This window comes from Coregonus lavaretus, assembly GCF_964263955.1.
Source record: "Coregonus lavaretus genome assembly, chromosome: 7".
Lineage (NCBI taxonomy): Eukaryota > Metazoa > Chordata > Actinopteri > Salmoniformes > Salmonidae > Coregonus > Coregonus lavaretus.
The window spans coordinates 49,621,392-49,691,155 of record NC_139994.1 but is presented as its reverse complement, the minus strand read 5'-3'; the positions used below and the strand labels follow the sequence as shown (position 1 = coordinate 49,691,155).

General features: G+C 44.7%; 7 protein-coding genes across 8 annotated transcripts in view; 3 read left to right on the top strand and 4 right to left on the bottom strand.

Annotated features, from left to right (window-relative positions):
* The window catches only part of mettl3 (methyltransferase like 3), a gene marked incomplete at its 3' end in the record, with an annotated part of 9,566 nt that extends 9,289 nt beyond the window's left edge, over positions 1-277 (bottom strand). The window contains 1 exon segment of the mRNA XM_084165814.1: positions 138-277. Coding sequence (XP_084021940.1) covers positions 138-237 — 100 coding nt within the window. The 5' untranslated portion in view covers positions 238-277.
* Positions 278-637: 360 nt separating this feature from the next.
* ttc5 (tetratricopeptide repeat domain 5) lies at positions 638-6,907 on the top strand. Of its 2 annotated transcripts, none has more exons than XM_084166032.1 (10): positions 638-894; positions 2,153-2,285; positions 2,735-2,946; positions 3,457-3,607; positions 3,898-3,989; positions 4,139-4,195; positions 4,326-4,472; positions 5,377-5,591; positions 5,857-6,001; positions 6,506-6,907. In XM_084166032.1, exons 1-10 carry the CDS (start codon positions 832-834, stop codon positions 6,623-6,625), a joined length of 1,335 nt encoding a protein of 444 aa, XP_084022158.1. In that variant the 5' UTR covers positions 638-831; the 3' UTR covers positions 6,626-6,907. The 2 variants fall into 2 exon arrangements, with proteins under 2 accessions (XP_084022158.1, XP_084022159.1); XM_084166033.1 differs by lacking the exon at positions 638-894 and adding an exon at positions 1,624-1,770.
* Positions 6,908-7,331: 424 nt separating this feature from the next.
* ccnb1ip1 (cyclin B1 interacting protein 1) lies at positions 7,332-8,907 on the bottom strand (the record flags this gene model as incomplete). The annotated part of the gene is made up of 4 exons (XM_084166037.1): positions 7,332-7,501; positions 7,731-7,899; positions 8,189-8,335; positions 8,611-8,907. The coding sequence occupies 4 exons, from the start codon at positions 8,905-8,907 to the stop codon at positions 7,332-7,334; spliced, it is 783 nt and encodes a 260-aa protein (XP_084022163.1).
* A 2,036-nt stretch (positions 8,908-10,943) lies between these two features.
* Positions 10,944-18,118, top strand: LOC311132724 (uncharacterized protein). The gene is made up of 3 exons (XM_084166018.1): positions 10,944-11,153; positions 13,008-16,345; positions 16,574-18,118. The coding sequence occupies exons 1-3, from the start codon at positions 11,078-11,080 to the stop codon at positions 16,706-16,708; spliced, it is 3,549 nt and encodes a 1,182-aa protein (XP_084022144.1). The 5' UTR covers positions 10,944-11,077; the 3' UTR covers positions 16,709-18,118.
* Positions 18,119-20,473: 2,355 nt separating this feature from the next.
* On the top strand, positions 20,474-33,547 carry LOC311132732 (Y+L amino acid transporter 2-like). Its single transcript, XM_084166029.1, has 11 exons — positions 20,474-20,556; positions 20,901-21,204; positions 23,174-23,833; positions 27,334-27,459; positions 29,312-29,456; positions 30,740-30,863; positions 31,064-31,167; positions 31,335-31,431; positions 31,850-31,999; positions 32,232-32,415; positions 32,731-33,547. Exons 3-11 carry the CDS (start codon positions 23,329-23,331, stop codon positions 32,805-32,807), a joined length of 1,512 nt encoding a protein of 503 aa, XP_084022155.1. The 5' UTR covers positions 20,474-20,556; positions 20,901-21,204; positions 23,174-23,328; the 3' UTR covers positions 32,808-33,547.
* Positions 33,548-33,882: 335 nt separating this feature from the next.
* On the bottom strand, positions 33,883-39,155 carry oxa1l (OXA1L mitochondrial inner membrane protein). Its single transcript, XM_084166031.1, has 10 exons — positions 38,995-39,155; positions 38,165-38,299; positions 37,328-37,604; positions 36,987-37,130; positions 36,756-36,841; positions 36,389-36,553; positions 36,021-36,125; positions 34,756-34,918; positions 34,510-34,590; positions 33,883-34,296 (listed from the first exon to the last, which is right to left on the bottom strand). Exons 1-10 carry the CDS (start codon positions 39,103-39,105, stop codon positions 34,151-34,153), a joined length of 1,413 nt encoding a protein of 470 aa, XP_084022157.1. The 5' UTR covers positions 39,106-39,155; the 3' UTR covers positions 33,883-34,150.
* Positions 39,156-40,507: 1,352 nt separating this feature from the next.
* Positions 40,508-69,094, bottom strand: LOC311132737 (tyrosine-protein kinase SRK2-like). The gene is made up of 6 exons (XM_084166035.1): positions 68,508-69,094; positions 51,695-51,814; positions 45,083-45,227; positions 43,971-44,126; positions 42,726-43,082; positions 40,508-40,932 (listed from the first exon to the last, which is right to left on the bottom strand). The coding sequence occupies exons 2-6, from the start codon at positions 51,767-51,769 to the stop codon at positions 40,766-40,768; spliced, it is 900 nt and encodes a 299-aa protein (XP_084022161.1). The 5' UTR covers positions 51,770-51,814; positions 68,508-69,094; the 3' UTR covers positions 40,508-40,765.
* Positions 69,095-69,764: the final 670 nt, after the last annotated feature.

Sequence of the window (69,764 nt, the reverse complement as noted above, 5' to 3'; positions counted from 1 at the left end):
AACAAAAGTTCTACATTCACCTTCTGTTACCATTTCTGTCAAGCCGTCTACGCAAGGCAAACGCAGCATTCCATTGGAAATGAATGTACTTCTGGTGTACCAAAACGCAATAACACTGTCGGTATGATCGTGGCGACCTGCAGCGTGATGCGTGGGGTCTTTCCGTCGCCTCTGCAGTCTCTCTCGCAGCGAGTCCAGCTGCTTGTGTGCCTGGATGTTGCTCCACGTATTCGACATTTCGAGTCGGCGCTTTCGCGAAAATAAATTGAAAACTGAGCATGCAAGATGAGTTAGTTTAGCGGCATGTGGACCAAATTACTGTACGTGTGGACACGGCTCGCACTGTCGGACTAGCAACAACAATACATGAATGGTTCCCCCTTGTTGGAGGAAAATCTAACAGGTAACCTTTCTTAAAATGATACGATTTCATTGCAAGTCGGATTTGTCACCTCTCAGAACAAGTTGAAATAATATGTTTAGGCATGTTAGGTCGTGACTATTTTAAATACATCGATTTGTTCAAATGAGCACAAGACGGATGTGTTTTGGAAACGGACACATTTCCGGTTAGAAAAGGGTCACTTCCGGTAAAACGCGTGTTTTAATGTCTATGGGTCAACAACTATCCAAACTTAGATAGTTCATTAGTTAGCAATCTGCGGTAAAAAAAAAAAAAAAAAAAAAAAAAAAGTCGCTTTAGTACATTCAGTACATAAGAGTTGTTTAGCAACCAATATGTTAATATTCTCCAGCTACTGCACACCCCTCTAGGCCAGCAGGAGCCGTGTTTTCAATGTAGTATTCTTCTTCCAACAACCACTGGAAAAGATGGCGGAAGTGGAGAAGGATGGTGATTCTGCGGCTGACAAAGATGACTTACAGATCTTAAAGGTATTGTCAAATATAACGCTATAATCCCTGCATGTAATATATAGTCATGAGTTTTCTTAACCTGACTATTTTAATGAACGTCTTATCTAACGTTAGACATAGCCCTTCTTTCCTTTGATGGTACGTTAGCTAGTTAGCTCTCCTCCACTCGTTACTATAACAACTGACACCAACTGTCATATTAATCGACCAAAATCTGTTTGTGGTTGATTTTAGAAATCTTCAACCCGAGTTGGTTGTCTATAAATCTGCCGAGCCATCCGTTTTCTCTATATGTTTATACATCAAGGTCCTCAGTTAGCTATCTAGCTTTGTATGGTGTGCAACGTTCTTACAATCTCTCTCCATCTTGGCTACTAGTAGCCAGCTAACGTTAGCGCCTGAGACGTCTAGATGCAGCCGTCTAAGTTAGTTAGCCAAACTTGCTGTGTCATCATCCTTCATAGCCCAAAATGTATTCTTAAGGAGCCTACCTTTACTCCTTAAGGTCCATGGTCAGGACCTTATATGATACTGTATCTTCAGAGGTAGACTCTCTGGCAGCCAAATACTCCATCTAAACGTGAATCGATTCTAAATTGCGATACATTTCTAGAAAAGCCCTTTACTTTCATATCACATAAAAATAATTTCACAAATGCAAAAGATACACTTACTGTACACCGTTTTAACCGGCTTTATCACAGTTGTAGCCGAAAGTATTTTTGAGTGACTACACATTTCTGGCAGCCTTCTTCCATTACACACAGGTGTTCGGATGCCAGATAGCTAATTAGCACAGGTGGTCCCTCTGTCTTCCGTCTGTCTACTGTAAACACTCGCTGTAACATGGAGATATGGCCGTGTGGGAACACAACTAATCCTAACCTTATAAAGGTGTGTATCAATCTAACCTTTTATTTTTGAAAGTTATATCTCACTGCTATGGAAGATACGGTTCTTATGCTTTCAAAACCCTACCGCGAGCGATGCATGTTAATGTTAAGACTGACAGAAGACGCCTTCTTGAAATGCAATGTAATGGAATTTAGAGTCATGATCAAGGGCTACATCCCTCATTGCCAATGAGCATGCATGCATCCAATCATGCAAGGGTCCTAGCCTCATCAAGTAAATTTGCAGTCCAGTCCTATTCAGCAACACATTGCAAAATTATATTCTTGTATCATGGCTCTGCCTCTCATCATGCATCTAGTTTCGCTCTCTGGTATCAATACCATGGTATCAATACCAGTTTCCCTCTCTCTTTCTGGGTCAGGAACTAGTGGATGAGTTGTATCATTTTCGGGATCATTACTTTGAGACTCATAGTGTGGAGGATGCAGGGAGGAAACAGAGTGATGTGGCACAGGAGATGGAAAAGACTCGAATGAAGCTTGGGGAGAAAGAAGGTGAGATAACAGAACCGAAAAGGAAGGCTTGTTGTGGTTTAGTAACTACACATGTAAAAATAATATACTGACATTTTGCATGCTAGCTTTGTATCCATTTGGCATTTTAATGTTAAGTTACACATATTTTACCGCACTATTCAGTACTCACACTTGCCTGACTAGAGAGGGATCTCTTTATGCATTATTTATTAATCAATGACTTACATAACTAAGATTCTATTTGTGGCCACCCATCTCATCCAGTCTTATAAGCACTATTGACGTCCACCAGCCAGCTCTCTCATGCAGTAGCAATTGAGGCTGGGGAAGAGGTTATATAAGCACAGTGCTGACTGAGTTTAGCTTTGCCTCCATTTGACATCTAATATGTGGGGTTACATCTTTAAACACACAAAATAATTCAATTGACTAGAGAATCATCTCTGTCATCCCTTTGTCTTCTTCAGAGTCGTATAAGCACAGCGCTGAGTTCCTGCTTCTGCGGGGCCGCTGCCTCGGGGTGGCTCCAGAGTTTAGCACCACCGCCGAGGAGTGCCTGTCCCGGGCCGTGAAGCTGGAGCCTGGGCTGGTGGAGGGCTGGAACACCCTGGGGGAGCAGTACTGGAAGAAAAGAGACCTGACCACCGCCAAGACCTGCTTCACTGGAGCCCTGCAGCAGGTTAGCAATACATTTTATTTGCATAGCTGTGCGTTATTTAATTTATAGACAGCAGGAATTACAAAGCTTTTGAGGTTAACTGGAGAGAGAGATGTCAGCTGTTTCTCTCAGCCTTCCAAGCCATAACTCTTGCTCTCCCATTGTTTCCACCTTTCTTTGTCTCTCTCTTTCTTTGTTTCTTTTGTTCACAAAGGTCTCTTTTATCCTCTATTCTTATATCATTTAAATTGACCTACACCCAAACCAATATCCATTGATAATTATTTTTTAAGGAGTGGGGCAGATACTTTTTTTGTTTGTTGCTTTATTGAAAAGCGAGTGCAGTGATGGAAAGATGGGGACTATAAATGAAGGGTGAGTCAAAGGGCAGTGGGCCGGATTCGAACCCATGCCGAATCTGGCATACGTTTGCTGGACCACACAGGCCACAATATCCCATTTTTAAAAAAGTTGACTTTTCATGGTTTTCTGTATTATCCTTATTACATTTATTTTCTCCCTTCCTCCCAGAGTAAGAACAAGGTGTCTCTACGCAGTCTGTCCATGGTGCTGAGGCAGCTACCAGGAGGGGGCGGTGATGAGCAGGGGAAGAGGGTGCTGGAGAGTGTGGACATGGCCAGGCAGGCTGTCCAGCTGGACGTCACTGACGGAACCTCCTGGTGTGAGTATGATGGGTAGTCTCATAACAGATATTCATATTTTACAATGGTGATGGGTTTTGAGAATAGAGTGTGGGGGACATGGGGTTACTGGGGCGGAGTATGGGTACAGTTACATACGATGGAGGTGTGGATGGGTCTAAGCATGGAGGGAAATGATTTTGGCTGTAATTCATGTTCTCGAAAGAGAGGATAAAAGAACAGCGGTTTATGTAAATGTTGGTATGAGAAGAATGTCTTATAGTGCTGAATATGAGTGGAACGTTGATGATTTATTGGTATATTTTGACAGACATCCTGGGAAACGCCTACATCTCCCTGTTCTTCACCTGCGGACAGAATCCACAGATGTCTCAACAGGCTCTGAGTGCCTATGCACAGGCTGTGAGTGTATATATCTACACACACACCAAACTGGGTTGTTTTTACAAAGCCTGACAGGACCGTATGGGCGGGTGAATTTGATTCTCAGGCAATAACCATTGTTCAGCAACCCTATATAATTCCTTCCCTTTCTGTTCTCTCTCTCTCAGGAGAAAGTGGACCGAACAGCAACCTCCAACCCCGATCTACACTTCAACAGAGCCACGGTAACACATTGTTTACATATTCTGTTATGATTGTTACAATAGGCATGTGATAAATGAATTCCATTAGAAAAATGCATGTGAAAGAAAACTGAAACTAATGATTGTTCCATGCCTGTGTCCCCTCCTTCAGTTGTTCCAGTATGAGGAGATGTTTGGGTCTGCGCTGGGGGGGTACAGTCGGGCTGCGGCCCTGGACCCCGCGTGGGAGGAGCCTCCAGAGAGGGAGAGACAGCTGCTGGAATACCTGGAGAAACTCACAGCACTCACAGAGAACAAGGTAGGACAGGAGAACCGGCACACATTCTCATAGATAAACTGGACAGGGCACATCAGTCTCCAACCTATATCTATCAGCAGTTCATGGGATCTGTGTAGGATGTAAATAAAGAAATACGAACGCATTTCTTGGCAACTCTTTATTACCATTCACTAATGCAAAGGAAAGTGTGCACCAGTGACTCGGTTAATAAGGAAGTGGTCAGATGACGCAGATGCTAAGCTAGCACAAACTGGAACATGTTCCGGGATTCATCCGATGGCATTGAGGAGTACACCACATCAGTCACCGGTGCACTTGCACATTTACTCTGTACCGGTACCCCCTGTATATATAGCCTCCCTACTGTTATTTTACATTTTAGTCATTTAGCAGACGCTCTTATCCAGAGCGACTTACAGTTAGTGAATATATATATATATTTTTTTTTATACTGCCCCCCCCCCCTGGGAAACGAACCCACAACCCTGGCGTTGCAAACGCCATGCTCTATCAACTGAGCTACATCCCTGCCGGCCATTCCCTTCCCTACCCTGGACGACGCTGGGCCAATTGTGCGCCGCCCATGAGTCTCCCGGTCGCGGCCGGCTGCGACAGAGCCTGGATTCGAACCAGGATCTCTAGTGGCACAGTTAGCACTGCAATGCAGTGCCTTAGACCACTGCGCCACTCAGTGCTGTTCTTTAATTAATTGTTATTTTTATTCTTTACTTATCTATTATTTTCTCTTAACTGCATTGTTGGTTAAGGGCTTCTAAGTAAGCATTTCACTCTAAGGTCTACCTACACCTGTTGTATTCGCCCATGTGGCAAATAAAATTAGATTAGATGTATTTCACCAGTAGGTGGCGGCAGAGTACTATGCTTTCCCACTGGTTAGTCTGCTACACTTTCACCCATACAGGGGAAGGTGAAGGCCCGGCGCCTGCGAACGATGCTCTCCAACCTCAGCACGTTGGCCCTGGGGCCGTGCTCCTCCCCTCAGTTCCGCTCCCCCGCAGGCCGCATTGGGAGCCTGGAGCCCCGCAACCTGTCTGCCCTGACACACGGCCACAACGCTGGGGTGGCTGCCCTGGGCAAGGTGGTGTTCAGCCTGGCCTCTGAGGGACGCATGGCCTTGTGAGTTTACCTTCTTCTAGTGATAGACTGCTATCTGTAATGTGGGACCTGCTGTGTACTTTGTGTGTCTTTGTTTGTATACATGTTTCTTTATGCATTTAGAGAATGATGGCGTTTTGTGTCCCTTCGCTTTAAAAAAAATATTGTTTTCATACTATACAGTGCATTCCATTGGTTGAACATGGAGTTTTATGATGAGTTGTCCTCTTACTGTACGTTATCTATGGTGGATAGACAGTAATGTGACTGTCTCTCTGCCTCCCAGTACGTTTGGCATGGTGGACAGTGAGGAGACCTGCTGCGTGATCATGGTCTATAACACAGCAGACAGTTGGGGTGTTCTGATTGGAGACTCAGTGGTCATCCCAGAGCCCCAGGTCAAACGCCACAGTGTAACCCACAACAACCAGGTCAGTCCCTCTCTCCAGCTTACATGGACCACTGCACACGACTGGTGATAGGAATATTATAACATGATGTTTGATGAGTGGCGCAGCATCTCAGTGCTAGAGGCGTCACTACAGACCCTGGTTCGATTCCAGGCTGTATCACAATCCGGACGTGATTGGGAGTCCCATAGGGTGGCGCACAATTGGCCCAGCGTCATCCGGGTTTGGCCGGGGTAGGCCGTCATTGTAAATAAGAATTTGTTCTTAACTGACTTGCCTAATTAAATAAAGGTTCATAAAATAAAATAAAAAGTGAAAACAGGTCAGTGTCAACAGCAAAATGCAGTACTTGTGCTATAAACATACACAAAGCATCTGACTAGAATACAAACTGTTTGCACTGTCCAAAGACAGAAATCCTCTCTGCATTTTGTTAATGAAACATCATACCTAACGCAAATCTTGATACTCACGACATTTCTGATTCTCTGATATTTTTTCTCTTCTCCCCTGTGCCTCCTGCAGACGTTTGACTTCCGCAGTATACGAGTGGACTCCCCCCTACTCCTCATCGTCAATGGCAAGAGACAGAACGTCCAGGCTCAGACTGCAGCCTCCGTCAGTTACAAGCCCCAGAGTGAATAAGAGGAGGGGGGGTAGAGGGAGGGGGGCGGAGGGAAGAAGTATGATGAGCATTTGCCAGTTTTGTTTTTTCTGTGTGTTTTGTAAATAGTAGATCCTTGTTATGTTAAAGCCTTTAGGAATACACTGTTTGTACATATTTATAAATATTTTATTTTTTATTTTGTGGGAGGGAGGGAGGCTAGGGGATTTTGTAAATGACTGACTACAATATGATAATAATTGTGATGACAATGATGTCAGACTTATGGGTTCAAGACATTAAAACAAACATCCCCATTCCCCAAATATTGTGTCTTTCTCCAATGTGGACATGATTTCACATGCATGCTTTATCGTTAGCTTTATATAGTTGATCGTCTTTCACTGGAAGGTAGTCAAACCTTTCAGTGAAAAAAAACATTTTAGTAGAATAATCATAACATACAGCATTCTTACAATGGTCATGCTGAATTTTATTGACAAAATAAGTGCAAACATAAAAGTTGTATTGGAGCATTTCATCAAGATACAGTAACTTCAGGTAAGAAAAAGGCAACCACAACTACAATATGAATATCAAACCTGACAGTCTACACTAAGGATGGTTATCTAAGATAAGGCTGTCATTGATCAAGGAGCCAGGTACCTAACCAGCGTTACCTCAGTCATAGAAATATAATTATTCTATTCATTCTAATCCGGGAGTTCTAGAATTGTAATTCTAGTCTCAGTATTTCTTGAGTAAGGCCCGGCCCCTGTCTCTGGCAGGTGAGCTGAACTGGAAGAAGGTCTTGGCTCCAGCATCGGGCTCCAGGGAGGAGAAAAGGCGGCTGTCACCCTCAGGCCCCATGCACAGGAAGTGAGGACTCCCCCGGGGAGAGGGCTGCCTGACCACCCCTGGGAAACAGGTAGGAGGTTGAATCTCCAGAACTGGTATTCTCTATGCCTCTTTTATACCTTTTGTTTAAGAGGCAAGTCCTGAGTTAAGACAAGCAGGCTGAACTCAAACTTTCAGGCAAATTCCCTAATGACATACACAGACAGAACTCCAAGATGTGTCTCTAATCAGGATTCAGACCCATCTCCCCATGTTTCTCACTCTTTCTTCCTACTCCCACTCTCTAACCTGTGTTGAACTCGGGGGGTCCTGGCTGGCGTGGTGCCTCTCTGTCCCCCACCACCATGTTGCGTAGCCTCAGCGAGTCATAGAGCCCCTGTAGCTTCTGGTACTGCCTGTTCCTCTCCATCAGACGCTCTGACACTTCACTGTACTTCCTCTTGTACTCCTCCATCACCTGAAAGAGACATGAGAGGGATACCAAGGAGATGGAGAGTGATAACGAGGTAGAGTGTATATAAGAAGGCTAAATAAAAGTGATTTGGGTTATGGTTAGAGCTGAGCATTCATTTCGGGTGGTGAAGGGCCACAGTGGGTGGCTGGGTGCAAGGCATTTGTTCCTAGTCGAGCAGCACTAATTGTGATGAGTTGAATCAGGTGTTAGTGTACAAATGGAGCAAAAGCCTGCACCCAAAGGGAGACTAAGCTTGCCCACTCCAGGGTCTGATGTGACGTAAAGGTGGTACCTTCTTCAGTGAGGAGACCTCCCCTCTCATGGCGTTGAGCTCCAGCTCTCTGCTCTGGTTCTGCTGGGTTAGCACCTTCTCCATCTGTTTCACCTGACCCTCGGCCCGGGACAGACTGTACTCCTGGAACATATGCTCCTGGTGCACCTGCAACACACACACACATGCATGTCGGACACACGCACTGTGAGAAGGGGATGGTATAACATAGATTTGACACTCACATTTCTTGAATTGTGTCCTTCATCCCTTGTCCTGGGGACCCACATGGTGTGCAGGCTTGGTTTGAGCAGTAGAATCAGGTGTGTTAGTACCAGGCTGGAACAAAAGCCCGCACACCCGGAGGGTCTCCTGGACCAGGCCTGATATAAACAATGGTGTAATTCAATACTGTGAATGTCATAGGCAACACACTGACAGACCTGGTAGGTCCAGAAGGCCAGGGCACGGGCGCTTATGTCCAGCACCGTCTCTGGCCTCAGTCCCGCCAGCACCATGGCCTTGTACTCCTCAGAAGGCGACAGCTCAGTGCGCACGATGTCCAGCTTCCCCGAGAGTGCAGAGGAGCAGGCCGGGCATATTGCCGGGGAGCGGCTGAACTCTCCGGATCCATGTTGGTCACAGAAGGCGTGTGAGCAGGCTGTGACCCAGGCGAACCCACACAGCTTCACCCGACACTTCGAGTAGTTGCAGAGCAGAGTGTCGTCGCACATAGACATGGCTGTCTGGGACAACAACAACTTGGTGAAACTTCAGATACACTCACTTCACACACAGAGGTTGATGATGTAACGTTTCATCATGCAAGGTATGCAACAACCAACCTCCGCCATCCTTAGCATAGCATGCTAGCTAACTGTCTCGCCACACAGACTGCTACTACAAATAACTGTAACGTTAGTTCTAACATTTCTTTATGAAATTAGTAGCTAGCTACAACTCTATAAAACGTTAGCTGTGTACGACACTCAATGGGTTTAGCAAACGTACCTGTTTAATTGGGCAAAACTCGGACCTTTGAGGAATGTTTTGATGCTAAAGGTTTCCTAGCTAGCTACACGTCTTTGAAGCGGGCTGGAATGAAAATTCTGATTGGCTTGCTAGTAAATTCAAGGGACCAATCAAATAGGCCCTTTATTATAGACGTAATAAAATAGGTATTACCCATTAAGACTTATGTAGTAAAAACTTTATAAAAGTTATATTTTTCTTAATAATAATAAGGAAGGATAATTACAAGTTTGATGGAGTTCTGCATTGTTGTTAAAATTATGCATTGTTTGTTAAGGGCTTGTAAGTAAGCATTTTGTGGTAAGGTTTACACCTGTTGTATTCGGCGCATGTGACATATACAATTTGATTTGAAAGTGCATCCATTTTTACTAGTGGATTTTTTAAGTAACTTTTTGCCTATTCATGTTTGGAATACTTGATTCATTTTCTATACAGGTGATGATACCCTTTTTGTTTACTTGGCATTAGTTTAATCCTCACACATCTTTGTACAATCATTGTATTTACCATGCAATACATTATTTTTTTCTCCATTTAACCTACCTTTTGCTTTTCTTTCCTGTCCACCATGCATTGAGTGGGACATGTATGTGAGATACCTACTTAAAAATTGTCCCTTTTCTCTCTCTCTCTTTCTCCCTCTTTGTATCCCTCCTCCACGTGGTACAGGAGTAAAGGCGGGGGGTGAAAGAGGGCATTGTGCTGGAGCAGCACTGGATCCGGGGGTTGATAGTGAGAGAGAAGAGATGCTCACTCAACTGTGTCCAGTGCGCCATTGTCGCAGATTCCCATCTATTCTCTGCCTTTTAAATAAAGCTCTGCCTGCGCACCAGGACACTGGTAGAAGGGGGGTCAGTGCGTAGAATGACACGGAATGGAACACATGCATGTTCTGATGCGGAATGGATGGAACCGCCTCAACAGTCTCACACCATCTCTTTGTTGATAATTAGCCATATGTAAATCTGTGTGCAAATGTGCCCATTCATTCTGCAACGGTTGGCCTATATGATCCCCCTTGCCCTCTCCGTGAATAATTAGCACATAATGATCACATATATTGCAATGATGAGGCTGTTATTATTTCCAGTCTCTTGACCACTTGTAGAGTAAGCTAGGATAATTTAGCTAACACAAATCGAAACAGGATTTCGTGTATTCGTTAAGGATTCTGATTTTGTTATTTATTAACTTATCTACAAAGCCTAGTACAAATATTTGCTATCACTTAATTCCCACAAATGTGCCAAAAATAATGGTCCATGAACTAGGCAAAATCTCAAAGTTCGTCAACAAATTCTAGTTGAATGGGTTCAAACAGCATGCAACAAGTAAAGTCATATACTTGATTTATTCATGTGGATTTTAACACCCTTAGGATGATATTTGATTGAGAGTTTAGTGATGGCGTGAAGGAAATACCGAGAGAAAGGGGAGAACCAGGGAGTCGGTGTTCCGCGCCATTGAAATGCAAATATCAGTGAGGAACACGAAGAGATTGTATGTGTGTGTGTGTGCATGTTATTATGTGTGCCTGCGTAGGCTATGTGTATGCAGGGGAGCGGGGGTGGGGGCGCCACAAATTGGGCAAGTTTGGAGAGCGAGAGAGACGATTTTAGAAAAACAGCCACACGCACTAACCGCAGCCTCATATGACACGGTGCGTTTATACGGATTTCTATTTCTACACCTCTTTGTTTTCCTACGGGCAAGGGATAAACGTTCGATAACGTTATCTAGATGCAGATTGGACATTCACATTTACCTGAAATTTGAGTTTTAACGGATTCTGGAACCCGAAGCCTACAAGTGCTTAAAGTGGCCAGAGCTATTTAATCGGCTGATGCCCTCTTTCTTTCCTTCTCCTTGTGAATCATGTCACGCCGGAAGCAGAAACGACCCCAACAGCTCGTTAACTCGGACCCGGGGGGCACGCGGTTACTATCGCACGGTGAGAAAAGTTTATTATGGGTATTCTAAGGCATGCGTATGTTTTTATTCCTAGGATATCCCTATAGTTCTATGAATGAATGAAGCAACAAGTTACAGGTCGGAATTTACAACTATAATGGTAATCAATAGTGTTAAATAAGGTAACGTTAGATAAGCTGCAGAAACTGGAGTTAAAATCCCGCTAGAGAGTAGGCCTAAAGTTACAAGTTGTCTATTTTATTATAGATGCAGTTTATATATGTACATTCCTCCTCATATATTGATTTTTACATCTAAAAAGTAATTTTGTGATCAATCATCAGCATAACTTGATCTGTGTATGTCTGTGTTTTATGTTTGCATATTTTATCTTTGCTAAAAGTAATTGGCTCTTGCAATAAGTTAGAGTTTAGTGGATTGCTCAGTCTGCTGTAGCTCTGCAATGGGCCCCAGTAGGGGAGAGCTCCAGGTATTTGAGGGCTGGCCCTGTAAACTTGCCCCTGTGATCTGGATGGTAACATCCATCTGTGGCCATTTTCCTGTGATGCTGAGTCCTCTAGGAAACTAGCGGTCTGCTCAGAATGACTACTGGAGGTCTTTCATTACTTAGAGGAAAGTATCTCTATTCACCAACAATAAGGCTGGATCGGTGGGTGGAAGGAGAGGTGGAGGAGGGGGTGTTTTTGGTCCAGATTAATCTCTCTCCTCTCCTCTCTCTTCTTCTCCCTCATGTTTAATTTCCTCCTTGTTCTCTTCTTCTCTCCATGTTTTTCTCCCTCATGTTTCATTTCCTCCTTGTTCTCCCCCACACCCTCTGAATGCTTTCCTCTCTAACCCCCACTCTATTGACTGTATACACCTACCCAGTTGGGGGGCTCAGTGTGTAAAATGCAGAGGGGGGAGAATGCAGAATGCATGCACCTTCAGTTGTATTGCATTTGCTGCACAAACACACCTTAAAAAATATGAATTACTTAGAAGTTCTGCAGGTACATTTCCATAGAGAGGAACTTGTTTCAAAGGAACTAGTTTTGAACACCTTGAAATCTGCGAAAGGAACCAAGACTGACAATTTGGCAGCAGTAAATAGTACAGTCATTCATTCCATCACTATATCACTCTAGGAGGGAATAGTTAGTTTGCCTTTCCATTGTCCATACTCCCCCTCCCCCTTCTTTTGTTTCTCTCTCTTTCTCACTCTGTGCTCAAGATTCTGAAAGAATTTGACCCCAGAGCTCTAAAGATCTGAGGAGCAGACCAATCACAAGCCTCTGGACAGTGCCCAGAACCCTTAGCGTGTCCCACCCTCTGACCCCTTATGTGACGTCAGGGGGAAGGGTGAATAGGGAGATGAAAGACGTGAATTGCTGGAGTGAGGAGTGGGTTAAAAGGGGTTATGGGTTTTCTTGGCTATTGCCATTGTCCTTTTAAAAATGTTGCCATAGCAACAAGGTGGTTTGTGTTGTAAGAAGATGTTTGGAGAGTTTTGCTCAGGAAAGAAGTAGAGTGGACAGAAGACAAGATAATTTGAGGGGAAAGACTTTGACTCTGTATGTTTGCAGACTTAATCAATATTTGCTCATGCATTGCTTTACATTAGAAGACTGAAGCTTTAAGCTTGGAATTGAATATGAAAACATTAGCAATTGTTGGAATCAATTATTACAGTTAAAGGTTTGGACTTATAGACTTACTTTGAGCTCCCACTTCAATTCTATAAAGAATGAGGCTTGCACCCTGTCTTTCATGGTTCTTATGGAGACTTAACATCAATGAATTTGATCATGAAACTGAACTTTTCATTTGGTTGAATAATGTGATGAAAAGGCACTAGTCTTAATCCTTACTTTTTTCTCTCTCTCTCTGTCCATAGACGACCAGCTGTCAGCAAAGTCACCGTCCATGTCTCTGGGCTCAGAACTGACCTCCTCTGGGTCCTCCTCTGGGTCCTCCCCCACCTCGCTCGAAGGCCGACAGCCCCCCCTGGCCCCTCGGCCATCTCCTGGGGGTCTCCACGCGCCCTCCCTTCCCAGTGAAAGCTCTCCGCCCCCCCTCTGGCCCTGCCACATCGCCCCCTACACCACCTCTCTTCCCAACACCCACTCATCCCTCTCTCCAGACTTCCCTCACCCCTCTTTATCCTCCCAGTCCCTGCCACTCAACCTCAATCAGACATCGGGCCACACCCTCTCCCATCAGGCCCACTCCCATGCCACTATGACCTCACCACAGATGGGCAGCTCTGCCACCATCACTACCTCCTCCTTGTCCTCCTCCTCGTCTTCCCTCCCTCTCCGCCGGAAGAGCACCAGTCCTGGGCATCAGAACGGCTCCAGCCCCCTGGTGCCGGGGCTAGGCCAGATCCAGGTGCCCCCGACCCTGGCTGTGCTCCTGGAGGAGCTCAGGGTGCTGCAGCAGAGGCAGATCCACCAGATGCAGATGACGGAGGAGATCTGTAGGCATGTTCTCCGGCTAGGAGGGGCCATCTATACCCAAGACACCTCCCAGGCTGGTAGTGGAGAGAATAACCAAATACCTACAGCAGGATCCCCCTCCCCACCACACCATCCCTGCTCTGCCCCTGTCCCATCCTCGGCCTCCCCTCTCCTGGCCTGCCTCCCATCCCTCCTCCCCCAGCTCACTGTGTCCAAGCCCAGCCTCTCCTCTCACACTAATGGAAGCAGAGCACCACACTCCTCTACCTCGCCCTCATCCTCTTCCTCCACCACTTGGAGCTCCTCGATAGCCTCCTCCATGCATCCTCTGTCCCTGGGTCTTCCCCCGCGCTATCTCCATGAGAAATCCTCCAACACCTCCCCCTTCGGCCACAGCAACGGGGTCAGCTTCCCAACCCCGCCCCTCCCCACCTCCAGCCACTCCCAGGACCACCTGCTTCAGTCCAGCTCTTCCCTGGGGTCCTTGTCCTCAGCAGGACGTCCTCAGCATGCCTGTAAGTTTTGTGGGAAGGTCTTGAGCAGTGATTCCTCGCTGCAAATCCACCTGCGTTCCCACACAGGTGAGAGGCCCTACCATTGTCCCGTCTGCCTCAGTCGCTTCACCACCCGCGGGAACCTCAAGGCCCACTTCCTGCGTCACCGCGAGCAGAACCCCGAGCTGTCGCTCTCGCTCCTCCCCCCAGCTCTGGAGCAGCCCAGCCCCACCCACGTCGCTGCCACCACCGGCCAGAGACGTAGGAAGCGCCGGGCAGAAGACGAGGAGCCGCCATTCGGAGGCGTGAAAGGAATGACGGAGGGAATGGCACTCGGTTTCCTTTCTGGGGCGTCTCCTCGCCCCTCCTCTTCCTCTATACCTATGCCGCCCAGTATGGACATGGCACTGTTGTCCACGGCTCACTCCCTTTTACAGCTGAACAGGGCCTCCGCTGCAGCAGGCAGCGCCTCAGGTAGTGTGTTACCGTCATCATCCTCATCCTCCATGGGTGGCCAGTTCAAAGGGGTGAAGCAGCAGAGGTTTGATGAGAACACCCCTCCACACTCTGTCCTCCACCCAGGCTCTCCCTACTCCCAGCTGGCCCACTTCCCCAAAATCCTCTTCCCCGGAGGACCCTCGCCCCACCACCTCGCCCTCCTCCGTCCCCCGGGGACCCACCCCTCTACCTCCCATCTCACCTCCCCCCACACCCAGCTCCCATTCCCTCCCTACCCTAAACTCCCCACGTCCTCCCCCTCCTCCTCCTCCACGTCCTTCACCCAAACCTCTGACACCTCCAAGTTGCAGCGACTGGTCCAGAAGCTGGAGAAGCAGCCCCAGAGCGGGGGCCAGTCGTCCTCCCGCGGCCCAGTAGACGGCTCCTCAAACGGGGACACCCACGGCCATGACCTGACCACAAGCTCCAACGCCTACCGCAGGGAGATGATGGCAGCCCTGGGCCTCGGCCCCAACCCCAACATTGAGGCCATGGTGAGCAGCCGGGGACAGGGTCTCCCTGTATCCACCAATCCCGCCCTGGCCCCTAACCAGTGTGGGGTGTGCCTGCGGGTGCTCTCCTGCCCCAGGGCCCTGAGTCTCCATCAGGCCACCCACCTGGGCGAACGCCCCTTCCCCTGTAAGCTGTGTGGACGCTCCTTCTCCACTAAGGGAAGCCTGAGGGCCCACCTCGCCACCCACCGTGCCCGCCCGCCCAACGCCCGCACCCAGAACTCCTGCCCACTGTGCCCGCGCAAGTTCACCAATGCCCTGGTGCTGCAGCACCACATCCGCATGCACCTGGGGGGCCAGATACCCCCAGGGGGTGAGGGAGAGGAAGGCACAGATATGTCCCAAGAAGATCTGGGCCAAATGACCACAGCCTCTCCATCCAAACCCTCTAGCCTCCAAGGCCTCCACCCCCTGGCCTTAACAATGACCAGCTCCATCTCTAACCCTAACCCGCTGGTCAGTAGCTTAGACTTCGGAGGTCCGGCGACCAAGCAATCCCAGGCAGCTGACCCAAGCCCCCCTGTAGAGGGGGAGTGTGAACCCTCACCCTCCACGGCCAGCATTAGCCCACCTCTGACCCATAATCCCTCCCCAGAAGACCCCATGCTCCTGGGGGAAAGATCTGAGTCAGACTCCGGCCCATCTGCAGCCTCTGTGGAAGACTTGCAAGACTCCCCAGCTGACCTTTCTAACGCCAGCCTAATTAAGCTACCCAAGACATCCTCGACCAGCTCCTTGCCTGCCTCAGTGGGGAATGGTGAGGCAGAGGAGGAGGAAAACATCCCTCTTGCCCTTTGTGTCTCCAGACCAGCTTTGGATACTGATGGTAGTAGGTCAGGGGGGCTCACCAATGGCTCTGGCTCAATCACAGAGAACCACACCAACTCTCCAGATGGACTCATCCCCAGTCCTGAATCTGATTCCACCCCGAAATCCCCCGCCACCCTCAACCCCTCACCCACGCTCACCCCTCCTGCCAGCCCTAAAGCAGCTTCAGAGCCAGCCCAGTCCCCCAGTATCACCCCACCGGAGCCCAGTCCTGAAGGGGAGACAGTCCAACTTGAAGGGGAGAGTGAGAGCACAGCACCCAGAGACACCTCATCGGTCATGGGGCCTGAGAGAGAGAAGCAGACCCCTAGCTCCACGGAGGAGAGTGATAGGGCTCCAGAGGAACCAGAGACCTCCCAGCTAGCCACCCCAGCCTCAACGCCCTCCAAACCCTACTCCTGCACCCTGTGTGGGAAGGCATACGCCAGCCGCAGTGGATTAAAGGTATAAAAAGCATAAGATAAGGATATAATGTATTAGTACCATATGTTCCTATGGATATACAGAACACTTGACAGAAGCTAACTTTTGATTCTTGAGATTGGAAAATGAAAAACGTGTGGTGCAATTGCTCTATTTCTCATGTTTTACTGTTGTTTTATGTTAGCAAATATATTCTAATTAAAGTTATTGATCACTTAACTAATAAAAAAATTATGTTTCCATCAACAGGGACACATGAAGACACACCCTGTGTTGACCAACGTTCCCACCGAGACTCCTCCTCCCGCCACCCTGACCAATGACAATGAAACTACAGAGGATCCGAGTTCGGTCTCAGCCAATGGAAAGGAGGATGAAAAGTAACGATTGGCCAAATCTCCTGAGAAACGTGTTACCTTAGAGAATCAGCCAATCACTGCTGCATCTGGGAAGGAAGCAGAGAAACCTGTGGACACTACTGAGTAAAAAGGCATATGATTGGCAGCTTAACGGCGTCAGTCAGTCAGTCAGTCAAAAAAAAAAAAAGGCCCTGACAAGGGAATGTATTTTCGTCATATAATTAGAATTGATTCTAGAATGATTGATTTTAATTCAATGTAGTTTTGGTACTAGTCATTTGGGTCTATTTTGTCTATATTAGAATGTTAGATTGTTGTGATGTTTTAATTCAGTCGGCATGGTTACGATATCACTATCTCAAAGAACACAATGAGGCCTTATTGACAACATGATGTCACAGAATTGTCTTGTAGTGTAACGGCAACCAGTGCCGTATATGTGTTGGATCGCAATTGAATAGATGAGCAGGGATGTATGTTTTAGAGCAGCTAGTTCTAGTCAAACATATGAATGAAATTCACTTTTTAATTCTAAAATAGGGATGAAGTGAAGAAGAGAAATGTGTTTTCTACTGAATTATCACTGTAGGATCTATGGTATGAACTCCATACCAAAACAGGCCAGCGTAGTAGTGGCCATTTCCTTGTATATATGAACCATGTTACTATTTGTAGGTTTTTTACTGACTTTGTACTTTTTAAACTGTCTTGCTGCTGTACTGATGTTTCAATGGAGTTGCACTGACTGTGTACACTGCTGTCTATACATCCATTGAAACAGAGATGATGATGATGAATGTGTTACATTGACCAGTCCGTATATACAATGTATTTTGGCAATCCTGGTTCCTGCCGTTGTGAGTGACCATACAGCAGGAACCTGAAAAATGAACAATGATGACTAATATCAGTGATTGTAATTGGTTTATCCATAATTTATTGGATATATCTGCACAGGGACATACAGAAGTAGCCTGACAGCCAAATAGATTGTGTTATGTTTCACTGTTGTGAAGTTTTGGTACCAGGCTAGTGTTGAAGTATAGCAGAAACTGGTGTATGAACCAACTGAACCCGCCGAGGACCAGGATGAACTATATCGGATGGATAACCTCATCCCTCCTTGTCTGTTGTCTGTCTTTCCTCTTCTCTTTCTCTCCTCCTCTTCCCTCTCACCCGCCCTCCTGTTCCCTCTTACCTCCTATTCCTTCTCTCCCTCTGTCTCTCAAAGCACTTGAGAGTTCAAGTTTTCTGCCCTGCAGAAATTGTCTGCACTGTATCCTACGTTAGATCAGTTTAGTTGTAGTACTTTATTTTGCCTTCGTGTGGTTTTTCCCAACCATTGTTTTTGTAGTTATGATGATAACATGTGCTTCCCATTTTTTTTTTTTATGTCAAAAAGAGAAAATAAAATACTTCTGATTGTGGAAACATAGCTTTTTGGTTGTCTGGCTGTCTGTGTACATTGTTTATCACTCTGTCTGTCTCAGTACAGCTGGTCGCAGTCTATTCATCTATCTGTTTAAGTATTCTGTTTGCATGTCAACATGTTCTGTATGTCGGAGTGTGCTCTGTCTCGCTATTTGTCTCAGCGCTCTGTATGTCTGGCTGTCTGTCTCACAGTTCCTTTGTCTGGGCGCTATAGCCGTCTACTTATTCTGCCTTTTTTGGCCTCACTTTGTATGTTTCAGTTCCTCCGTTCTGTGGTGTGTGTGTGTGTGTGCGTGTGTGTGAAAGGGATAATCAGTGCTTGTGTGATTGAAAGTGCAGCTGTAGAGGCCCCCCTCACCCCCCTTCTTTCTCTCTGTCATACTCTCTTTCATACTCACTCTCTTTCATTTTCTCTTTCATTTTCCCTCTCTCTCTGTCCTCCCCCTCCCAGTGTAATAGTCCGACACATAGGAAGCTTTAATCCTTACACAATGATAGCCCTCATCCCCCACCCCTATGCGACAGTGAGCGGGACATGGGGCAGCACACACAGAGACCTGGGCCAGCTGTCCCCAAAATGGCCGCCTTAATCCTCCAACCACCCTTACCACTAGCTGAGGCTCCCAAAACCATGACAACCGGTAACCAAGGAGAGGAATTTGGGAGCAGAAAGGGGAAAGAGACAAAGGGCTGAAAAGAAGCCATGTGTGAGAAGTTTGTCCACATGCGTTGGGAATGAGACAGAGACATGTCTCAATCAAAAAAGTGGAGTTTGAAAGTGATGCAGGGATGGTGGTTGGGTTTGAGAGGAAACGGGTGGAGTTGTCACACAAGTGTGGAGGGGGTACTTGATCAGCAAACTTTTGATGACATAGGCTACCTATAGATATTGATCAGGTGAGAAGGCTTTATTAATGTTAATGGACAGCTAATATCTGTCTTTAATCAATGTATCATCAATGATCAGTGATGGGAAAAGTATCCAATTGTCATACTTGAGTAAAAGTATAGATACCTTAATATAAATTTATTCAAGTAAAAGTGAAAGTCACCCAGTAAAATACTACTTGAGTAAAAGTCTAAAAGTATTTGGTTCTAAATATACTTAACTATCAAAAGTAAATGTAATTGCTAAAATATACTTAAGTATCAAAAGTAAAAGTATAAATCATTTCAAATTCCTTATATTAAGCAAAGCAGACGGCACCGTTTTCTTGTTTAGAAAATGTACAGATAGTCAGGGGCACACTCAGACATCAATCACAAATTATGCATTTGTGTTTAGTGAGTCTGCCAGATCAGAGGCAGTAAGGATGACCACGTGTTCTCTTGGTAAGTGCGAATTTGACAATTTTCCTGTCCTGCTAAGCATTCAAAATGTAACATGTACTTTTGGGTGTCATGGAAAATGTACGTAGTAAAAAGTACATTATTTTCTTTAGGAATGTAGTGAAGTAAAAGTAGTCATAAATATAAATAGTAAAGTACAGATACCCTCCAAAAAACACTTAAGTAGTACTTTAAAGTAGTTTTACTTAAGTACTTTACACCACTGTCAATGATCATGAATCAATTCAGATGAAGTGTCAAAATCATGTTCCAAAACTAATGTTCATTGTTTAAATATCTAACTACATTCAGAACAAAGTTGAAAGTTCTGCCAATCATGAACACTGACTCATCACAAAAGCAGAGATACCACAATAAGCATAATTATGTTTTAGAGAGGGGAGCTAGCAACTGGAGGATTGCCTGTTTGAATCCCGGGTCTGACGGGAAAAATCTGTCAGGAAGTGAGCTGGCAACCGGAGGGTTGCTGGTATCAAATCCTAGATACCATTACCTGCAGTTGTGCCCTTGAGCAAGGCACTTAACCCCCTACAACAACAGCTCCCCGGGCACCCTCTCCAAAACCTATATGTGTATGTATGTGTGTCTTTCGGAGGGGTTGGGTTAAAAGCAGAAGTCAAATTTCAGTTGGAACATCAAAGTGATCTTAATATTAAATGCTAAAACCGTTAATTTGTCAATTTTGAGGAATTGGAGGTGTGTAGCAAATTATGACCACAAGACGGGGCTGTGTAACCTATTTTGGGGTTTCCGCATCAATTCCAATGATTCAATGCAGATAGCTCCTCATGTCTTCATCATAAATCAAGATTGTTAACTATATGATTCAATAATAATATAGTGGTTTCAAATATGATCACATGGCACATACAATAAGTTAGGATAGTGATGAAAAATTCTAAGTGACTTCGAGTCCTCAACATCCTTTGAATCATACTTGAATCATTTCTTAGAGTGATTCATCATTCATTTGATTCCCATGCTGCTTCCTACTGTGCCAGATTATTGACGATGACGAGCAAAGAAACATCATCAACAACATCAATGCCTAACATAATAGCCCAAAACTAAAGCAAGCATCACCATCAACAGGTAGGCTAAAACAAGAACTAAAGGGTCATGTTGACTTTAATTGCTACAGCAGAAAGTATGCGTTAACTTGTGTTACAGTATTGCTTCCGTTCCTTTCCTCGCCCTAACCTGGGCTTGAACCAAGGTCCCTCTAAAATGCTACTAGCGCGCACGCTAAACCATCCATTTCACACCGGTTACACTTGTTAATAGCCCCGTAAACGTGATCAGGCCTGTTAATGCATTATTAATCAATTTGATGGGAAACAATTAATTTGACAGCGAAACCCATTATCAGAACACAGTGGCATTATAAACTCAGTCCCTCCATCTCCCTCCTCTTCTTCCCCCTGTCTCCTTGGTAGCTGCTGGGACAGAAAACAGAAATTGGTCAGCTGATCAGCTGTGTACCTTCAGACTCCGGTAGGAGAGCGAACAGGGTGGCTGAAGCCAAGTCAGAGCAGAGGACGCGGCGTGACGGACAGAAAGGGAAGGGCATCAGTTGAGAGCGCACAGAGATATTTCGATCACTTTGTTACAATAGTGAGTACAACAATGAGGGATGACATGAACGTGCTATAAAAAGCTGCCACATAGGCTTTCGAGAAGAAGAGCTGGAGGACACCCAAGGGAAGGAAGCCAAGTTCAACTATAGCGCATCTGGAGAAGGTAAGACCCCTGAATTAATTGGCATGTAACCTAACTAACCTACAGTAGCAATGCAGGGTTTTACATTTCTATTATATCTTTCAAATACATAGACTGTAGTTTGGCTGTAATTGTACATTTTACTATCTGTTTAAAATGTGTTTTTCTTTCAGGAGCTATCATTACATTACAGATGGACTTCCAATGGCATTCCTATGTAGCTAATGGTCATCAATAAAACGTGCTGTGTCAACTCTGCAGCTTTAACAGCTCTGCAATGAATAAGCTCTGAGTTGGCCAAATGATTGCTGCCAACTTGTCATACTGAATAGTTTATTTCTAGTTTTGAGAGCGAGAGAGAAGAATAGAGAGAGAGAGAGAGAGAGAGAGAGAGAGAGAGAGAGAGAGAGAGAGAGAGAGAGCATGTGGTATAGATACATTTCAGGAAGGATACAGCAACCTTGAGTGGTATATGATAGTCGCTTTGAGTAGCCTACTTATCAGTGCCTGCTTGGACCTTGTACCTCACTTCCAGGACCTCTCTACTTTTGAACGTCTCCTGCCCTTTGTAATCACATGCAGGGACTAGGCTATCTACTGTCCTCCGTCGTAATCACTCTTTCTTTTGAACTGAACTCACATGCCAGGGGTATCTATCTGCACTACTTCTCCATCTCTCCCCTTCTCCCCCACCCCGTCTCATCCCTACCACGGACTGTGTAGCCTACGTCTACTGTATCCATTTGAGCTCTCTGTTCCTGGTGTTTATGATGTAAGATTGATTAATGTGATCAGACCTGTTTTTACTTGCTGTGTCAGGAGGACGATGCTCTGTCCCTGTGATATGATATGACCGCCTATAATTGACCTGTTGTTTTGTATTGTGATTGATTTTCTCCAGAGCCACACAGATCTATAGATTATATGACTCTGATTCGCTCTCTGTCTCACACTCATTCACTCCCACCTGTTTTATCTCATTGTTTTGCTCTTCTGATAGTATCAGTGTTCTTTTTCTACCTATTGGTCAATTTGTCTGTCTACTTCATTGCTCTCTCTATCTCTACCAGTCTACTGTTAAGGTTTGCCTCTGTTCTAATTTTTGGTTTTATTCAGTGTTCCGGGTTGTTCTATCATCCCCTGTCTTGCTCTACTGGCCAAGCACTGTTCGTCCAATCAGCATTATTGTTCATTACAACACAGTTTCATTGTCTATTTATATGTTTTTCAATCAACTCCCTCCCCTAACCTACAGGGATCCCCAAAACAACTTATCTTGTACCAGGAATAGCCATTAAGTAGCTGGGGCCCCTGCCCTGTCCCCTCTCTCACACAGAGAAGTGTGTGTGTGTGTATGTGACAAACTGTAGCTAGCCCAGGACCCCTGCCCGGCCCTGTCCCCTCACTCAGAGAGAGCAGGGTTGTTTTGTTCATGTGCTGTATGTCCTGACTGAGCATGTGTGAAATACTGCAGCTGGATGTGCACTAAGCTGCATTAACACAGCATGTGTCTAGTCATTCAAACTCCATACATGCTGCTGAAGGTAATGAACTTTGAAAAACATGTGAGGCTTCGGTTCAGCATGCGGTTGACTCCTAGCAACGCTTGGTGTGTGTATGTGACTGTAGAATAGTTACAGTAAAAATACTAAAAAGATCACATTGGCACTCAGTGACAGCCGGTAACGAACGTTACAGTGTTATCAGGCCTGTGTGCCTCTCTCTCTCACTCTGTCAATACACTTAAGCTTAAAAGTCAATTTACCGAAACCCCTAATGGCTCTCAAATTGCCATCTGTGAAACCCAGTTCAATAACCAACAGCGTGTGTGTGTGTGTCTGTTAACATTTGTGAATTGTTAAGTATCATACAAACAAACATTTATGTACAAAAATAAAAATAACTGACAGTGCCATTTGATGACAGCTTGGTTTCCATGGCAACACCAACACACTCTCTTATAAGACTTGTATGTCTCTTTCCTCCACAGATGTCAGAGGGACCCTCATAGCTGGGAAACCACTTTACCTCAGCTCTTATAACCAATCCTCTCCACCAACTGACTGATTGACAGCCACCTGGTCCAATCACTGCTGCTCACTTCCCCACATCCCCTCTCCAATCACCAACCTCCACTCCACCACAATGGCGTCCTACAGCCCCGCCCCCACACAAGCACACGCCACCAACGGCGGGTCACCCTCGCTCAAGTCGGGCAGCTCGGGGGGCGACAACGATTCCATGAAGCTGAAGAAGGAGATCTCTCTCCTGAACGGCGTGTGTCTCATCGTGGGCAACATGATCGGCTCGGGCATCTTCGTCTCGCCTAAAGGCGTCTTAATCTATAGCGCCTCCTACGGGCTGTCACTGGTAGTGTGGACCATCGGCGGTATCTTCTCTGTGTTCGGGGCCTTATGTTATGCTGAGCTGGGGACCACCATCACCAAGTCAGGGGCCAGTTATGCTTACATCCTGGAGGCCTTCGGAGGGTTCCTGGCCTTCATCAGGCTCTGGACGTCCCTGTTGATCATAGAGCCCACCAGCCAGGCAGTCATAGCCATCACCTTCTCCAACTACATGGTGCAGCCCGTCTTCCCTACCTGCATAGCACCCTATCTGGCTAACCGCATGTTGGCAGCGGCCTGTATATGTGAGTATTTTATAGTCATTGTGTATGGGGGGTTGTTGTTTGTGTGTTGGTGCAATACTGTTCCACTGTCTCTACTATGGCTAGGGCCCTGAGTTTTTCCTAACCACTGGAACTGATCAGGAAAAACTTGGGGCCCCAACCATAGTATGGGCAAGGACTTTGCATACAGACAGTGTGTGTGTGCGTGTGCGTGTGTGTGTTCACAGTCCCATTTGTGCTAAATGGGGATGTATGGGTTTATGTGCCTCTCTTTGTGGAAAAAGGGGGGAACAGAAACTACATGACGGCATACCCACGTCAGCACCTCAGCAACAGAAGGGAACACTAGAAAGGTTGAAAGAGGAACAGCGAGGGGAGGACAGAGACAACAGACTACAACACGTGCTTCCTGTCTAAAAGACAGAAGATAGGGGAAAGGAGAATCTACTCAACTTTTGAAAACGTCTGTGTGTCTCATCTTATCACATGACCTGACCAGATAAAACTGCAAGCATAGCCCATGACTCATGACAATAGTGTACTGTAAATTGATAATTTATAAACCAAGGGAGGCAAGGATGAAAAGAGATGAGTAAGGTAATATGTAGAGAGAGGAGGGGAGGGAGTGTTGAGACATGGATATAGTTCTTACAGATTAGTAGAAAACTGGACCTCAGCACAACCACTAATAGTTATATTATTCTTGTGGTCATTAGTAGGTAAAGTATAAGACAGACTACTGGAACAGATCGATAGAACACATAGAACATAAACAACAGGATGGAACCCTGGGTCAAGTAGACAGAAGTTTGGGACAGATACAGAATACCACTACTACAGCAACCAGATAGAACACTGTTACAATACTTACTAAAACGGATAGGCCTGAGATAAGCCTTCTCCTTCAAGTTCCAAAAAATTACTCAAGTAATAAATATCACTCAATCATCTAATTACAATCCCTACACACCAACATCCACACACACACACATAGATAAACAATGCTTTGAGGACTGTGAATGTGCTGATAGCTGCTAGTTAGAAAGGTAAAAGTCATTTCTACTTCAAGACTCTGACCCCAGGCTAATGGCTGGGGTCAGTCTTGAAGCATGGCAGCTCAGCATGACAAAGAAGTGAACCATAACCACAGATCTAGGATCTGATTTCTCTGCACCCCATCCTTACCTTAACCTTCAAGTGGATGGAAAAATACCTGATCCTGTATCAGTGGTTACAGGCGTTAGGCGACTTCAACAGCCAATGAGAAGACCAGAAACACCCCCAGGTAGAAATGAACTATTACCACAGATCTAGGATCAGATTACCCTACTGTCAACCCCAACCTTAACCATCAGGCAGATGGAAAAATACCTGTATCAGTGGTTAGGAGTTCTCCGTACACTATAGGACTGCGCCCATACATGGCAGACGTCAATCTTCCCCTTATTTTGACAAAGTCTATGGTCTCCCCTCACATCTGGTCCAGATCTAGACGATCCAACTGGACCAACCTGATCTACACCCTCCCACCCTTCTAGCCTTTCACTGTCAATACAACCACGCCTTGGACATCTGTGTGGCCAGCTACACTCTGTCAGTCATCTGTTAGTCCAGATCACTCACTGTCTCGGGTCTGGGCGGTGTGATATGATATGTTTAACCTTTTACTGTAGTGGGCTAAATCAGGGTCACACACAGTGTTTCTTAGTAGTCTTAAACACATCTACTTTGAAACAAAAGTCTACACCTCACATACAGTACATGGTTATGGGCTTAACAGAAAGAAGACACCTGTACCATGTCAGATATAGAGTTGAAATGTATTACATTTTGTGTTTGCATCCCAATATTACACTTTGTATACATCACAGAAGACTGAAATACACTACATGACCAAAATGTGGACACCTGCTTGTCAAACATCTCATTCCAAAATCATGGGCATTAATATGGAGTTGGTCCCCCCCCCTTGGGAGATGGTGTTATGGTTCTCCAGATGTGTTTATAGCTGTATATGTGTGTCAGCTGAAGTTTATTTTTTACCATGAACATGCACTTGAGTTAATCATTTAAGCAAACACTGTATGGTAGATGACATTATGGCTGCTTTTCATTAATGCATGAAAATATTGCTGAGGAGCATTTTGAGTATATCAGAGGCTCACTAAACATGATGTAAGATATATAGTGTGCGTCTAAAATGGCACCCTATTCCCTATGTAGTACAATAATTTTAATCAGACCCGGGCTCTGGTCAAAAGTAGTGTACTACATAGGGAATAGGGTGCCATTTGGGATGCAGCCATATTGAAAGGAGGGATACATTGAATACATATTCAATCTCAGTGAATGGGAGGACAGTAATGATTCAGACTGGACCATCCTATGACTATATCTCCATGTAGGTTTATGAACTTGAAGGAACAAACACTGATAAGGAGAGAGAGAGAGAGAGAGAGATAAGGTGAACTGGAAAACATGTTTTCTTAAAACTGGGGGAGCAGTGTACTACAAGGACAAAGTTAGGAACTCAGTCTGTATCTGTCAGTTGGTCGATTGGTCAGTCAGTGTGTCAGTCAGTCAGTGTGTCAGTCAGTCAGCCAGTCTGTATTTGTCAGTAAGCTAGTCAGTCAGCCAGTCTGTATTTGTCAGTAAGCTAGTCAGTCTGTATTTGTCAGTAAGCTAGTCAGTCAGCCAGTCTGTATTTGTCAGTAAGCTAGTCAGTCAGTCAGCCAGTCTGTATTTGTCAGTAAGCTAGTCAGTCAGCCAGTCTGTATTTGTCAGTAAGCTAGTCAGTCAGGCAGTCTGTATTTGTCAGTAAGCTAGTCAGTCAGCCAGTCTGTATTTGTCAGTAAGCTTGTCAGTCAGTCAGCCAGTCTGTATTTGTCAGTAAGCTAGTCAGTCAGCCAGTCTGTATTTGTCAGTAAGCTAGTCAGTCAGGCAGTCTGTATTTGTCAGTAAGCTAGTCAGTCAGACAGTCAGTGTGTATTTGTCGGTCAGTCAGCCAGGAAGCTAGACAGTCAGTCAGTATGTTAGTATTTTGACTAATGTTTTGTAGAGGTCTTTAAATAACCTCAAGGAGTGCACTTTATCTGTCTGCTCTCCCCCCCCCCCCCCCCCTTTCTTTTTTCTTTGTTCTTTTTTTCTTCCTCCTCTCTACATGTCTCTCTCTATGTGCTGCACTCTGCTCTTTCTCTCAGAGGAAAACAACTGTTTGGACTGCTGCAGTCAGCAGCCTCATTTCCTCAAGCTACGCATACTCTAAAACTAGAACACACGCACACACGTCAGCGTAGTGGCCAATCAGAGTCCAGACTTGCTCATCCACAGGGCATTCTGACTCTCAGGGAACCCCTTATGTAGATAGATAAGCCTATACTGAGGTAAAATGATGTTGCTATAGTAGACAGCCACACAATGCACTGTGTGTGTGTGTGTGTGTGTGTCTGAGTGTGTGTGTGTCTCTCTTTCTCTCACTCTGCAGTAACATGTAGATCTAAAGGTCTGTGTTTCCCCCACAGGTTTGCTGACCTTTGTGAACTGTGCCTATGTGAAGTGGGGGACGCGTGTTCAGGACTTCTTCACCTATGCTAAGGTCATCGCTCTCATCGCTGTCATCATCACCGGCCTGGTCAAGATAGGCCAAGGTACCGATGCCAGGATGTTTCACACGCAATACAAATAATAAATCGTACAAATATTCACCCATCCATCCACTATACGGAACATTCACAGACACATATATGCACACTGAACACTCTGACATGTTCCTTCGCATACATTTATTTGACATACCTTACATACAGTGGGGGAAAAAAGTATTTAGTCAGCCACCAATTGTGCAAGTTCTCCCACTTAAAAAGATGAGAGAGGCCTGTAATTTTCATCATAGGTACACGTCAACTATGATAGACAAATTGAGAAAAAAAAATCCAGAAAATCACATTGTAGGATTTTTTATGAATTTATTTGCAAATTATGGTGGAAAATAAGTATTTGGTCACCTAGAAACAAGCAAAATTTCTGGCTCTCACAGACCTGTAACTTCTTCTTTAAGAGGCTCCTCTGTCCTCCACTCGTTACCTGTATTAATGGCACCTCTTTGAACTTGTTATCAGTATAAAAGACACCTGTCCACAACCTCAAACAGTCACACTCCAAACTCCACTATGGCCAAGACCAAAGAGCTGTCAAAGGACACCAGAAACAAAATTGTAGACCTGCACCAGGCTGGGAAGACTGAATCTGCAATAGGTAAGCAGCTTGGTTTGAAGAAATCAACTGTGGGAGCAATTATTAGGAAATGGAAGACATACAAGACCACTGATAATCTCCCTCGATCTGGGGCTCCACGCAAGATCTCACCCCGTGGGGTCAAAATGATCACAAGAACGGTGAGCAAAAATCCCAGAACCACACGGGGGGACCTAGTGAATGACCTGCAGAGAGCTGGGACCAAAGTAACAAAGCCTACCATCAGTAACACACTACGCCGCCAGGGACTCAAATCCTGCAGTGCCAGACGTGTCCCCCTGCTTAAGCCAGTACATGTCCAGGCCCGTCTGAAGTTTGCTAGAGTGCATTTGGATGATCCAGAAGAGGACTGGGAGAATGTCATATGGTCAGATGAAACCAAAATATAACTTTTTGGTAAAAACTAAACTCGTCGTGTTTGGAGGACAAAGAATGCTGAGTTGCATCCAAAGAACACCATACCTACTGTGAAGCATGGGGGTGGAAACATCATGCTTTGGTGCTGTTTTTCTGCAAAGGGACCAGGACGACTGATCCGTGTAAAGGAAAGAATGAATGGGGCCATGTATCGTGAGATTCTGAGTGAAAACCTCCTTACATCAGCAAGGGCATTGAAGATGAAACGTGGCTGGGTCTTTCAGCATGACAATGATCCCAAACACACCGCCCGGGCAACGAAGGAGTGGCTTCGTAAGAAGCATTTCAAGGTCCTGGAGTGGCCTAGCCAGTCTCCAGATCTCAACCCCATAGAAAATCTTTGGAGGGAGTTGAAAGTCCGTGTTGCCCAGCGACAGCTCCAAAACATCACTGCTCTAGAGGAGATCTGCATGGAGGAATGGGCCAAAATACCAGCAACAGTGTGTGAAAACTTTGTGAAGACTTACAGAAAATGTTTGACCTGTGTCATTGCCAACAAAGGGTATATAACAAAGTATTGAGAAACGTTTGTTATTGACCAAATACTTACTTTCCACCATCATTTGCAAATAAATTCATTAAAAATCCTACAATGTGATTATCTGGATTATTTTTTCTCATTTTGTCTGTCATAGTTGACGTGTACCTATGACGAAAATTACAGGCCTCTCTCATCTTTTTAAGTGGGAGAACTTGCACAATTGGTGGCTGACTAAATACTTTTTTCCCCCACTGTATTTATGTTATATTGACATACATTAATTTGCAGCAGTTAGTGTATGCATTTATGTACATGTTATAATACAGGATCATGTGTGTGTTCCTCAGGTCAGACACAGAACTTTGAGGGCATGTTTGAGGGCTCGACGACGGATCCAGGAGACATAGCTCTGGCCCTTTACTCTGCTCTGTTCTCTTACTCTGGATGGGACACACTCAACTTCGTCACTGAGGAGATCAAAAACCCAGAGAGGTTAGGGGGAAAAAGAGGGAGGGCATGATAAAGGTACCAGTGGGCAAAGGGTTAACTCTCTGTAAGGAATAAGGAGTAGTGACGGAGTAGAGGACAGGTAGCAATGAGAGTATAGTGAATGGATGCTTAGAGATATGGAAGGAGTAAAGGCAGTGTTGGAAAAAGTACCCAACTGTCATACTTGAGTAAAAGTAAAGATACCTTAATAGAAAATGACTCAAGTGAAAGTCACCCAGTAAAATACTACTTGAGTAAAAGTCTAAAAGTATTTGGTTTTAAATATACTTAAGTATCAAAAGTAAATGTTATTGCAAAAATATACTTAAGTATCAAAAGGAAAAGTATAAATCATTTCTAAATGCTTATATTAAGCAAACCAGAAGGCACAATTTTCTTGTTCTTTTTATTTACGGATAGCCAGGGGAACACTACAACACGCAGACATAATTTACAAATGAAACATGTGTTTAGTGATTCCGCCAGATCAGAGGCAGTAGGGATGACCAGGGATGTTCTCTTGATAAGTGTGTGAATTGGACCATTTTCCTGACCTGCTAAGCATTGAAAATGTAACTAATACTTTTGGGGGTCAGGGAAAATGTATGGAGTAAAAAGTACATACTTTTTTAGTGAAGTAAAAGTTGTCAAAAATATGTATAGTAAAGAAAAGTACAGATACCCAAAAAAACGACTTAAGTAGTACTTGAACGTGTTTTACTTAAGTATTTTACACCACTGAGTAAAGGGATGAGAGGGCATAGGTGTAGAATGAAGGGAAGACTTGAGAGAGGATGCGAGTGTAATAAGGAGAGGGGTAGAAGTATGTAGGAATATATGGAGTGGTTGTGATTAGTAGAGAAGGTAAAGTAATAGTGATTGATGAGGCAAGGATGGGGGGTATGGAGAGGGATAACATACTGACTGAATGGGTAGTCAGATGTTTTAGGCGGGGGAAGGCGAGTGGCTCCTCTCCTCCCGAGGGAAGGATTTTTCTGAGCCCTTGGCTCTGATTCACACACCTAAACGCTGATGAAATAGAGCAAGACAGACGTGATTGGTTCACAAGCTACTTCCAGGAGTTCTCAGGCAGATTATGTGACAAGCACACCCCACCTCCTCCCTCTGCTCCTCCCCCTGCTCCTCCACCTCAACTCTTGACCCGTTCACTCATGGAGAATCCCGGATGTATCCGAGACACTGAACTGTTTTCATACTTGCCTTGTTGTTTTCTAAATCTAAGTGTCTCTCTGTCTCTCCCTGGTGTTTGTTTGTGTGAACTACAGGAACCTGCCCCTGGCCATCGCCATCTCCATGCCCATCGTCACGGTGATCTATATCCTGACCAATGTTGCCTACTACACTGTGCTGCCCATTCCTGCCATCCTGGACAGTGACGCTGTGGCTGTGGTAAGTTCACTTCTGATAGAAATATGATTCCCTATCCTGATCTACATGACAGCATAAAGTCTATTCTATACAGTATGTCAGATGTATACAATTCTATCTGCAGCATCATCCCATTGAATAAGCCCTAAATTACTTTGTCATAGGATGTACTGTAAGTGTTTTGAATTGGTCTAATATAAGATCTGTTTTTATTCCCCCAGACGTTTGCAGACCAGGTGTTTGGAGTGATGAACTGGACCATCCCTCTGGCGGTGGCTCTCTCCTGCTTCGGAGGACTCAACGCTTCTATCCTGGCTGCCTCCAGGTGAATTAGAATGACATTACTGATACTACTCTTAACTGTCATTATCCCCTCCATCATCCTTACTGTTATCACTGATCCTCTCCTCCTTATTGACCAACACACGATAACCCTGCGTGTGTAGCTGGTGCAGTGAGGTGGGTGTGACAAGTGTGTGGGTGTTCCTGCAGGCTGTTCTTCGTGGGCTCCAGGGAGGGCCATCTCCCAGACTACCTCTGCATGATCCACGTCACCCGCTACACCCCCATCCCCGCACTGCTCTTCAACGTCAGTCATCCCGCAAAACCACTGTCTCTCTCTGTGTGGGTGGGGGTGTGGGTGTCTGTCTGTGTTGAACAATGTACATTTCCATTGTCTTATGAGTCGTTTTCATTGTTCAGTTTTGTATTTGTCCGAGTTCTGTGTCAACGTTCTGTTTCTGCGTCTACCAAACATTCGGACCCATTGTTATGTCTGCCTCAGGGTTCCGTCTGTCCCAGAAATGTGTCTGCCTGTCTCAGCATTCCTTTATTTTAACCCAGTGTTCTGTCTGCCTTAAAGTTCCGTCTGTCTGCCTTCTCAGCATACTTTTTGTCTGTTTATCCCTGTAGTGTTTTCTCTCCCTCTTTCTACAGTTTCTATGAAATATAGAGTTTCTATCAGCATGTACAGTATATTGACATAGTGCTGTTGCTCCATATTAAAGGGTGCCATGGCTCTAGTCTACCTGTGTGTGGAGGACATCTTTAAACTGATCAACTACTACAGCTTCAGCTACTGGTTCTTTGTGGGCCTGTCTATCCTGGGACAGCTGTACCTGCGCTGGAAACAGCCAGACAGAGTCAGACCCCTCAAGGTAACACAATCGTCCACATCTTTAACACCAATAGACTCAACACAAAACACTGTAGCCTATAGACACATTCAAAATGCAAACTTCCCATTGGTGTTGTAATGTCTGAAACGTTCATACTGAAACTCACAATACAGTTTTGAATGTAGGATTTCTTTCACTGTTTGACGTCAATACCGTTTGATAGTTGTGACATAACTCTTCTTCTCTCTCTCTCCCTCTTTCCCTCTCTCAGCTCAGTCTGTTCTTCCCGATCATCTTCTGTTTCTGCACTGTGTTCCTAGTGGTGGTTCCCATCTACAGTGACACTATCAACTCTCTGATTGGCATCGGTATCGCCCTATCAGGGGTCCCCGTCTACTTCCTGTGTATCTACACTCCCGCTACCAAAAGGCCCATGTGGCTCCGCAGGTTCTTTGGTAAGAATCAGATTGTTTGAGTTTAGGATAGGGTTGCAAAAATCTGGTGACTTTCCCCAAATTCCCAGGGTTTCTGGAAAATCCTGGGGAATCTACCAAACCAGGATTTCTGGGAACTTTGGGGAAATTACTGGAATTTTACGACCCTAGTTTGGCATGACATGAGTTGCGAGTAGGTAGGTATATTATTTTGTACGCCTAGAAAAAATAATCTACATTCTTCAACCAAACTGCACTTCTCATGCTATTGCTAGTGTCAGTACATGAATGATGTATTTAATGGGTAGATCTCTCATCCTCTCTCTTTCCCTCTAGCCAACTTTGGTCTGTTGATTCAGAAGGTGTGCTATTCTGTTGTGACTGAGTTGGATGTCATAGAAAAGTTGGAGTGAAGGACGCACAAAACACCTCCTGGCCATTATCTCCCTCAGCCACAGGCTGCAAATCAGATGGCTGATTCAAACGGCAGCCATTCATTGGATCATATCTCTGGCCAACCAATCATCACCATGATGTGTTAATGTTCATTGGACGATGGGGTCGTTCTACGGCCAGGGTGACACTCCAGTTGCCTCTGACATCACAGAGGACGTTCCACATACACACACTCCAGAAGAATCAATACTAAACCATTCCTGTGCCTTAATGTTTTACTCAAATACTGATATTTATGATCTTTCAATGTAGGCTGCGTTTGCACAGGCAGCCCAATTCTGATCTTTTTCCACTAATTGGTCTTTTGACCAATCAGATCAGCTCTTTTGCCGTTAATTGGGCAAAATATCAGAATGGGGCTGCCTCTGTAAACACAGCCAGATAGAGGCATAAGTCTACTGATACCTGTGAAGTGGCATAAATAAAATGTCATTATTGAATAACAAAAAAATAGATACTGAAGACACGTAGGAAAGAAATAGAATTACTGAGGGTTAATTTGTTGTATGTGGGTAGGTAGGAGATAATCATTGAAACAGAGCACTGCTGACAATAAAGGTTGTCTTCACCTGTAGTGAAGACTATTAGGACAGTAGAATGTAGAATACAGGTAGCACTAGCCACTATTTTTTTGTATCCTATGTAAATGTCTGTCCCACCTGAAGCTTTTAAGATCTTTGTGAAGCAAAGGAGGAGGGGGTTGGTTGAGTCGATGAATAGTAGTTGACTGTATTTATAATAAATTACTTATAGAAATTTTAAATGACTGACATTTTTTCATCTAAATTCCCACCATGGATGAGTAGAACACAGACGGTAGTTGTAACCAGAGCCATATATAGAAATCGGCCAGGTTTTAGAATGGCTGCCTTTATTTTGTAAATGTTTTTTATGTAACAATATGAGACCGCCGACGACAATTCCCTATCCAAGTCTGTGTACTGTGTTGTGGTGTCAACAAATTCCATATCTGCTTTAACGTCTTAGGTTTTGAAAACTATCAGAAATAAACCGCACAACGGGGAAGGGTCAATTTATATATATATATATAACTCTGGTTGTAACAATTCCATTGCAGTCATTCCAATGGATATAATCAACAATACGATTTCATGTTTTCAAATCAGAATTCAGGTTGTCATAATGTACACAGACGTTATAAGGCAACAGAAGTTTGCTCTTTATTTAGAATACATTTATAACGACATACCCTCTGCGCCCATGTCCTGTCTACCAATCCCTCTCTCAATAAATATGCACACATAATTCATTGGCCCTTCAAACTGTCCATCACGCTTCTTCAACCAATAGTCTCCTCCCATGGCCTCTTCTTACCATCGGTTGCTGGGGATGCTTGTTTTGCTTTGGCTGACTTGGTTGCTGTTGCTGTAATGGATGGTGTCGACTGCTGTAAAGGGTTGTGAGTGAAGGTCTGCCTCAATGGACCTAGTTGAAGAGGAAAGATATTAGGCAAAAGGAAAAGAAATCCACTAAAGTATTCACAGACAAACAAAAGCATATTTCTAGATTTATCAAAGAGGATGTTAAAACATTCCATTTAGGAATAAAGTCAAATTCCAAATACAGTAAATGTAAAAAATTATATAGATTCTAAGAGAGGGGTTGTGGTGGGGTAAAAAAGGCACCAGTGTCTCTTACCTTTTGATGCAATATCCAGGTGGTTCTTGATCCTCCTTTCTCTCTCCTCCAACTGCTGGGCAAGCTGAGCGTTCTTCCAGCCTATAGGAGGGACAGATAACCATGTTTTAAAAGGGGGAAAGAGGAGAATGTGTGTCAGAGTGAGAGTGAAAATAAATGAAAGAGAGGAAAATAAAGAGAGTGAGGCAGAGAAAGATTTTCACAGGTGACTCCATGACACATCCCCACCAGTCCTACCACACCCACCCTTCTTGATGGTCTTGATAAAGCCGTCGTTCTGGGGCAGGGCGGAGGCCGGGTGTTCGATCCTCTCTGGGATCCTCAGCTTCTGTCTGACCAGGGGGTGTTTGAGCAGGGCCACCTGGGCCAGGGAGAAGCAGTTGGACGTCATCCAGTACGTAAACACTGCCTGGGGGCGGGGGGGACAGAGAGAAGAGGAACATATATTTCAATCAATCAAATCAATGACATTTCTACATATGCATTTGTCACAAAGTGCTTTTATAGTAATCCCCCGGCCTAGACCGGGGAAGAGCGAGAGGAGAGAGAAAGAGTACAAGCCTTCACAGGTCCAAAATGACCCGTTCTGAAATAGACCTGGGGCTTTTCCACCCAGACCCGGTATGCATAAATTATTCAGAACGGACCAAAGGACAACTACACCCGTTCTGTATAGACCTGGTTGGATCCAGACCCGGTAGCAGCAGAAAAGGCTATATCTAAGCTACTTTATTAACTGGAGCTGATAAAGTGTAAGGGAGAGGAGGTAGAGAGAGGTGCCGCTCTGGCAGGGGCCGTGCTTCGTGTGTTTGTAGGCTACTGTGAGTGAGCGAGTAACATGGGGAACAGGGAGGGAGAGACAGCAACCAAACCGACTCGCGCTATAGTAGACTAATAGCTACCATAGGTAGGTTATTTATCATCAAATATAATTACGTAGTACCTGTCTTGACTGCATCAAACCGGGAAAAGCTAGCTAGGCTAATTGAGGCTGCATGCACATTCTCATCCTACAGTTACAAACAACAACTCTTCCATTCAGAATATTAAAGTAGCAGCCTACCTGTTGTCTCTTGGTCGTTGTAGCCTATCCTTCTCCTTTAACTTTTAATTCCATCTTCCATTGATTAGATATCTCCTAACCTTTGCCCCACATGGAGGCTCTATGACTGTAGCCTATTACCACTTTGATGACTTCTGATTGGGCAACAACAAGCTACACACGCCACTCTCCTGAAAAGCAAGAGCAGCAGCATAAATCTCTCTCTCTCTTTCTCTCACTCACTCTGACTCTCTCGGATCTGTACGGGTCCTTCCGGACACGTCAGTTAAAATTACCCGAGACCTATGACAATCATATCGGATCCGACATTATTTACAATATTGGATACGGACCCTCTCGGGTATTTGGGTACAGGTGGATCCGTGAACACCACTAAGAGAGAGTAGTAAGACAGAGTGAGAGATCGAGAGAAAGAAAGGGAGATGGGGAGAGAAATTGAGAGACTGACCGTGGGGAAGTTAATGGTGAGAGGCAGGATGACGAAGGGCATGATTCTGAACACTGTCTTCATGGCTTTCAGGTTAGGGTTGTCCACACCTGACTCTGCCCCCAACTGAGGAGAAGACAGGCAAACAGACAACATGTAGGTGTTATTTAGGCTCAATACTGTTATTCCAATGTAAATACAATGTAATCAGTGACAACATTATTCAAATTCTCGCATGATTCAATAAAACATTATTTTAAAAAATGGTCATCATTGTCCATTTGACAGCTGATTTTTCAGGGTCAATACAGCTGGCCTCTAAAATCATCAACTGACTACTAGCAAAGACTTCAGCTTTCCTAGTAGACGAAGCAACACCATTATCCTACCTCCAGTATAGCAAACATAGTCCCGGTCACAGCAATGGGGAGGATGTAGAAAGGGTCTGCTGCTGTGAGGTCTAAGAACCACAAGCAACCTCCTGTCTGCATACTGGGGACAGGGAGGTAGGACATCTTTCTGAGAGCGATGAAGAAGGAGATGAAGACTGGAGTCTGGAACGGAGGAGAGGGAGATAGAGAGGGGGTAGAGACAGAGAGAGGTGTGATTCATATCACGCCATGAAGACGGAGATACTACAGATGGATTTTTTAAAAACATCAATGTATTGATTGTTTCAGTAGAACATACTAGTGTTATGGATTTAAACTGACTAAACCAGAGAGAGCGAGAGAGAGAGAGAGAGCTGTAACTTACCTGCACCAGAGGGACCAGGAAGCCACGGAGGGGGTTGACGTCATGTTTCTTCTGGAACATGGTCAGGTCAGAGTACGCCTTAGCAACTAGGAGACACACAGACATATTACCTTGAAACTGAGGGAGACGTCACACACTAAACCTGATATTGAGTTGCAATATGACATGAAAGGAGGAGTTACATAGTGGATAAATACAATGAGTTGAGGAAAAGAAAGAGAGAAGACTAACAGTCAAACTTGTTTCCGCTCTGTTTGGCCTCGTTCATCTTGTTGGTGAGTTTAGTCATCTCTGGCATAACGTTGTTCAGCTTAGCTGCCTCCCTCTGACCCTTCACAATGACCGGGAACACCATGATGCGAGCCAGCACTGTGCCTGGGGTGTGTGGGTGTGTTTTAGTGTGTTTGTAGGAGAGAAAGAAAAATGGACATAAGAAAACTCTGAATATATACCAAAAGCCTCTTACAACCAAATATATCTCTGTGAATAGCGGACTGAAGTCTAGTGACTTTAATAAGCTAGACAGGTTGAGGCAAACCACAGTGAGAGTTATGATGATGAGGGTGCCTCACCTACAACAATGGCTCCCCACCACGGCATCCCAATGTCCACATGCATGAACTCCAGTAGGTTCTGGACCAGGCCAACAGGAGTGGCGCTCCCAAGGCCCAGCTCTGATAGGCTCAGCTCTGCTACCGCCCCCTGCAGAACATCCACTGCGGTTGGTGCAGCCTCTAACACCTGGTCGGCGATTGGCTGCGTGATTATAGGCGCGGGGTCAACGACGACAGGGCTGCCAATGGATGCTTCCAGCACTGGAGTTCCCGTAGGAATACTTTCACTTGTGATCTGAAAATATAACATAGCTTTTATTTTATATGGTGGTAATCATCTCTTTCACACACCAGGTAGAAGGATTTCCAAAAGGACAGAACAAACTATTATCCCAGAGGAAGTGTCTTGGATTTTGACCAAATGCATAAACTCTCCAGGCAATTTATCAAGGTGTAACAACCAGAGCATCCTCTGGTGTAATGTTCTAAAATACTTCACTGGTGTTGTTCCTGCCTGACTACATTGCAGACGCCTGCCAGATCTCACAACGCTTGAATAGGTGTTTAAACTATCAGCTTTCCACATCATATGATATAGCAACGTGATGCCCGACTGCAGTCAATGACGTTGCACACAACCATTTGTTGATGTAAAGCAACGTCTGTAATGTAGTCAGGCAGGAACGCCACCACTGTATGTGCACGGCGCTTGTAACGCCAAGGTAGTGGGTTCGATCCCCGGGACCACCCATACACAAAAATGTATGCACGCATGACTGTAAGTCGCTTTGGATAAAAGCGTCTGCTAAATGGCATATTATTTTATTATATTATTGTAGATTGACACTGACTCACCTGTGAGCTGTTGTGCCTGACGGACACCGCACTGACCAATAATAACCTTCCATTGTGACGTCGACCGAGAACAGCTCTAGTTGTAGGACTCCTGCATTCTACTACTGTGTGAAGATGGGATCTCTGTAGAAACCTCTGTTTAGAAGGGGGGCACAATAACATGAATGGCCTACAATGAACTACAGTACATTAACAACAACTGCATGTTACAATCCTCAGATGAAGATACACTACTACTTTCTGGTACACTTTACTGTGTGGCTTATTGCAGGAAAGGTTGTCTTTGACAATGCAGCAGCAATTGCACCAGAGTCAATAGACTTACATATTTCTAGCCAAGAAAGCTATATTGTGGTTTGTAACACAAATCTCAAGAAATATGTTGACTTGGTGGCTGATGAAGGCTCATAAACAACGTTATTGCTTGCTTGTCATTAACATGTTTACATATCATTGGTAGGTGTTATCAAGGCTGTATCGTTCATAGACAGCTAGCTAGTTACTGGCTGAAATGGGAATGCTAACGTTGCTACCAGATAACTAGCTAGCATGTCATAATTGACTGTCTGGACATGTCAAATTGTGTATGTTAGACAGGTGACCCGAACAGCTATCAATAATTTTGTATGCATACATGCGAACAACCTTTTATCCTGATTCTTGTGTGAAGCATGTAGCTAGATGTTGATACAAATGCTAATTCATTTGCTAACTAGCTAACGTTAGCTGGACATTGTCAAAGTCACAGGCATGCGCTTGGCGTGCTGTTTAGAATCACTGTTACTGCTTGCTGCCAGACAAACACACGAATTCAAGAGCACAAGTCAAACCTGGTTCCATCTCTCTGTAAATGAAGGGTTGCCTGCACTTGGTATTCCACTTGGTCTTAAAAAACATCTCGTTAGACAACCCGGAGTCACCCCACTCCTGATCGCAGCCATGTTGGAATTGGTAGTGGGGAATTTTTTTTTGGTACTTCTTCTTCTTCTTCTTCTTCTTCTTCTTCTTCAATGAGATTTAACGGCGGTTGGCATCCACTTTGTTGCATTACCGCCACCTACTAGACTGGAGTACAACTCCCTCATATTTTGCTTGAAAAATAAAATAAAATAAAATAAAGAAATACCCTACCATCTAACACTACACTCACAAATTCAAAAATATTATTAATAATTAACACCACCCTTCTCCACTATTTAAATATATTCATTCCTACCTCATGCCCTCAACCTGAAATGATGGGACATCACCACTTAACACTCCCTGTAACTCTTCTGATGTCAAGTCTCGCACACCCAAATACCTCTCTGCAGCTGCCACCACAACCTTCACTTTCTTCGACTTACGTTCCATCCCTGCAGTACAATTAATAACCATTGCTATAAACGCTAAAAATCCAATCTTACTGAAACATATATCACTTGTTGGCCTATCCCTCTGTACTGGTACATATCTACTACTCTCACCACTCCCCCCCTCTTCCTCTACTTTCTTCACTGCCTCAGCATATGACAACTTCTTCACTGCTCTTACCCTGGAAACCTCAACCTGCTTCTCTCCCACGGGACATTTCTGATCTCCAGCCCCATGGCCACCCCTACAATTAGCACATACCACTACTTTCCCCAATGCTACACATTCCTTTGTCTCATGCCCTTCTGCACACAAATGTTGGTACGGAAAGCGTAAATGGTCTTACCAAGTTCGTATTATCCGAAAACGCATTTTAATATAAATTGAAACTAGCTAGTAGGCCTATATTTTATTGACACAAAACCCATGTAGGCCGATATGGATTGTACTGTTAAAGGGGCAATCCGCAGTTGCTACATCTATTTTTCGATTTATACATGAATGATATGTAGCCATTGATTCTTGAGAATATAACTTATAAATGCCTCATGAGTTTATTTCAACTGTTGTAGCCCATCAGAAACCAAGAGGCTACATTACTTTGTTTTCTCTCTTCATCTGTCAAAAAAAACTATTGTCAAGACTGTTTTTAATCTGTAACTTTCCTTTGTTGTATAAGGTTATGATGGACGTCATTTCATTGTTATAAACTATCTATGACCCCTACTTATTAACCCTTATAAAGGGTAGTGTTACCAATAAAGGACCAGGGAAGATAACCAGATGACATTATTTACTACCTTGACGTTTTGTTCCAAGCATAACCTGGAATCCACACTGAGGTGAAGTAATGGTGAAATTGAAAGATATTCAGTGTGGCCAGATTCCAGGCTACAGAGATAGACTAGTTAGTATACTGTACTACTAGTGTTGGGAATTTTCTTATTCAGGTGTGAAGTGTAGAATCAGAGATGAAATCAGACAATGATGTATAGACAGAAGGAAAGGTTTAATGTGGAAGCATACACCATGTTTGAAGACAGCAGAGGTGACATCAACTGTTATTCCTTCACAGTGCAGTCAGTAAAATCAGCAATGTGGTCATGGTAGCAATTTAAGATAGTGATGTGTGTTATTCAAGGCTAAGGAACATTCCAGACTCTCAAAAATAGATGACAGAGCTCAGAAACAAGACTAATGTAATTACTGTTACTTAATCGATACTCAAGGTTACAGAATCACCCATTGTCAAATGTTCCTCAGCTGTGTTTGCAGTGCCTTGAAAGTGGGCCTGCTGTCTTTATTATACTCCCAGCAGTCCAACATGATCATGTGCATGCTCCTGGGACAGCCTCTGGGGCAAGGCATCTTGTACCCATTGGGAACCTTCTGTTCCACCTCGGAGTTGTTCATGTCTGAAACAATAATATAACCTGGTTAAAGTGTAATGCTACTGATCTCACACAGTAAAACAATCAAACCAGGGACATGTGGTGTGACATAAAAAGAATAGATAAACAGTAGATAGAAACGTGTCTTTTTAACTGAGGGCATGTTAAACACAAAATCATAATCCTAACTCGCTTCCGCAGATACACTGAGTATACAAAACAGTAAGAACACCTGAGCAGGTGAATCCAGGTGAAAGCTATGATCCCTTATTGATGTCATTTGTTAGATTTAATTTTTTTAAATTTTAGTCATTTAGCAGACACTCTTATCCAGAGCGACTTACAGTTAGTGAGTGCATACATTTTTCATACTTCTATCAGCATAGATGTAAATAAGGCCGTCCTGCTCCTCTCCTCTCTACCTAACTTCCCCTCACAGTCCCTTCAGTTTCCCTTAAGTCCCGTTAGTTTGGCTGCTCAGCCTACCTAAGTTATCCCTCACCCATCATAGCCCTGCCATTCCCAACTAATCAGAGTGCTTGGAAATGCGCATCTGGACACTACACCCGCCCACTCAGATCAGAGTTTTATCGTCGTCCGAAGGGAGAAGGACTTTTTATTGTCGACAGTAACACAAATGTCTGAATGTTGTGCGTGCATTGAAATATAAGTTGCAGGGGGGTTTATTTCGCTCTGGATAAGAGCGTCTGCTAAATGACGTAAATGTAAATGTTATTGAGGTTTTTACATTCTGTGTAATAATAGGTAATTACCACTAATGACTTCCTGTTACTTAGATAGCTTTCAGACATATGTCCTACTGTATGGCTGTTACTATTCTTTAATGTTAGAGTTGCCAATACTGCTTTGTCTATTGTTTATCGTATGTAGTATTATTCTGTACTGCCAGAAGTGTTATTGCATTGGTTGCACAAGTACTTTCGCAGAAGTAGTTTAATTGTTGTATTGGTAAACATAGTATTTTGCATGCACACGCTACCACAGCGTTTTTCCATAGTGGCCTTTATTAAGCTGTTTTATTGCGCTGCCATGGGCGAGCTTCTAGAATCATCCCAGACAGTTCTTGGAGCATGCTCATGCGCAGAGTAATTTATGACCCTGTGGCGCCAGCGCAGGTCTCAGCCTGGCAGATTCTCACACAAGGATGGAGAGAGAGGGTGCCTTAAATCTTGACCCTTTGTCAATCCAAGTAATTAGTTTCTCTCTCTCTCCAAGAGGTGAATGTTTAAGTTTATGTTTACATTGAGGCTGTGTTTATAGCCCTTTATAGACATGTTGTAAGTGTAATGCCATTTGCCATTTATTCATGTACATATATGTATATTGCTTAGTTCTAACCCTTAACTAATACTGTTTACATGTGTTCATATCTTTGTCTTATAGAACCAAAACAACAAGATTTCAAGTCATTCGGATTACAACGATCATATAAACATCTTCAAATGGAAAAAGCTATGTCTGCGTGTGTGTGAGTGTGGTGGTGACCAAGTGTTCAGTATGGGCCTCAACATCATGTTCTGACTGGACAGCACTATAGTGGGCAGAACCAAACCAATCAGTTATAAGTACATAGCGGGTGAGGGCATTCACAGCCGACCACTCAGATGGGTGAGGGCATACCAGCCAACCATTTTTACGTGGTCCTTTTAGACGGATTTAGTGACCAACAGTTTTTTTTACATGGTCCGTAATTTCTCCGGATTTAACAACCAATAGGTGTTCCTTATGTGTTGTATACTCAGTGTATACTCTTAACTAGAGATGTGGAGTTAAAATAGTAAATATGAAAGTCTTACTTGGATAGGGAATCCCCCCAAAGGTCATGATCTCATACAGCAAGATTCCGAAGGACCACACGTCACCCTTGATGGTAAACCTTTCGTTGGCAATGGCCTCAGGAGCCGTCCATCTCAAAGGGAATAGTGCATTCCCTACAGGTATATAATACACGCCGGTCTGCATTGGTGTGGCTTTTAAGACCCTGGCAAGGCCAAAGTCAGCCACCTTGTAGACGTTGTTCTCGCCGACCAGCACATTCCTGGCTGCCAAGTCCCTGTGGAGGTAGTTCTTCATCTCCAGATAAGCCATTCCGGAAGCCACTTGAGCTGCCATCTCAATCTGGTCATTTAAGCGTAGCCTTCCAACCCGGTTCTCTGTGGAACAGGGAAGGAAAGTACAATGATGAGAAAAAGACAGATAATTGAATGACATGATGGGTATCATTTTCACACTCTAATTTTGAAAAGAACTAGTGGAATTATGAAAGATCATATTTTAACTGTTGGTACACAACATTTTTTGAAAAGTTATACACTTGTTGAAAATGTCCTATAGTTTGTGTACCATAATTGAGAGTTTTTAAGTAACACCAGGAGTTTTACTGGCCATGTGACCTGATAACTATAACATAGCATCCAGGACCTATATACTAGGAGGTGTCAGAGGAAGGCCAAAAATTGTCAAAGACTCCAGTCACCCAAGTCATAGACTGTTCTCTCTGCTACCGCAAGGCAAGCGGTACTGGAGTTCCAAGTCTAGGTCCAAAAGGCTCCTTAACAGCTTCTACCCCCAAGTCATAAGACTGCTGAACAATTAATCAAATGGCCACCTGGACTATTTACATTGACCCCCCCCCCCCCCTCTGTTTTTACACTGCTGCTACTCGCTGTTTATTATCTATGCATAGTCACTTTACCCCTACCTACATGTACAAATTACTGTGACTAACCTGTACCCCCGCACATTGACTCTTGTACTGGTACCCCCTGTATATAGCCTCGTTACTGTTATTTTATGGTGTTACTTTTTAATTTATTTTTTACTTTAGTTTATTTAGTCAATCTTTTCTTAACTCTATTTCTTGAACTGCATTGTTGGTTAAGGGCTTGTAAGTAAGCATTTCACGGTAAATAACATTTGATAGAAAGTTAAAGACCACAGCCCTTACATTTTTCTAATGGGATAATATGTCATATAATTAGGAAAAACTCCTGGGCGTGTACCGCAGGGCTTGGCTGCTTCATACGGCAGTGTACTCTTACTCAGGTAATCCAGCAGATTTCCGTTCTTCATTAGCTCAGTGATGATGTAGATGGGTTCCTTCTTAGTGCAGACAGCCAAGAGCTGGACAAGGTTGGGATGCTGCATGGTCTTCATGATCTGGGCCTCTTTTAGGAAGTCCCGAGGGTCCATGGTGCCTAGGAGAGGAAATTAGGAAAAGAAGATTGTTTATTTTTCATCCAACACTGGCTGGATTTTTTTTTAAGGAACTCAGTCGGGCTTTCAACTTACTCTTGAAAGTTGTAAAAGTAGAATACACAAGGTGCAATTTCGAAATTGGGTAGTGTATCAGCAGTTTTCCTCGTCAGTCATTGCAGACCTTCGAGAGCCATTTACTGTATAACTTGTCAGAAATGTCCAGATCAACTAGCCCATGTCAGCTAACCTTTTTTCGCCCATTTTGTTGTCATGTTTGAGTCACTCAGATATCACATGAACATACATAAGACATGGCAAAATGTGTAGAATTGCAGGAAATTTGCTTTAAACCTGCACATTTCTTTTTTATCTCTGCCAACAAGAGGGGAGTGAACAGTTTTTTGTCATCATGGACATAGAAATAGATGTTCCCCAGTGATGAAAGGGGGGCCTGAGTGAAAATGTTTGGGAACCACCGCTGTAGGTATTACATTAGACTAACCAGCCATCTCAAAATTGCGGTAATCATGGCCGGATTACGCATGGGCCCCCCATTGACTAATGTTCGCGTCATTCAGATAGAAAATTGACGTTGCCTAAGTGATGGCAAAATCTGTGTACAGCTGCATGTCTTCAAAAATAAAAAATGCAATACAGCCTTGCCAGCTTAATGTACAGTAGAATTAGAGAGTATTACTGATCAATATTTGTGTCCTCTGTCCTTTGTTGCTCCTCTTTATTATTCCAGGGAGGGAGGCCGACGACACAACAGTGGACCCATTAGACCAACTCCTTGAATTTGTCAGTTATGTCTAAAAAAACACTTTTTCGCTCAAAACATGTTTTTTTTTTACCCTTAAGTGTGTGTACACTACTGTATGTATACTTGGGATATTGCTTTTCAACAGGAAAAGTTCAAAAATAGTTTTTTGAATAACTTGGCCCAGGTGTTTACCACGTATAAGGGTCTTCACTGCAACCAGAGTGTTGTTATAAAGGCCTTGATAGACCTCTCCAAAGGAACCTTTGCCCAGACTCTTTCCCAGTTTTACAGAGCTGTGGTTCGCCTCCCAGGGGTCCGCAGAGCCAGTAGACCTAAACTGTGAAGGGAGACAAGAGAGACATGCAAGATCCGACAGAATCTCAGCAGATCAGATCCCATTTTGAGTCACCTAACATACCTTACAACTGTAACCTGTCCTCTGTAGGTTCCTTCGGTAAACCAACCTCATTATTAAAGGCCCATGTAGTGAAATATCAACTTCTGAAGCTTCTCAAATCATAGTTTCAGTGGAAATATGTTTCATTTGGGTTTAAGTTCAACATCAAGGCTGCTTCCCAAAAAAAGAAAAGAAAACATGCCAAGACATGGCATGTTCTTGAACAGATTTTGTACAGAATAAGGAAATTAAACTAGCTGGCGAGCGCCCTTACGGGTCCAAGCACTGTAGGTGTGTTTGAAACACCATTGTTTTTGGTATAGTAATTTTTCCCTGTCTGTTGACCACAATAACTTTTCTGAGGAATCATCTACAGTAAGAAAGTAATTATTCCCTCCATATGAACATTGCACAGATACATGTCATAGGATCAAGGCTAGAAGGGATACAGCTTTTGTCAAATTAATGTCAAAAGTTGATTTTCTTGTGTGCATTTTAGCTAACCCTAACCGTAACCTAATTCTCCTAACCTGCTACGTTAATTCTTACCTGCTGCGTAAATTCTCCTAAAAGTCAAATCTGATGTTAATTTGACAAAAGCTGGATCCCTTTTAGCCATGATCATTTCATAGATTGACAGGAGACACGGGGAAGTGTAGCTAATGAAGGGGGCAGAGTGGCCCACATTCTGCGAGTATGGAGGCCAGAGATAGCCAGACTAATAAATCGGGCTAAGGAACAGAAGTTGGGTATTGGAGAAAGACCATCAGTAGGCGTTCTGTAAGCAATATACAGTGGATGAAGGCGCGGCATGAGTGTTGTGAACGGATAGATGTGGTAATGGACAGCGAGGAAGAAGGAAGAACAGCCGAGTGCAGAGGGAAGATGTGTGCTGAGGAATAATGGCGGCAAGTACAAACCGTACTCTGCTGTCTCTGATGGCTTAGAAATTGAACCTGACGAGAGTGACGATGAATTACCTGCGGTGGCAGGTGTGATGAAGAACTCTGAGTCCGAGCCTCGCCCCGATGGTCATGCAAAGGATGATTCTGTTCCAGTGGGAGTGACATTTTTGGAGAAAGTGGATCCCTGCCTCTGTGGAGATGGGAGAACCTTTCAGAAGGATAACCATCTCTGCAGCACTCCACCAATCAGGCCTTTCTGGTAGAGTGGCCAGATGGAAGCCAATCCTCAGTAAAAGGCACGACAGCCCGCTTGGAGTTTGCTAAAAGGCACCTAAAGGACTCTCAGACCATGAGAAACAAGATTCTCTGGTTCTGATGAAACCAATATCTAACTCTTTGGCCTGAATGCCAAGCATCACATCTGGAGGAAACCTGGAACCATCCCTACGGTGAAGCATGGTGGTAGCATCATCATGCTGTGGGGATGTTTTTCAGCGGCAGGGACTGGGAGACTAGTCAGGATTGAGGGAAAGATGAACGGAACAAAGTACAGAGAAATCCTTGATGAAAACCTGCTCCAGAGCGCTCAGGATCTCCGACTGGGGCGAAGGTTCACCTTCCAACAGGACAACGACCCTAAGCACACAGCCAAGACAACGCAGCAGTGGCTTCGGGACAAGTCTCTGAATGTCATTGAGTGGCCCAGTCAGAGCCCAGACTTGAACCCCATCGAACATGTCTGGAGACCTGCAAATAGCTGTGCAGCGACGCTCCCCATCCAACCTGACAAGAGCTTGAGAAGATCTGCCGAGAAGAATGGGAGAAACTCCCCAAACACAGGTGTGCCAAGCTTGTAGCGTCATACCCAAGAAGACTCGAGGCTGTAATCGCTGCCAAAGGTGCTCCAACAAAGTACTGAGTAAAGGGTCTGAATACTTGTGATATTTCCATTTTTCATTTTGAATACATTAGCAACATTTTCTCAAAACCTGTTTTTGCTTTGTCATTATGGGTTATTGTGTGTAGATTGATGAGGAAAAAACGTAACAAAATGTAGAAAACATCAAGGGGTTTGAATACTTTCTGAATGCACTAATCTAGTGCATCGGTCCTACTAAGCTGCACTACATGGTCAAAAGTATATGGACACCCTTTCAAATTAGTGGATTCGTGGATTTGGCTACTTCAGCCACACCCATTGCTGACAGGTGTATAGAATCGACATTGGCAGTAGAATGGCCTTACTGAAGAGCTCAGTGACTTTCAACGTGGCACTGTCATAGGATGCCACCTTTCCAACAAGTTAGTTCGTGAAATTTCTGCCCCACTAGAGCTGCCCCGGTCAACTGCTGTTATTGTGAAGTGGAAACGTCTAGGAGCAACAACGGCTCAGCCGTGAAATGGTAGGCCACACAAGCTCACAGAATGGGACCGCCGAGTGCTGAAGCACGTAGCACGTAAACATCGTCTGTCCTCGGTTGCAACACTCACTACTGAGTTCCAAACTGCCTCTGGAAGCAACGTCAGCACAAGAACTGTTAGTCAGGAGCTTCATTAAATGGGTTTCCATGGCCGAGCAGCCGCACACAAGCCTAAGATCATCATGCGCAATGCCAAGCGTCACCTGGAGTGGTGTAAAGCTCACCGCCATTGGACTCTGGAGCAGTGGAAACGCGTTCTCTGGAGTGATTAATCATGCGTCACCATCTGGTAGTCTGATGGACGAATCTGGGTTAGGGATGCCATGAGAATGCTACCTGCCCCAATGCATAGTGCCAACTGTAAAGTTTGGTGGAGTAGGGATAATGGTCTGGGACTGTTTTTCATGGTTCATGAATTGGAACGCAGACTGCGAGCCAGGCCTAATTGCCCAACATCAGTGCCCAACCTCACTAATGCTCTTGTGGCTGAATGGAAGCAAGTCCCCTCAAAGGGGGGACCAACTCCATATTAATGACCATGACTTTGGAATGAGATGTTTGGCCATGTAGTGTATATGGAATTGTTTTAAGAAGGACATACCAAGGATCATTTAGCTATTGATTTTGAATTTTAAGACCACTTGAAGTATAAAAAAATATATATAAAAGATTTGATGACGTTTTTTATTTCCTTAGCCTTACTGCTATTAGCCTATTCAAACACATTGAATAACAGATTCACTACATGGAACAACAGATAGTCCCCCCCCCCCCCAAAAAAAAAAAAAAAGTTTGTTCTGAAGTGTCTGTCCAATATCTGAGAGATATAAGAAAGATCAGGAAACTTTGTTATATATTTTTACATATAGGCTATTTAACCCCTTATTTTTGGCACTAAACAGTCTCCATGTATACATCCATTCATTTTTTCAACTGGTACTGGGGACCTTCAGAGGAGTCTTGTGAGGCCTGTGGGTATCCTAGAGCAAAACAAGACTCACCTTTCCACAGAGGGGTCATATTAGTGTATAGCCCAAACCATTGGACGTTACAGACGATTTTGTGAGAAGAGCGGCATGTCTCATGGTCTGACAAACACCGCTCTAGCTCTGTCACCTTTCACCGCAGATGTGGAAGTGCGACATAGGCAGATGAGGTCGATTGAGACGCATCCAATGCAACCCCACCCCCCCAATTATATTTCAGTGGGTTGCGGACATCGAATCTAGGAGTTTTAATGTAAACATAGCTTGTGTTGACAGTCAGTAGCTATGTTTCCATTAACTTGTCCAGTATTTATTTTTGTCGACATTTAGAAACTTTAGAAAATAGATGCGACAATTGCCTGATAGGGTGCGTTTCCACTTAACTATCTTGTGTCGATAAAAACAGCTGGGAAGTAAGGTGTCACACCCAAAAATCTAAACTTTTTTGCAAAAACGTAGTGGCAAATAAAAATGTAGTGATTGACGTGTTGCCATTAGCCTACCCATTTAGGCTAATTGCGCATTAATAAATTGGCAACAGTCTGTTTGCACTCAAACCTATCAGTTTTATGTCTCAGGTAGCCCAGCAAAAGCCAGCATGGATAGAATGCAATAATTTACTATTATTTGACATAATAATTATCATGTGCCAATGTATCGCCACGGTTCATGCCATGGTGAAACTTGCACTCCTTGGATGGTGAAACTTGCCAGCCAACCAGAAAAGCAAGGCAAAGCAATTCAGGCATTCTTGAAAGTCACGGCAATCTCCTTGTCCTGCAAAAAAAAACTATATAGTTTAAAAAATTGATTTTGCAAGCAGTATGCATTTAAAATTAAATGTGGGGGGAGCTTTATCGTTACAAACCGAGGACACTACATGCCCCCACTGCCCCGAAAAACAAAATTACTCGAAAAACACTTTCCATCATTTTATCGCAATAAAGTTCAACAAAACAGAAAACAATAGGCTACCTTAAAAAAATTGATAAATGTATAATTATTGTGCAATTTACGTATATATATATATATATATATATATAACACGGTGTCAAGGCATATGAACTAACAGGTTATAGAGCAAATAACACAATTATCACAACACATAGGTTGTAATATGGATTTTTTTTTTTTGCAATCAGATGAATGGCAATTAATTGCAAAGTCCCTCTTTGCCACGAAAATGAACTTAATCCCAAAAAAACATTTCCACTGCATTTCAGCCCTGCCACAAAAGGACCAGCTGACATCATGTCAGTGATTCTCTCATTAACACAGGTGAGAGTGTTGACGAGGACAAGGCTGGAGATCACTCTGTCATGCTGATTGAGTTAGAATAACAGACTGGAAGCTTTAAAAGGAGGGTGGTGCTTGAAATCATTGTTCTTCCTCTGTTAACATTTTACATTTTAGTCATTTAGCAGACGCTCTTGTCCAGAGCAACTTACAGTTAGTGAATGCATACGTATTTTATTTTTTATTTCTTTCATACTGGCCCCCCGTGGGAAACGAACCCACATCCCTGCCGGCCAAACCCTCCCCTACCTTGGACGACGCTGGACCAATTGTGCGCCGCCCATGGGTCTCCCGGCTGCGACAGAGCCTGGACTCGAACCAGGATCTCTAATGGCACAGCTAGCACTACGATGCAGTGCCTTAGACCACTGCGCCATTCGGGAGTCTGCAAGGAAACACGTGCTATCATCATTGCTTTGCACAAAAAGGGCTTCACAGGCAAGGATATTGCTGCTAGTAAGATTGCACCTAAATCAACCATTTATCGGATCATCAAGAACTTCAAGGAGAGAGGTTCAATTGTTGAGAGGAAGGCTTCAGGGCGCCCAAGAAAATCCAGCAAGCGCCAGGACCGTCTCCTAAAGTTGATTCAGCTGCGGGATCGGGGCACCACCAGTGCAGAGCTTGCTCAGGAATGGCAGCAGGCAGGTGTGAGTGCATCTGCACACACAGTGAGGTGAAGACTTTTGGAGGATGGCCTGGTGTCAAGAAGGGCAGCGAGGAAGCCACTTACTCTCCAGGAAAAACATCAGGGACAGACTGATATTCTGCAAAAGGTACAGGGATTGGACTGCTGAGGACTGGGGTAAAGTCATTTTCTCTGATGAATCCCCTTTCCGATTGTTTGGGGCACCGGAAAAAAGCTTGTCCGGAGAAGACAAGGTGAGCGCTACCATCAGTCCTGTGTCATGCCAACAGTAAAGCATCCTGAGACCATTCATGTGTGGGGTTGCTTCTCAGCCAAGGGAGTGGGCTCACTCACAATTTTGCCTAAGAACACAGCCATGAATAAAGAATGGTACCAACACATCCTCCGAGAGCAACTTCTCCCAACCATCCAAGAACAGTTTGGTGACGAACAATGCATTTCCAGCATGATCGAGCACAAGGCAAAAGTGATAACTAAGTGGCTCGGGGAACAAAACATCGACATTTTGGGTCCATGGCCAGGAAACTCACCAGACCATAATCCCATTGAGAACTTGTGGTCAATCCTCAAGAGGTGGGTGGACAAACAAAAACCCACATATTCTGACAAACTCCAAGCATTGATTATGCAAGAATGGGCTGCCATCAGTCAGGATGTGGCCCAGAAGTTAATTGACAGCATGCCAGGGCGGATTGCAGAGGTCTTGAAAAAGAAGGGTCAACACTGTAAATATTGACTCTTGCATAAACTTAATGTAATCGTCAATACAAGCCTTTGACACATATGGAATGCTTGTAATTATACTTCAGTATACCATAGTAACATATGACAAAAATATCTAAAAACACTGAAGCAGCAAACTTTGTGAAGACCAATACTTGTGTCATTCTCAAAACTTTTGACCACTACTGTACTATCTAATCAAGACATATTAGTGTTTTATTTTTGGTTAATCTTTTTTTTAATGTTAGAATTTTTCTTCCACTTTGTCAGAGTATTTTGTTAAATCAATTATAATCCCACTTTGTAACATTAAAAAGTGAAGAAATCCAAAGGGGGTGTAGACTTTCTATAGCCACTGTAACTTTGTTCATCCTGTTCTCCTTTGTCTACCTTTCTCTCATGTTTGCTCTCTGACTTTTCTTCTTACCAGAAACAGCAGCAGGACCACCACCAACACCACAATGAACATGACCAGGGGAAATTCTCCGGACATTGGCATCATTCACTCTTCTCCTCTCTGCCTGGAATTACTGAAGAGATTCCAAACCTGAAGGTTGACAACAGAGCAAAAGCAAAATTATGTATCCGGGCAGCTGATGTAGATCAGTAGCTTAGCTAGAAATCCGTTTGGTGGGCCTGCAGAAATGTGGGTGGGCCCCCCTAAAAAATAATAATGTTTTGCTGTTTTAAAGCTATTTTCCTGCAATTCTACACATTTTAAAGCTAGGTGTGTTGACTGTGATAAAGGCACTGGATTATAAAATGTCTTGTTTGCTAAATGAACAAATGAATAGGCAGTGGCATGGTGCATATAGCTATAGAAGCACCGTGACATATGCCTCAATGCAGTCATACACTGCTCAAAAAAATAAAGGGAACACTAAAATAACACATCATAGATCTGAATGAATGAAATAATCTTATTAAATCCTATTTTCTTTACATAGTTGAATGTGCTGACCACAAAATCACACAAAAATGATCAATGGAAATCAAATGTATCAACCCATGGAGGTCTGGATTTGGAGTCACCCTCAAAATTAAAGTGGAAAACCACAGTACAGGCTGATCCAACTTTGATGTAATGTCCTTAAAACAAGTCAAAATGAGGTTCAGTAGTGTGTGTGGCCTCCACGTGCCTGTATGACCTCCCTACAACACCTGGGCATGCTCCTGATGAGGTGGCGGATGGTCTCCTGAGGGATCTCCTCCCAGACCTGGACTAAAGCATCCGCCAACTCCTGGACAGTCTGTGGTGCAACGTGGCGTTGGTGGATGGAGCGAGACATGATGTCCCAGATGTGCTCAATTGGATTCAGGTCTGGGGAACGGGTGGGCCAGTCCATAGCATCAATGCCTTCCTCTTGCAGGAACTGCTGACACACTCCAGCCACATGAGGTCTAGCATTGTCTTGCATTAGGAGGAACCCAGGGCCAACCGCACCAGCATATGGTCTCACAAGGGGTCTGAGGATCTCATCTCGGTACCTAATGGCAGTCAGGCTACCTCTGGCGAGCACATGGAGGGCTGTGCGGCCCCCCAAAGAAATGCCACCCCACACCATGACTGACCCACCGCCAAACCGGTCATGCTGGAGGATGTTGCAGGCAGCAGAACGTTCTCCACGGCGTCTCCAGACTCAGTCACGTCTGTCACATGTGCTCTGTGTGAACCTGCTTTCATCTGTGAAGAGCACAGGGCGCCAGTGGCGAATTTGCCAATCTTGGTGTTCTCTGGCAAATGCCAAACGTCCTGCACGGTGTTGGGCTGTAAGCACAACCCCCACCTGTGGACGTCGGGCCCTCATACCACCCTCATGGAGTCTGTTTCTGACCGTTTGAGCAGACACATGCACATTTGTGGCCTGCTGGAGGTCATTTTGCAGGGCTCTGGCAGTGCTCATCCTGCTCCTCCTTTCACAAAGGCGGAGGTAGCAGTCCTGCTGCTGGGTTTTTGCCCTCCTACGGTCTCCTCCACGTCTCCTGATGTACTGGCCTGTCTCCTGGTAGCGCCTCCATGCTCTGGACACTACGCTGACAGACACAGCAAATCTTCTTGCCACAGCTCGCATTGATGTGCCATCCTGGATGAGCTGCACTACCTGAGCCACTTGTGTGGGTTGTAGACTCCGTCTCATGCTACCACTAGAGTGAAAGCACCGCCAGCATTCAAAAGTGCCCAAAACATCAGCCAGGAAGCATAGGAACTGAGAAGTGGTCTGTGGTCACCACCTGCAAAACCAGTCCTTTATTTGGGTTGTCTATTCCATTTGCACAACAGCATGTGACATGTATTGTCAATCAGTGTTGCTTCCTAAGTAGACAGTTTGATTTCACAGAAGTGTGATTGACTTGGAGTTACATTGTGTTGTTTAAGTGTTCCCTTTATTTTTTTGAGCAGTGTATTTGTGGTTTATTGGAGGTCTTTCAGTTAATTATTTTTGGCCACCCATCCCATGAGAGTGAATGTCATTCCAGTTAATCTGAATGTCATTCCAGTGCACTGCTTGCTATGAATTCTATCTGATGGTGTTTGCATGTTGCCCTAAGAGTATTTTCAAGTATTATTGTGGCAGCATCATGTTATTGGGATACTTATCACTGGCAGGGACTGGGGAGTTTGTCAGGGTCAAAATAAATCTGAAAGGAGCAAAGCCCAGATAAAAGAGGAAACCCTGCCTCAGTCTTCTATACTGAACAAAAATATAAAATGCTTACATGCAACAATTTAAACGATTTTACTGAGTTACAGTTGGGAGCCAGGATCACCCATTGGGGAGCCAGGCTCAGCGGTAAGGGTTGGTGTGAGGTGTGACCTAGGTGCTGTGCAGGATAGACATTAGGCAGAGATGGTGAAACAAGGATCTTTACTTGTGGTCCCGAAGCCAGGATACAAAACAACGGACTTAACACGATAAAAGAAAGGTGGAGCAAATAAGTCTCCAAAAACAGGCTGACAGCCAAAATACGAAATAGTAACTACGACTGAAATAATAAAAGAAACAGGGAGAACACTTCTCGTGTACCTGTACATACTTCTCCAATCAGAGCATAGAGACTAGCAGAGAAAACTGAGCAAGGGAACACAGGGAAGTGAGGGCTTAAATACACAGGTGAACAGGTAGACACAGTTGACACCAATAGGATAATGATTAGTCCAGACTGTGAGAAAGGAGGTGCCTAAGGTTGTCGGAGGATGACACCTAGTGGGTCGCTCCGGAACTGCGACCCCCTCCTGTAACAGTGCCCCCCGCCGACAAATGGCTCCAGCCGTTCACCTCGGCGCCTCCGGGTGGAGGCGACGGAATGTTGTTATCAGCCATGGATCCAGACTGTCCCTCCTGGGCACCCTGGACCGCTCCTCTGGCCCATAACCCTCCCAATCCACCAGAAATTGGAGACCCCTCCCCACCCACCGGCAGTCCAGATCCGGTCCACAGTACAAGCCTGCTGCCCTCTGACGAGGCGCAGTGGGGGAACAGGACGAGAAGGGGGAGACAGGTGGAGACGGGCTTGAGGAGGGACACTTGGAACGTGGGATGCACCCGCATGGTGAGGGGAAGTTGCAGGCGGTAAGACACTGGGTTGACTCGCTGGACCACTCTGAATGGCCCGACGAACTGGGGGGACAGCTTCCTGGACTCCACGCGGAGGGGACGATCCCGCGTGGAGAGCCACACCCTCTGTCCTGGGCGAAAAACCAGGGCCGGGCGACGCCTGCGGTTGGCCTGATGTTGAGACCTGACCGAGGCCTCTTAAGCGCCGCCCGTACCTGCCTCCAGGTGCTGCGACAGCGACTGATGTGGGACCGACGGGACCGCCTCCTCCTCCTCTTGCTCGGGGAATAGGGGGGGGGGGGGGTTGGTAACTGTATTGGCACTGTAAGGGGGAAAGGCCGGAGGACGAGCAGATAAAGGTGTTGTGGGCGTACTCCGCCCACGCCAGTGGCTGACTCCATGTAGCTGGGTTACTGGAGGCATAGCACCTCAGCACCCCCTCCAGATCCTGGTTGACACGCTCCGTCTGCCCGTTCGACTGGGGATGGAAGCCTGAAGACAAGCTGACGGAGGCGCCGAGGCAGGTGGCGAACACCTTCCAGAACGTGGAGGCGAACTGAGGGCCCCGATCCGACACCACATCTTGAGGAAGGCCATGGACCCGGAAAACGTGCTGCACCACCAACTTAGCTGTCTCCCGGGACGACGGGAGTTTGAGAAGGGGAATGAAGTGGGCAGCCTTCGAAAACCGGGATGACTGTGTATCCATCAGAGGGGGGTAGGGCGGAAATTAAATACAGCGAGATGTGGGACCAGGGGCGCTTGGGGATAGGCAGGGGTCGGAGCAGCCCTGCCGCGGGCTGACGTGAGCTCTTCGTGCGCGCGCACACCGGGCAAGCAGCCACAAATGCGCGCGTGTCCCCCTCAGCTGATGGCCACCAGAACCTCCTACGCAGGAACTCCAACGTCCTGGCGCCCCCAGGATGGCTGGTGAGGTCGGACGCGTGCGACCACTGAAGCAGTCGCGAGCGCGGAGCCTTGGGTACAAACCTCCGCCCGGATCGAGCTCCCGCCGTAGCGCTGCTCTGACCAGCCTATCGATTCCCCACGAAACTGGGGCAGCAATCAGGGCGTTGGGGACAATGGGGTTGTCCCTCTCCACCAGGTCCACGGGGTCGAACTGCCCGGAGAGCGCGTCAGGCTTGGTGTTCTTCGATCCCGGACGGTATGAGATCGTGAACCGGAACCTGGTGAAGAACAACGCCCACCTGGCCTGGCGTGAGTTGAGCCTCTTGGCCCCCTGAATGTAGGCTACGTTCTTATGGTTAAGGCTAAGCTCACGGTTCCCCACGTCGTAATTCCGCTCCGCCGGGGACAGCAGACGGGAGAAAAACGAGCAGGGGTGAATCTTACCGTCCATGAGGAACCGCTGGGACAGGATTGCCCCCACCGCAACGTCTAAAGCATCCACCTCCACAATGAACGGTAGGGACGGATCAGGATGCCCTAGGACCAGGGCCGATGTAATGCGCCGCTTAAGCGCATCGAATGCTTTCCCCACTTCCGGGGTCCAGGCGAAGGAGCGCATGCTCGTCTGGGTGAGGGCTGTCAGGGGAGCAGCAAGGGAGCTAAAATTAATAAATAAATTGGCTATAAAAATGAGCCAACCCTAAAAAACGTTGTAGTTGCTTGAGGGAGGAGGGCTGGGGCCAATCCAGTACCGTGTTGAGGAGGAGGGCTGGGTCCATCCGTAGGTCCCCCTGGGTGACGATAAACCCTAGGAAGGAGACTGTCTCCGTGTGGAACATGCACTTCTCCGCCTTGACGTAGAGCTGGTAATGGAGGGCGTTGAAGGACCTGCCGAACGTGCTGCTGGTATTCACTCATGTCCTTTGAAAATATTAGGAAGTCATCCAAATACACGAAGACGCTGTGGTCGAGGAGATCCCAGAGCACGTCATTGATCAATGCCTGGAACACCGCAGGCACGTTGGCTAGACCGAACGGCATGACTTGGTACTCGTAATGCCCACTGGGTGTGTTAAAAGCAGTCTTCCACTCGTCCCCCTCCCGAACCCTCACCAGGTTGTAGGCATTTCGTAAGTCCAGCTTCATGAAGATTCGGGCTCCCTGCAACGACTCGAATGCTGTCGTCATCAGGGGGAGTGGGTAGCGGTTCTTAACCGTGATGTCGTTGAGCGCCCGGTAATCAATGCACGGCCGTTGCCCACCGTCCTTTTTCCACACGAAGAAGAAGCCCGCGGGTGAGGTAGATGTGCGGATGTGGCCCTCGACGAGTGCCTCGTCGATATACTCCCTCATGGCCAGCGTCTCCGGCCGGGACAAAGAAAACAATTGCCCTCATGCGGGCATGGTGCCCTGCAGGAGATCAATAGCGCAGTCGTATGGTCTGTGAGGAGGTAGGCCCTTGGCACGCCTCTTACTAAACACCTCCCGCAAATCCCAATACTCCCGAGGAACACCTGCCAGGTCTGGGCCGGTGACGGAGTCTGTAGCTGCCATCCTCCTGGTGGCCACCGCCGCTAGGGCGGTAAGCGGTTTGGAGTGCGGAACCTGGGGACGAGGTTAGGACTGGTAGGTGGCCTGGGACAGTGGTTTGGGCTGATGAGTGGTCGGTGGAGACCAGAACAGGACGGGGGCGGATCCTCCCTCCAGGATGAGCCGCCCCGTGGACCAGTCTATCTGGGGTTTGTGGGCGACCAGCCAGGAGTGCCCAAGGACAAGGGGACAACTCGGAGAGTCCACAATGAAAAATTGGATATCCTCCCATAGCCCCCCTGCCACCCGGACACACGCGGGGACAGTGCGCCGGGTGATGAAGCCAGACCCCAACAGCCGACCGTCCAAGCCCATGACCGGAACCAGCTCGGAGAGGGAAAGTAATGGAACGCTCCACCCTTGGGCCAGCCCGACATCCATCAGGTTTCCCGCAGCCCCAGAATCCACCAGTGCATGCGCCCGACGCGCAGCGCGGGCCCACTGAACCCTGACTGGGAGAAATGTCAGGGAGTTTCTGGAGTTGGGGTTTCGGTTCCGGCTCGCTAGCACCCCTCCCGATACTAGCGATCCCTCCTGTTTCCTGGCATCTCCGGGCATGAGTCGCAGTGGTGACCTGCCTGGCCGCAGTACAGGCAACGTCCCTGGCGCAGACGCCTCTGCCTCTCCATCCTGGACAGTTCCGGAGCGACCCACTAGGATGACACCTAGTGGGTCGCTCCGGAACTGTGACCCCTTCCCGTAACACTCAGCCAATCAGAATGACTTTTTCCCCACAAAAATAGCTTTATTACAGATACAAATACTCCTCCGTTTCATCAGCTGTCCGGGTGGCTGGTCTCAGACGATCCCGCAGGTGAAGAAGCCGGATGGGGAGGTCCTGGGCTGGTGTGGTTACACGTATTTTGCGGTTGTGAGGCCGGTTGGTCGTACCGCCAAATTCTCTACAACGACGTTGGAGGGTTCTGGCAACAGCTCTGGTGGACATTGATGGGAATTTTTCAGTGGACTATAGTTGGATCTTTTCTGACTCAGTAAACTATAGGGCTGTTATGGCTGTTTCTTCTTTTTTCATCTGACCTGTCTTCGGGTCAAATTCCTCGCTCCTCCCTAATCCACGGCTGTCCTACCTTATCAGTTACTGAAACCAGACTGTTGCCCTTTGCCTCTCTCCTCAGGTATAGTCCTGGAATGGAGCCAGGGTTGAACAGAGTTCAGACTAAACATGGTTGATCACAGCATGAGGGGCATTTACACTGGGTAATACAGAGGGAGGAGGCTTGTATATGTTTGAGAGATTGATTATGGACCTGCCATGTTTTAAGCCATGTTTAAGTATCGATTGATAGGTTTGGGAATCAATTAGGGGGTCAGAACGGAGCCAGGAAAGGGCTCTGGTATTTTGCATGACAGGGCTTGGTGCCACCACTATTGTTTCCAGACACGGAACTAGAAGGGGGGGGAAGTCAGATACCGCCATTGAGGAAGTGGGCGGAGCGGTCAAGAGGTGAAAACTGGAGACAGTGGTGGAGGAACCAAAGAGGGAGGGATTAAGCAAAAAATGTATGTAAAATGACTATATAAACTGAGAGCTGAGAGGTGGTTTAGATGCTCTGCAGACCACCTCGGCTCTATTGCTTGTGTAATAAAGTTTATCTTAATCCTACAAAAACTCTGAAATACTTTGTGTTTGACTGAGGACAAAGACACTTTTCTACAACAACATTCCTGCAGTCACTATGCCATTTGCACACTCCCTCAAAACTTGAGACATTTGTGGCATTGTGTTGTGTGAGAAAACTGCACATTTTAGAGTGGCCTTTTTATGGTCCCTAGCACAAGGTGTACCTGTATAATGATCATGCTGTTTAATCAGCTTCTCCATATGCCCCACCTGTCAGGTGGATGTATTATCTTGGCAAAGGAGAAATGCTCACTAACAGGGATGTAAACAAATTTGTGCACAAAATTGGAGAGCAATAAGCTTTTTGTGCGTATGGAACATTTCGGGACATTTTATTTCAGCTCATGAAACATGGGACCAACACTTTACAAGTTGCTTTTATATTTTTGTTCAGTATAAATACCTAACCCTGGGATAGAGTTGTATTTTTTAGTGGGAAACATACACACAATTTTATGCCAAAGACACACCAGAATGGCTTTCCAATAGGTGGTGAGTGTTCCTGAATAGGCCAGTCTCAGCCCTGACTTAAATCTGCTTGAAAATCAGAGACAAGGTTTGAATATTGCTGTCCATCAATGACTCCAAATCACATTTATTGAGCTTGAGCAATTTTGACAAAAACTCTGGATATACAGTACCAGTCAAAAGTTTGGACACACTTTCTCATTCAAGGGTTTTTCTTTATTTGTACTATTTTCTACATTGTAGAAAAATAGTGAAGACATCAAAACTATGAAATAACACGTATGGAATCATGTAGTAACCAAAAAAGTGTTAAACAAATAACAAATCAAAATATATTGTATATTTGAGATTCTTCAAAGTAGCCACCCTTTGCCTTGATGACAGCTTTGCACACTCTTGGCATTCTCTCAACCAGCTTCATGAGGTAGTCACCTAGAATGCATTTCAATTAACAGGTGTGCCTTCTTACAAGTTAATTTGTGGAATTCCTTTCCTTCTTAATACGTTTGAGCCAATCAGTTGTTTTGTGACAAGGTAACCGGGGGTAAACAGAAGATAGCCCTATTTGATCACCGACAACGATGAGACAGCCTATAGGGAGGAGGTCAGAGACCTGGCCGTGTGGTGCCAGGATAACAACCTCTCCCTCAACATGACCAAGACAAAGGAGATGATTGTGGACTACATGAAAAAAAAGAGGACTGAGCACGCCCCCATTCTCATCGACGGGGCTGTAGTGGAACAGGTTGAGAGCTTCAAGTTCCTTGGTGTCCACATCACCAACAAACTATCATGGTCCAAACACACCAAGACAGTTGTGAAGAGGGCACGACAAAGCCTATTCCCCAGCCTATTCCCCCTAAGGAGACTGAAAATATTTGGCATGGGTCCTCAGATCCTCAAAAAATTCTACAACTGCACCATCGAGAGCATCCTGACTGGTTGCATCACCGCCTGGAATGGCAACTGCTTGGCCTCCGACCACAAGGCACTACAGAGGGTAGTGCGTACGGCCCAGTACATCACTGGGGCCAAGCTTCCTGCCATCCAGGACCTCTATACCAGGCGGTGTCAGAGGAAGGCCCTCAAAATTGTCAAAGACTCCAGCCACCCTAGTCATAGACTGTTCTCTCTGCTACCGCACGGCAAGCGGTACCGGAGTGCCAAGTCTAGGTCCAAAAGACTTCTCAACAGCTTCTACCCCCAAGCCATAAGACTCCTGAACAGCTAATCATGGCTACCCAGACTATTTGCACTGCCCCCCCACCCCATCCTTTTATGCTGCTGCTACTCTGTTAATTATTTATGCATAGTCACTTTAACTCTACCCACATGTACATATTACCTCAACTACCTCAACTAGCCGGTGCCCCCGCACATTGACTCTGCACCGGTACCCCCCTGTATATATAGCCTCCCTACTGTTATTTTATTTTACTTCTGGTCTTTTTTTCTCAACACTTTTTTTGTTGTTGTTTTATTTTGACTTTTTTGTTTAAAATAAATGCACTGTTGGTTAAGGGCTGTAAGTAAGCATTTCACTGTTGTATTCGGCGCATGTGGCCAATAAAATTTGATTTGATTTGATTTGGTAAAAGACCAAGTCCATATTATGGCAAGAACAGCTCAAATGAGCAAAGAGAAATGACAGTCCATCAATACTTTAAGACATGAAGGTCAGTTAATCCGGAAAATTTCAAGAACTGAAAGTTTCTTCAAGTGCAGTCGCAAAAACCATCAAGTGCTATGATGAAACTGGCTCTAATGAGGACCGCCACAGGAAAGGAAGACCCAGAGTCACATCTGCTGCAGAGGATAAATTCATTAGAGTTAATTGCACCTCAGATTGCAGCCCGAATAAATGCTTCACATACAGTGAGGGAAAAAAGTATTTGATCCCCTGCTGATTTTGTACGTTTGCCCACTGACAAAGAAATTATCAGTCTATAATTTTAATGGTAGGTTTATTTGAACAGTGAGAGACAGAATAACAACAAAAAAATCCAGAAAAACGCATGTCAAAAATGTTATAAATTGATTTGCATTTTAATGAGGGAAATAAGTATTTGACCCCCTCTCAATCAGAAAGATTTCTGGCTCCCAGGTGTCTTTTATACAGGTAACGAGCTGAGATTAGGAGCACACTCTTAAAGGGAGTGCTCCTAATCTCAGTTTGTTACCTGTATAAAAGACACCTGTCCACAGAAGCAATCAATCAGATTCCAAACTCTCCACCATGGCCAAGACCAAAGAGCTCTCCAAGGATGTCAGGGACAAGATTGTAGACCTACACAAGGCTGGAATGGGCTACAAGACCATCGCCAAGCAGCTTGGTGAGAAGGTGACAACAGTTGGTGTGATTATTCGCAAATGGAAGAAACACAAAAGAACTGTCAATCTCCCTCTGCCTGGGGCTCCATGCAAGATCTCACCTCGTGGAGTTGCAATGATCATGAGAATGGTGAGGAATCAGCCCAGAACTACACGGGAGGATCTTGTTAATGATCTCAAGGCAGCTGGGACCATAGTCACCAAGAAAACAATTGGTAACACACTACGCTGTGAAGGACTGAAATCCTGCAGCGCCCACAAGGACCCCTGCTCAAGAAAGCACATATACATGCCTGTCTGAAGTTTGCCAATGAACATCTGAATGATTCAGAGGAGAACTGGGTGAAAGTGTTGTGGTCAGATGAGACCAAAATGGAGCTCTTTGGCATCAACTCAACTCACCGTGTTTGGAGGAGGAGGAATGCTGCCTATGACTCCAAGAACACCATCCCCACCGTCAAACATGGAGGTGGAAACATTATGCTTTGGGGGTGTTTTTCTGCTAAGGGGACAGGATAACTTCACCGCATCAAAGGGACGATGGACGGGGCCATGTCCTGTCAAATCTTGGGTGAGAACCTCCTTCCCTCAGCCAGGGCATTGAAAATGGGTCGTGGATGGGTATTCCAGCATGACAATGACCCAAAACACACGGCCAAGGCAACAAAGGAGTGGCTCAAGAAGAAGCACATTAAGGTCCTGGAGTAGCCTAGCCAGTCTCCAGACCTTAATCACATAGAAAATATGTGGAGGGAGCTGAAGGTTCGAGTTGCCAAACGTCAGCCTCGAAACCTTAATGACTTGGAGAAGATCTGCAAAGAGGAGTGGACCAAAATCCCTCCTGAGATGTGTGCAAACCTGGTGGTCAACTACAAGAAACGTCTGACCTCTGTGATTGCCAACAAGGGTTTTGCCACCAAGTACTAAGTCATGTTTTGCAGAGGGGTCAAATACTTATTTCCCTCATTAAAATGCAAATCAATTTACAACATTTTTTACATGCATTTTTCTGGATTTATTTGTTGTTATTCTGTCTTTCACTGTTCAAATAAACCTACCATTAAAATTATAGACTGATCATGTCTTTGTCAGTGGGCAAACATACAAAATCAGCAGGGGATCAAATACTTTTTTCCCTCACGGTATAAGTCACACACGTACACACAGACATGCACACCACAGCTCATTCTAAGAGAATCAAGATGGAGGCAGTGGCACACATTGCTCCTCCTCGGCCATTTATTGATTTTACGATCTCAGCTAAGCCCTATGAGAATACACACCCTGCTAATTCACCACGAAGATAAGACACACACAAACATACAGATAGCGGGTGCCAAGGTTAATCATCGACGAGCAGGTGAATGGATGCAGAATGGCAGCCAGCTAGATAACATTGTCTTCCACGCGCACACAAACACACGTTCACCATGACAGTCCTCCTGTCTGACCTAAGTCATAAGCTCCACACCATTTTAGTCTATTATAACAACAGCAGGGAGCTACAGCATAGAAGAGACTTGCTTGGGCCAAGAAACACGAGCATTAGTGGAAATCTGTCCTTTGGTCTGATGAGTCCAAATGTGAGATTTTTGGTTCAAACCGCCGTGTCTTTGTGAGACGCAGAGTAGGTGAACGGATGATCCCACCGTGAAGCATGGAGGAGGTGTGATGGTGTAGGGGTGTTTTGCTGGTGACACTGTCAGTGATTTATTTAGAATTCAAGGCACACTTAACCAGCATGGCTACCACAGCATTCTGCAGCGATACGCCATCCCATCTGGTTTGCGCTTAGTGGGACTATCATTTGTTTTTCAACAGGACAATGATCCAAAACACACCTCCAGGCTGTGTAAGGGCTATTTGACCAAGGAGAGTGATGGAGTGCTGCATCAGATGACCTGGCCTCCACAATAACCCGACCTCAACCCAATTGAGATGGTTCGGGATGAGTTGGACCACAGAGTGAAGGAAAAACAGCCAACAAGTGCTAAGCATATGTGGGAACTCCTTCAAGACTGTTGGAAAAGCATTCCTCATGAAGCTGGTTGAGAGAATGCCAAGAGTGTGCAAAGCTGTCATCAAGGCAAAGGGTGGCTACTTAGAAAAATCAAAAATATATTTTGATTTGTTTAACATTTTTTTGGTTACTACATGATTGCAAATGTGTTATTTCATAGTTTTGATGTCTTCACTATTATTCTACAATGTAGAAAATAGTAAAAATAAAGAAAAATATTTTGAATGAGTAGGTGTGTCCAAACCTTTGACTGGCATTGTATGTTGTCGTAAGAGTTGTGCAAAGTTGGTAGAATCTTATTCAAAATGTTTCACAGCTGTATTGGATGCCAAAGGTGCTTCCAATTATTAACTCTGGGGTGTGAAGACATAAGCAATCAACACATCTTATTATTTTTACTATTAATTCATAAAGTTTTCAAAAAACATAACTTTGAAAATATGGTTTCGATTAGCAACTAGTCATTTACTGCGGTTACGGCCAGTATGTAATTCCCAAAAAATTATTTAAAAAAATGTTTTATTTAACTAGGCAAGTCAGTTAAGAACAAATTCTTATTTACAATGATGGCCTACAAAAGGCAAAAGGCCTCCTGCGGGGACGGGGGCTGGGATTCAAAATAAAAATATAGGCAAAACACACATCACGACAAGATAGACACCACAATACTACATAAAGAGAGACCTAAGACAACAAAGACAACCTTTCACTCATGTGGTCATGTAAAACATGTGCAGTCACCATAATACATTGAAAAATTGCTCAGGTAACTTGTAATTACTGTATCCATGAGCCTGTCAAATGATGGACTCAGAGCGCATTTAGAACCATCATTAGGCCTATATTTGTTTAAGTAGTACATCTTAGTACGTTTACAATTACGCACACTAATAATTCAATATTAAACAGATTATGGCAGTAGGCCGGTTATGGCATTAGTCATGTAAACACCTTGTTCTGGTTATCTTAAATCGGTGTAAGGTCATAATCGAAGTAAACCAGTGGCGACCCGTCATTCAGGGCAGGTGGGGGGGTTGCCTGTTTTGCATGTTATTTTGGCATTAATACGTGTCACATATCAGTTTGCAAGCAATGTAAAAAAAAAAAAATAATAATCATTGAGTTAATAAAGCCTCCATACAAACATGGTCTCTTTTTTGCTTTCTTGAGCAAGGCAGCTCCAAAATGCAGGTGTTTCAGCCTAGCTCAGTGCTTTCTGTAGTGGTGGGGCAGCCAGCGGAAAATACGGAGCGTAGCGGTTGGTAATGTTCTCTAGTTGCGCCATGATTGGCTCAGTGTTCTTTCACTCATGGGGACACTACGTCACTGCCAAATCTAAGGGTAGAGCTCGAAAATTCAAGCCCCTTGGGTGCTGCCATAGAGTTAGATTAGAAGTGCCCATCCAAGAAGGCTCAAGGTCATTGGCCACAGATAAAATGACGTCAAATCACGTTATATCTACAGTAGCTGTGATTGGACTGATCATATCTACATCATACTTTCAAAATCTTAGCTAGCAGTCATCATCATGAATCAAGTCGACAATTTACTGGCAAATCATTTTTAATCCTTGTCATATGAAGATAAATTATAGATAAAATGTATCGGTGCTCATCGGCCATTGGACATAAACATTACACAACAAGTTGGAAATCGCAAATTCAACAATGAGTGGTTTGGAAGGAATCAGTGGCTAACTGCAAGCATTGCAAAGCAATCACTAGCCTGCTATTCAAGTGGAGTGGGTGTGTAATCACAATTCTCAGTTTAAGGATCTCTTTTCCAAGCTTAAAATTATAAACATTGAACATTGGCCATGCTGTCAATCCAGCATGATTTCTGCCCCGCTCAAAACAACTGTTAACTCAGAACTGGGAAATCTGACTTCAGTGAGTTCAAGACAAATGGGAACTCAGGAAAAAACGAGCACCGACTGGGAAAATTATTTTGAACGGTCATCCATCTCGGAATTGTAAGTCGGGAACTCGGGCCTCTTTCTAGAGCTACGACCTGAAGATCACTGACGTCATCACGATTCAACCACGTGTGATGACAAAATGTGTCCACGAAGGACTGCCGCGCCACCTTCCTGTTCAAGTGAGCACAGCACAACAAGATGAGTCCAAAAAATGCCTTGTATGCTGCTGCATAAATTATGTAATATGCCAGGGAGATATGTATACTGTAGCTAAGAAAGTAATACTAAGCTGTTAGTAGCCCATGTGCCTCACCCTAATAATTTGGTATATTTTCCACCTCTTAATTTCACCTACTGTTCTGACTCGGTGGTGCACATGTAGCCTATAAGCTGTTTTAGAGAAATGTAATCATTTAATATTGTAAAGAGCTTTCATTGCCTGCTTATATGCCCCCCTTATTTATCCTACGGTTCTGACTTGGTGTACAGGGAGAACACTGCAAGAACGGCCCATGTTCTGAATTCTGTCGCTGTACATTTCAAAACTGCTGAACAAATAGTTATATTGACTACGTCCGTCCTAGCTCGCTCATTGTCTTAATCGAAATTACGGATTGCCTCTTATCCGCTTGTCGTCCACTTATGCCATAGTTTGGACATCTCAATTGTCAGTAGAAACCACATTTGTTTAAGCAAGTCAGCCATATCAGCTATGTTTTTTAAAAGGCAGTAAATGAGGCTGAATGAACTGTTTCGCTGCCAGACAAGGCTCCGCTGATAACCAGGTGTAGCAGTGGTAAGGTGTTGGGACTGCTGTTGGGACAGTTTATGTAGGCCCTAACAGTTTGTGGGCACCGTTTGTCACCCTTATAGTGCAATTCATATATTGTTTAGTGTTGTGTAGTGTAGTGTAGTGGCTTTGCTGGCATGCACCCCCCCCCCCCCAAAAAAAATGTGTTTGCCCCACCAAGATTGACATGCTAAAATCGCCACTGAAGTAAACATACCCCGATTAAAACACCTGGTTTTCTGAGCAACCTTTCTAATTATTAGGACATGTAAACGCCTTATGCCTTGATCTCACCAACAGTTTCATTGCATTTTGGCACACCAGAAGTACATTCATTTCCAATGGAACGCTGCGTTTGCCTTTCCGCATTGCTTTGCACAGGCAGTTGCAGTGGGTTCTGTGTGGTGCATACGTTGGATTTATCGAACGCATGCGTCAAACTGAATGAGTTGGTGGCATGACGGAAATGGTAGCAGAAGGTTAATGTTGAACTTTTGTTGCACACATATCCAGATGAAGCTGCGTTCCATTTTGCGCAAAACTATTTTGATGTGTCAAGGCGTTAATCAGACTTAAAGCGGTGTATTGGTCTGCGCATGTGCTAGGACGAGCAGCGCAAGCTTCCTTCTTTTGTGCGAGTTAAGTGAGTTCGGAAAAATTTATGTATGAATCTTTGAAAACGTTTTCACATATAAACTTTGTCCGAAAATAACATGGTCGCTGTGGTAGAATGTTTGTTTTGAATGGCGATTTTCTGCATTTATCAAAGTCCCATCAGTTAGCCTGATTTCAGATGTGTCCATGTAAACAGGATTATTAGTGAAATCGTTATTCTTGCAAAGCATGTAAACGATTAAATCGAACTATTATATTAATCTGACTATTCACAATAATCGTATTGTTATGTGCATGTAACCGTAGCCTACTCATAACCTTAAACTACTCCCTTCGGGGCGAAAGTTAACGGTACAAAATGAATCAGCAATAGAGACAGGCAATTCTTTGTCCCATGGCAATAAGGCAGGCTGGCCTACAGGTGACATTATTGTTGACTTCGTGTACCGATGAATCATTGGTCTCTCATGAATTGCACCTTTTCTACCTGTATTTATTGTCAGTATATGTCCTTGTCTATGCTTCACTGTGTTTTTATGTATGCTCTGTGCCGCAACAAATGTCCCCACGGGGATAATAAAGCCATTATTTTATCTTAAGCTACAACACAGAACATCACAGATGTAAACCAAGCTTCTGAAAATTAATTTTTATATGACAGGAACCACATTACTTTAGGCCTACTAGACACTTTAGATATTGTTTTTCTCTTTGAGTGATGGTAAAGACAGTGAGATATATGAGTAATACAGTCTAATATTGTGTAGGCCTAACCAAAAAGCGCACGTTGCTCAAACTACTGTTTAGGCTTATGTTAAGCTTGTATCTGCCTTATGTCGTTTTGGGTGGTGCACAGGCAAATTAAATTAAGGATTTTTGCTTTTGAGTAGGCCTAGGCTCGATATTTTAAACAGATGTCATAACGTTTGCAGTTGATTTTTTCCATCGAATGGAATATTATACTTTTTTTTTTACTTCTAAATGGAATAGACTACTTTATGCCACATTCGAAGCAGTCTCTAAATTTAGCACTTCATCAGGAAATGACATTTTCCATACTGGCTTAAGGAATTTGCATCGTTTCCGTTTTTATTGCGAATTGTGTTTCAAGCGCTCATTGGCAATGAACAACGCTTCTATGATCAGTTTCCAAGCCAGACAAGTATCAAACACAGACCCAGAGCCGTAAACAATCGTGAAACGACCCATGTACAAACAAATAAGGGGATAACCATCGCTATAAACTGGATACATCCAATATCCAAAAGTAAGATACCTATTTAGGCTGCAGTCGAACACAGCAGGTAAAAACAAAAAACAAAGAATGTCACTGCATATTCAGGGTTTCCCAATAATACATTTACCTGAAGATTCACCAATTGCCCCAATATTACACTTACCTTTTACAAATATTGACCAGACCAACCAACAGACCGATGTCATACAAAAGTTAGGTCAGAGATACGTTTATAATGACGAGATGGTCATGTCTAACAGTGAGATTATGATACATGGCAGGAGAGCGAGGAGGCGAGATCACGTGGCGCCATTCTAGCCAATGAGAAGGCAGATATCGTGTGAAAAACAGGCATAACTCGAATATTAAATCGTATTTTTCAAAGTTGCCTGTATGCCAGGTGTGTATGCTTATATACGTACATTCGTAACAACCTTAACATCACGAAACTTCTATTCGATCAAATAAGGCATTATTTCTTTTGTTGGCCAAATTCGACACTCATTGACCTCCATGCAAAACTCCTCGCTTGGTGGACGAAAAAACGCAACCTGCTGGAGGAGACAGATTTTGGGCCAAGTTACCCCTCTTGAATCGCCTCTTCCTCTCTGGTAACGCTACTCTTGAGTTTCATTTCCTCGCTGCTTTTGCACGAAAGGGGAGAGGCTAAATTGACATGCCTAATGCCCAAAATTGATAACTTATGTCGCGCGGCGATAGTTGGGTGGGGACGAACTTATTCGGTTCAGTAAGTTCCATCAGGTTTCGTTGTAGCCTGGTTTTATACACTAGACGTAACATAGTAAATGTAAATCCGGACACTCAAATGACTATGATATGTTACTTTGGTATGGCCACCTAAGACAGAAGGTTACTTAAGGCAAAAGCGAAAGGAGGGTGTTCTTGTGGGTGTATAACGCAAACGTGTAGTAACCTTAATCCCTAACCCCTAGCCTAGATAGCGTTAGCCATCTAGCAAATGTTAGTGTTAGATACCTAGCCACCTAACTAAAGTTAGCCACAACAAATTGGAATATGCACTGAAAATTCGTAACATATTGTACGAATTGCAATTCGTAACATATCATACGAAATGGATGATTGACATCCACGAATGAATACATACCATACGAAACATAACATATCATATCATACTAAAAGGAGAGTCTCGGCGTTACATAAAGAATAATACGAAATGCTCTGAGACCAGGTTGCAGCCAGCCCAGCCCAGCCATGGTAGTCTCATTTTTTTTCACCAACTACCTAGGTTACTATTTTTCGGACTACTCAGTTACCTCAATCATTTAAAGTAGTAGGTTTTTCTTGTATGACAAGACCAAAATAAGGCCTATATTGTTTACAGACTCATGATGATGACTGAAGGTTTTCTTTCCCCTTTTAACAAAGTTATACATACAGT

Excerpts from the sequence above, each read along its gene's own strand:
- ttc5 (XM_084166032.1), top strand. The coding sequence starts at position 832 with ATGGCGGAAGTGGAGAAGGATGGTGATTCTGCGGCTGACAAAGATGAC. Across the intron at positions 3,990-4,138 it reads TGAGTGCCTATGCACAGGCT|GAGAAAGTGGACCGAACAGC; the intron begins GTGAGTGTATAT and ends TCTCTCTCTCAG. Across the intron at positions 6,002-6,505 it reads GTGTAACCCACAACAACCAG|ACGTTTGACTTCCGCAGTAT; the intron begins GTCAGTCCCTCT and ends TGCCTCCTGCAG.
- LOC311132724 (XM_084166018.1), top strand. The coding sequence starts at position 11,078 with ATGTCACGCCGGAAGCAGAAACGACCCCAACAGCTCGTTAACTCGGAC. Across the intron at positions 11,154-13,007 it reads CACGCGGTTACTATCGCACG|ACGACCAGCTGTCAGCAAAG; the intron begins GTGAGAAAAGTT and ends CTCTGTCCATAG. Across the intron at positions 16,346-16,573 it reads CCAGCCGCAGTGGATTAAAG|GGACACATGAAGACACACCC; the intron begins GTATAAAAAGCA and ends TTCCATCAACAG.
- LOC311132732 (XM_084166029.1), top strand. The coding sequence starts at position 23,329 with ATGGCGTCCTACAGCCCCGCCCCCACACAAGCACACGCCACCAACGGC. Across the intron at positions 30,864-31,063 it reads ACAGTGACGCTGTGGCTGTG|ACGTTTGCAGACCAGGTGTT; the intron begins GTAAGTTCACTT and ends TTATTCCCCCAG. Across the intron at positions 31,168-31,334 it reads TCTATCCTGGCTGCCTCCAG|GCTGTTCTTCGTGGGCTCCA; the intron begins GTGAATTAGAAT and ends GTGTTCCTGCAG.
- oxa1l (XM_084166031.1), bottom strand. The coding sequence starts at position 39,105 with ATGGCTGCGATCAGGAGTGGGGTGACTCCGGGTTGTCTAACGAGATGT. Across the intron at positions 36,554-36,755 it reads TCCTGGTCCCTCTGGTGCAG|ACTCCAGTCTTCATCTCCTT; the intron begins GTAAGTTACAGC and ends CCTCCGTTCCAG. Across the intron at positions 36,126-36,388 it reads CTATGTTTGCTATACTGGAG|TTGGGGGCAGAGTCAGGTGT; the intron begins GTAGGATAATGG and ends TCTTCTCCTCAG.
- LOC311132737 (XM_084166035.1), bottom strand. The coding sequence starts at position 51,769 with ATGATGCCAATGTCCGGAGAATTTCCCCTGGTCATGTTCATTGTGGTG. Across the intron at positions 44,127-45,082 it reads AGTGAAGACCCTTATACGTG|GCACCATGGACCCTCGGGAC; the intron begins GTAAACACCTGG and ends TTCCTCTCCTAG. Across the intron at positions 40,933-42,725 it reads TGGGGGGATTCCCTATCCAA|ACATGAACAACTCCGAGGTG; the intron begins GTAAGACTTTCA and ends TTATTGTTTCAG.